The sequence below is a fragment of the Scyliorhinus torazame genome, chromosome 14, assembly GCF_047496885.1.
Source record: "Scyliorhinus torazame isolate Kashiwa2021f chromosome 14, sScyTor2.1, whole genome shotgun sequence".
Classification (NCBI taxonomy): domain Eukaryota; kingdom Metazoa; phylum Chordata; class Chondrichthyes; order Carcharhiniformes; family Scyliorhinidae; genus Scyliorhinus; species Scyliorhinus torazame.
In genome coordinates this window covers 21,997,240-22,069,328 of record NC_092720.1, presented here as the reverse complement: position 1 = coordinate 22,069,328, position 72,089 = coordinate 21,997,240, and the positions used below count along the sequence as shown (strand labels likewise).

General features: G+C 43.2%; 1 protein-coding gene across 1 annotated transcript; it reads left to right on the top strand.

The window, feature by feature from the left end:
• The first annotated feature begins 13,294 nt into the window (after positions 1 to 13,294).
• Positions 13,295 to 64,398, top strand: LOC140389572 (P2Y purinoceptor 1-like). Its single transcript, XM_072473806.1, has 2 exons — positions 13,295 to 14,213; positions 62,359 to 64,398. The coding sequence occupies exon 2, from the start codon at positions 62,404 to 62,406 to the stop codon at positions 63,415 to 63,417; it is 1,014 nt and encodes a 337-aa protein (XP_072329907.1). The 5' UTR covers positions 13,295 to 14,213; positions 62,359 to 62,403; the 3' UTR covers positions 63,418 to 64,398.
• Positions 64,399 to 72,089: the final 7,691 nt, after the last annotated feature.

The following is a 72,089-nucleotide window of genomic DNA, read 5'->3' as shown; positions in this document are numbered from 1 at the left end:
CCATGTAAAATGGCTGCGTTCCGATTAATCTGGACAAAACCCAGTTTAAAACGGCTAACCCGAAAGACTGCTGGGAAAAGCAGCCAAGAAGACACAAGCAGGCAGCTGCAGACAGTTTTGCATATTCGGCTCTGGGAAGGTAGCCCAGATCGATACACAGGGCTATCAACAGACCATCAACCCAGGTATTTGCAGTTGCATTCAGGACTGTTTGCAACCAATCTATTCAGACATCCACAGTTAAATCGGCTATCCCCGGGAACAATTGCAACACATTAGCAATTGAATACCGGGCCAGACCTGTCGGCGCCTGCAGTGGCCGAAACAAAGACAGGTGAGCGACCACCCCCCGATCGAGGAATCGCCTCACCATTGGACACATCGACCCCAGAGATTGGGGACAGAATCCAATCACTTGGGACTCAGGGTCAAGGGCCGCCCCGGGAGGCGGGAAGCCCCTGGGCCCTATAAAAGTGAAGGTCCAAGTTCAAATCTTTCTCTCTCTCATCTTCGCCTGCTCGAGACCTTCGCAAGACCAGCCACCGTGTATAGTAAGTTTGAATCCAGCGATCGCTATCCGGTAGAGACACCTAGCCACCGACCTGTAGCCACCTTTTGAATCCCGCGGGCCAGATTTGATTGGACAAGCCATTCGTTTCCCTGACCTGGTGGGCTCTTCCTAAGTTAAGTATTGGCCAGTAGTGATAGGTTTATTATATAGAAAGTAGTATTAGGGTATTAATATTGCTTGTTGTATATAATAAATGACCGTTTTAATCCTTACTAAGCGGTGTGCTGTGTTATTAATCATAACCTGAACTTGAACCACGTGGCGGTATAAAGATACCTGGCGACTCATGAGCAAAGGTGACCTAAACAGAGCAAATAGATTAAGGTTAAAAGAGCAACAGAGTCTCTTATGGGGGGTCTCTGATATGGCTGTCCAATGGGGGACTGATGGAAAGGGAAAGGGCATCGCTCCAGGGTGCCGCTCCTACCACCTTGTTTGAAACCTCATGTAGAAATGTCATTGAAAAGGCCAAGATATTGATATCTGGACCCCCATTATAGAAATGAGGGTTCAGAGATATGGGCCTGACTATCTGTGACAGACCAGGAGAAAAAGTAATTTGATTAATGCAAAGCCCTGGGGATATCCTGCTTTGTAAATCTTATTGTGGTCAGGAAATGTTGTTCCATTTTGACTGAAGACTCTTGCAATAGTGCACCCCGCGGGGTGTTTGAATACTTTGTTGGGTGGGCGGGTGGGTTGCAGTCTCTGGGCATTGAGTCTCACATTCCGGGAGTATTATGCTTTGCACCTCAGCAATCTTTTCTCAATATAGTTCGCCCATTGCTTACTGCAGAAACGTCAACTGCTCAGTTGGACCCTTAGAGGGCAGCAGTCACCGTCTGTTACAGAAACATGTTTCGTAGCTTGATTACTGTTCAATGATTGCCGACAAAAAACACACGCAGTGTCATGATTTTCAATTAGAAAATATGCACTTTAAAATCTTTGGTGATTTACATGCTGAAGTGCCTTCCCTCAAACCCCACCCCCCACCCCTTCCCATTCTTCTATCTGAACCTCAATCAGCTCAATCAGCACTTTCTAATCATTTCTGGCCATCTCGCCAATTACAGCATATTCATACAAAATATTGTACTTTGCTGGCTAGATCAGCATTTATTACCCATCCCTAATTGCCCTTGAGAAGATGGCGGTGAGCTGCCTTCTTGAGCCGCTGCAGTCCCTGTGGTGTAGGTACCCCCACAGTGCTCTTAGGGAGGCGTTTTGATCCATAGATACTGGAGAAAAGTCAGGATGGTGCGTCTTGGTGGGGTACTTGCAGGTTGTTGTAGTGTGAGGTGATCGACGAGGCATATTCAAACACAACAGAGGTTTATTGAACAAAGAAGACCCACATACACCGGACAGCACAACTACTACACAGGTCTTGTTCCATGGTTCCGGGACTAACTCTGGCCAACCCTCACCAGCCAGGTCCACGCCTAAACACTTGATAGGCTAACGTTCATGTGCTCTATCCCCAAGGCCCATCATGCAGTCCATGGAATATTTTCCCTTAAAGGGGCCACACTACCGCATTCCTCCCCCCCCCCCTTAAGTTCCCTTACATAAGAAAATAAGAAAAACTCTTATTTACAGTTATATACAGACCAAGAAAATTGCAGTAAAGGAGTGCAAAACAAAGTTAATAAGGTAGGTCTATCAGCTGACTTCTTAACGACTTAGCCGGGGTAACTCAAGTGGGGGTATGCAAGGTGGAATTGTACGAGAACACGAAGTCTGCAAAGCAAAGCAGTCATGGCCTATTAGCTTGTTTCTTCATTGATGCTTTGAAGGTTTCGACAGCTCTTTCGGCCAGCCTGTGGTGGGGGTTGTGGTGAGGGGGTTGGGGGGGGAGGGGGGGGGGGGAGAGACCTGTCCTTACGTGTTGGATCCTGTTGGACTTAATCAAGAGTAGAAATTCTTCAGCTGTGAAGGCAGTACCATTGCCTGAGGCAATCACTTTGGGCAGGCCGTAAATGGCAAAGGTTTGACCCAGCTTGTCCAGTGTGCTGCTGCTGTAGTCGAATGCATAGGCTGGACATCTAGCCACTTCGAGTGGCCAACTGCGACAATCAAAAACATCGTGCTGAAAAAGCGACCCGCAAAGACTATGTGGTGTCTTGTCCACAGACGCTCTGGTCACACATCAAGGTTGCAAACCTGTTACAGGTGGAAGGTTGTGATCACTCCGATTGACCATGCTTTCCAAGTCGCTGTCAATCTCTGGCCACCATTTCTAAACCCGGCTGGTACCTTCATTTAACATTGCCCTGGGCAAACACTGCAATCCTGGAAGAAGAGACTGCCACCCCGGGGGTCACACTATCACTCTCCAACCCCACAGGAGAACCCCATTCTCATAAGTTATATCGTCCCTTCATTGCATATTGGGACTAATCTGTTCTGACTTCTCAAAATGTCAGCCTGTAAGAACCATCCTTTTAACTGTTAACAAAGCAGGCGCCGTGAGTCAATGGAAAGTTTTGGGCCCTGTATCTAAGGAAGGATGTGCTGGTCTTGGAAAGGTTCCAGAGGTTCACAAGAATGATCCCTGGAATGAAGAGCTTGTCGTATGAGGAAAGGTTGAGGACTCTGGGCATTTGCCTTCTTAATGGCTGACTGAACCTACACGTTAACCTCAAGAGAATTGTGAACAAGGACTCCCAAGTCCCTTTGTGCTTCTGATTTCCAAAGCATTTCCCCATTTAGAAAATAGTCTATGCCTAAATTCCTCCTTCCAAAGTGCATAACCTCACACTTATCCACATTGTATTTCATTTGCCACTTCATTGCCCACTATCCTAGCTTGTCTAAATCCTTCTGCCGCCCGCCTGCTTCCTCAAAACCACCTGTCCCTCTGATCTTTGCATCATTCGCAAACTTAGCAACAGTGCCTTCAGTTCCTTCTTCCAGATCATTAATGTATAATGTAAAAAGTTGTGGTCCCAGCACAGACTCCTGAGGCACACCACTAGTCACCGGCTGCCATACAGAAAAAGACCCCTTTATTCCCACTCTCTGCCTTCTGCCAGTCAGCCAATCCTCTATCCATGCCAGGATCTTACCCTTAACACCATGGGCTCTGAACTTATTTAACAGTCTCCTATGCGGCACCTTGTCAAAGGCCTTCTGTAAATGTAAATAAATCACGTCCGCTGTTTCTCCTTTGTCTAACTTCCTTGTTACCTCCTCAAAGAACTCTAACAGACTTGTCAGACATGATCTCTTTTGACAAAGCTGTGCTGACTCAGTCCTATTTTACCAAGCACTTCCAAGTACTTCGCAACCTCATCTTTAATAACAGACTCTAAAATCTTACCAATGACCGAAGTCAGGCTAATCGGACTGTAATTTCCCGTCTTCTGCCTCCGTCCCTTCTTAAACACGGTGTTACATTAGCCACTTTCCAGTCCTCTGGGATCCTTCCTGCCTCCAGTGATTCCTGAAAGATTGCCACCTTTACAGGGGCTGGTTTAGCACAGGGCTAAATCGCTGGCTTTGAAAGCAGTCTAAGGCAGGCCAGCAGCACAGTTCAATTCCCGTACCAGCCTCCCCGAATAGGCGCCGGAATATGGCGACTTGGGGCTTTTCACAGTAACTTCATTTGAAGCCTACTTGTGACAATAAGCGATTTTCATTTCACCAATGACTCCACAATCTCCTCAGCTATCTCTGCTGTGTAGACCATCTGGTCCAGGCGACTTATCCACCTTCAGCCTTTTCAGTTTCCTAACCTTCTCCTTCGTGATGGCCACTGCACTAGCCTCTGTCCCCTGGTTCTCCTGGAGCTCTGGCATCCCACTGGTGTCTTCCACCATGAAGACTAATGCAAAGTAACTATTCAGTTCCTCTGCCATTTCTTTGTTTCCTATTATTACTTCTCCAGCCATGTTTTTTCAGTGGTCCAATGCCTATTTTTGCCTCTCTCCTACCTTTTACATATTGAAAGAAATTCTTCCTATCTTCTTTTATATTACTAGCTAACTTGCACTCATATTTCATCTTCTCTCTCCTTATTGCTTCTTTAGTTGTCCTCTGCTCGCTTTTAAATGATTCCCAATCCTCTGGCTTCCTACTAATCCTCGCCACTTTGTAAGCTTTTTCTTTTGCTTGTATGCTGTCCTTGATTTCTCTCGTTAACCATGGATGCCTTGTCCTGCCCTTAGCATGTTTCCTCCTCCTTGGGATGAATTTCTGCTGTGCCTCCCGAATAACTTCCAAAAACTCCTGCCATTGCTATTCCACTGTCTTCCCTGATAGGCTCCTTCTCCAATCAACTCTGGCCAGCTCCTCCCTCATGTTTTTGTAGTTACCCTTATTTAATTGTAATACTGTTACATCTGACTCCAGCTTCTCCCTCTCAAACTGCAGGGTAAATTCTATCATATTGTGGTCACTGCTCCCTAAGGGTTCCTTCACCTTAAGATCCCTAATCAAGTCTGCCTCATTACACATCACCAAATCCAGAATTGCCTGTTCCCTAGTAGGCTCTGTCACAAGCTGCTCCAAAAAAACATCTCTTAAACATTCCACAAATTCCTTTTCTTGGTATCCACTACCAACCTGATTTTTCCAGTCCACCTGCATATTGAAGTCCCCCATGATTATTGTGATATTGTCTTTTTTACATGCTTTCTCTATCTCCTGATTTATTTTCTGCCCGACCTCCTGACTACTGCTAGGGGGCCTGTACATAACTCCCATCAGGGTCCATTCACCGTTGCGATCCCTCAACTCTACCCACAGAGATTCTATGCCTTCTGACTCTATATCGCTCCTTGCTATCGATTTAACTTCATTCCTTACAAACAATGCAACCCCGCCCCCTTTACCCATCTGCCTGTCCTTTCGATAGGACACATATCCTTGTATACTTAGATCCCAGGCCTGTTCCCCTTGCAGCCACGTCTCTGTGATGCCCACATCGTACCGGCCAATTTCAATGTGCGCAACAAGCTCATTTACCCTGTTCCGTATAACACCTAACAAGCACATCTTTGGACTGTGGGAGGAAACTGGAGCACCCGGAGGAAACCCACGCAGACACGGGGAGAACGTGTAGACTCCGCACAGACAGTGACCCGAGCTGGGAATCGAACCCGAGTCCCTGGCGCTGTGAAGCAACAGTGCTAACCACTGTGCTACCGTGCCGCCCTCATGGTATGGGATAAGGCGGGAACATTTCTGCTGGCTCCGGAGCAGATTAATAAAGTATTTGAGGAATTTTATGGGGGAGGTCCTTTTATGGGTATAGGGCGGAGCCACCGGAGGAGCAGCTGGGGGTTAAGGTAATTTATTGATCGGCTGGAGTGTCCGAGAGTGGGAGAGGAAGATAGGGTCGGGTTGGAGGCGCTGAATGGGAGGATGTAGGCAGGGAAGGTGGCGGGACCTGATGGGGCCAAGGTCGCATTTTATGAGAAATTTAAGGACACGTTGTTGCCGTTAATGGTGGGAATGTTTGAGGATGCGATGGGTTATGTCCCCCCCCCCCCTCTCCCCCCCCCCAAGGAGCTCAGGGTTATGGAAGGGGATAGTGAGGGGAGGGTGGGGTGTCCCTACATGCTGATGATCTGCTCTAGCATATTTTGGATCCGAGCACGTCGCTGGGGAGTATAATGGAGCTGCACCAGAGATTTGGAAACGTTTTCGGGGTATAAAATTTAGGGAAAAGCGAGTATTTTATGGTCTCCCCTCCGGGGGTTGGAGCGGGGGGGTGGGGGTGCTGCCATTCCGCTTGGTAGCAACCCACTTTAGGTATTTGGAGGTGCAGGTGGCTCGGATTGGGCAGAACTGTGACGTTTAATTTCACTAGTTTGGTGGGGAGAGTGAAGGCCGATTTGCTGAGGAGGGACAGTCTCCCTCTGTCTTTGGCGGGCCGTGTGTAGGCAGTTCGAATGAACGTTTTGCCTTGATTTCAGTTTTGTTCCAATGCCCGGGGGCCTTTTTGCTGAACCCCTCCTCCGGGATCTCTTCGAATCAGGGATTTGGGCCGGGGATGCAAGGTTTCGGGGATGGGACAAGAGGGGGATTAAGGAAATGAAGGATTTGTTCCTTGGGGGTGTGATTCGTGAGCTTCGAGGGGCTGGGAGAGAAGTATGGGTTGGCGCAAGGGGAAGAGTTCAGGTGTGGGACTTGGCGAGGAAGGTTTTCCTCTTGGTGCCGGCCTCCTCGTTGCTGGAAGTGATGCTGGCAGCTGGGGCATTGGAGAGGGGTGGGGGGGGGGGGGGGGGGGGGTCATCTCGGCGATCTACAGGAGAATTCTGGAGGAGATAAAAGCCGAAGTGGGAGGAAGAGCTGGGGGTGGTGCTGGAAGAGGGATTGGGCTGTGAGGTGCTGCGGAGGTTGAATGCTTTGACGTCACGTGCAAGGTTGGGGCTGGTACAGCTGAACGTGGTGTTCAGGGGTGCACCTCACAAGATCAAGGATAAGCCAGCTGTTCGAGGGGGCAGAGCATGTCTGTGAGCGATGCGGGAGGGACACTGCGAACAACGTTCATATGTTTTGGTCCAGCCCGGAGCTGGAGAGGTTTTGGAGGACGGTGGTAAATACAATCTCAGGGGTCTTACACATAGATGTGGAGCCCAGTCCCCTAGAAGCCGTATTCGGAGTGCCGGATCAGCCCAAGCTGCAGGCGGGAGCGGGACAGATGTTTTAGCCTTCGCCTCACTGATCGCTCACAGGCAGGTCCTGGAGTAGAGGTCAGCGTCTCCACCTTGTGCCTCGGCATGGCAGGGTGGGGGGAGCCTGCTGGTGTTTTTGACCCTGGAAAAGGTGAGGTTTGAGCTGATGGGGGTGAGGGAGGGGTTCTACAATTGTTGGGGTTTGTTCATCATGCACTTTTGGGACTTGGTTACTGTTGACCGCCGAGGGGGTTGGGGGATGGGGGGGTTGTTTGGGGGTGTTTCCTGTTTGTTTGGGGCTCTTTTCGTATTGTGAAAATGTTGAAAATTTATCGAATGAAAATACTTTAAAACAAGGTACAGCAGGGAGCAGAGAACGTAGGGCTGGATTCTCCGCTGTCGGGATTCTCCATTGCGCTGGCAGCATTATCCACGCCCAGGATTATCTCAACAGCAGAGGGCTGCCCACAGTGGGAAACCCCATTGGCCGGCTGGCAAGACGGAGCTTCCCACCGCTGGCGGGGGGGGGGGGCGTGCGGAGAATCTCACCCATGGCGTCCGCCTCCGCAGACCGCGCGGGCACAAAGCGGCCACAATATACGCTGGCAGCTCAATTAATCTCGGGCGGGACCGAAAACGGCCACGAATCCCGGTCCCACCCGCCGAACATGCATGTCTCGCATGAAATTCTGCTCCATGATCATCGCATCATGTGGTGACGAGGAGAAAAAGAAGCGGAGGGAAATTGATCTTTTCTCTTCCAGTGATGTGGTATTCCAGAAGACCGGTAAAAGGGGAAGTTAGAAAAGCATAAACATTTAATGGTAACTTTCATGTCAGTACGCGACAGAATAAAATCTTCCAGGACACGTATGAACAGTAGTTTCATTTGTGTATTTGTAACTGACCTTCCTCTTTTATTTAAAATGTACATTAAAATGCAGTGTTGATTATACTGCTGACTAAATAAATATGTATTCATTTCCTTATTTTCCCAAGCAGCAATAAGACAGCATATGTCGGAGATAAGACTACAACCTCTATTCTACATTCCTCTATTTCTCTGTTCCACATGACCTTTGATTGATGACATACCACCAGATATCTTTATTTATTTATTCTTCGATGGGATGTGGACGTTGCTGGCAAAACCAGAATTTGAAAGGAAATGAAATGAAAATTGCTTATTGTCACAAGTAGGCTTCAAATGAAGTTACTGTGAAAAGCCCCTAGTCGCCCCATTCCGGCGCCTGTTCGGGGAGGCCGTTACGGGAATCGAACCGTGCTGCTGGCCTGCCTTGGTCTGCTTTCAAAGCCAGCGATTTAGCCCATTCCGAATTTCTCTTAAACTGGCTGCCTTGTTGGGCCATTTTAGGGTCAGCCACGGTGAGTGTGTGTGGGCATGAGTGTGTTTGCTGGTGCCCAGCAGGGAGATGTTGGAGCAGTGCTGATGTTCTGTTGAACAACTGGCTTTTCAACCCCAGAAACAGGAGGTGTGAATGGAATTGAGCGCCATTCTGCTTAGTAATATGGGCGCTGGACATGACAACCCACGGCTTGGAGGCTGCAATGAGCAGTGATATTTGAATGATGCTGCGACCCGTATGTCTCTTGCCTGCCAATCCGTTGTCAAGTGAGGTCAAGTGAGGCTTGGATGTGACGACCCAAATCAACAATTATGTCGGTGGGAGCTCTTTGAATGGCCTCACTTGTTGAATCTTCGTCTCAACAAGGGAGGAGGGTAGAATGATTTGGATTTGTTTTATTGTCACGTGCACTGAGGTACAATGAAAAGTATTCATAGATTCATAGAATATACAGTGCAGAAGGAGGCCATTCGGCCCATAGAGTCTGCACCGGCTCTTGGAAAGAGCATCCTTCCCAACCGCACACCTCCACCCTATCCCCATAACCCAGTTACCCCACCCAACACTAAGGGCAATCTTGGACACTAAGGGCAATTTAGCATGGCCAGTCCACCTAACCTGCACATCTTTGGACTGTGGGAGGAAACCGGAGCACCCGGAGGAATCCCACTCCGCACAGACAGTGACCCAAGCCGGGAATTGAACCTGGGACCCTGGAGCTGTGAACCAATTGTGCTAATCACTATGCTGCCGTGCTGCCCATCAGTATTGTTCTGCGTACTGTCTAGGAAGATCATTCCATACATGAAAAAAAATCATAGGACACACATAAATACACAATGTAAATACATAGACACAAGTGAGCATATGGAGTGTGATATGTTGGGTAGGCTGGGTCGATGTGGACTGCATTTGATGCCGTGTAGCGAGAGACAGACCTCCAACATTTAATAAGATGCAACACAATTTTATTTAACATCTAAACTAGTATACATGTTCAACTGTGGGTTGACACTATGCTGACGACTGGAAACCTGATACTAGCCTAACCAAACTTACTAGCTACCACATGGTGTTTGCACTGGCCAGCTCACTAACTCTGACTGTCCCATAGGCTGGGTCCAGAGAGAACTGGAAAACTGGTGCCCTCTGGCTTTATAGTGGTCGTGTCCTGTCTGGTCATTGGCTGCTCTGTACTGTGTGCTTACTGGTCATCCTGTGTGTCAATCACTGCCCGTCTGCACTCCATTATATACATAGATGTATATTATGACAGAGTGTAGTACTACTCAGTGGAGAAGATGTGTGATGAGATCAGTTCAGTCCATAGCAGAATCATTCAGCAGTCTGGCAACAGTGGGAAGAAGCTGCTTTTGAATCTGTTAATGCATGTTCTCAGACTTTTGTATCTCCTGCCCGATGGAAGAAGTTGGAAGAGTGAATAAGCCAGGTGGGAGTGGTAGGGCAGCAGGATAGCACAAGTGGCTAGCACTGTGGCTTCACAGCGCCAGGGTCCCAGGTTCGATTCCCCACTGGGTCACTCTCTGTGCAGATTCTGCATGTTCTCCCTGCGCGTGGGTTTCCTCCGGGTGCTCCGGTTTCCTCCCACAGTCCAAAGATGTGCAGGTTAGGTGGATTGGGCATGCTAAATTGCCCTTAGTGACCAAAAAGGTTAGGAGGGGTTATTGGGTTACGGGGATAGGGTGGAAGTGGGGGCTTTAGTGGGCCGGTGCAGACTCAATGGGCCGAATGGCCTACTTCTGCACTGTATGTTCTATATCTATATAGGTCATTGATTATGCTGCCCACTTTCTGAAGGCAGCGGGAGGTGTAGACCATAAGACATAGGAGCGGAAGTAAGGCCATTCGGCCCATCGAGTCCACTCCACCATTCAATCATGGCTGATTTTTACTCCATTTACCCGCTCTCTCTCCATAGCCCTTAATTCCTCGAGAATTATTGGTCAATGGATGGGAGGCGGGTTCGCATGATGGACTGGGCTGTGTTCACGACTCTCTGTAGTTTCTTATGGCTTTGGGAGAGAAGGAAGGAGGAAGTATAGGAAGGAAGGAAGGAATTTTCAAACCATTTAATTGCCAGTGCAATATTTTGGTGAGGCCACTGTTGCAATGAGGGCAACATGGCAGCCAATTTGTGCAGAGCAAGATTCCACCAGCAGCAATCGAATAAATGTTGTTCCAGGCATTGGGTGAGGAATAAATATTGGCAGGGTGCCAGAAAGCCTCCAGTACTCATCTTCAAATACTGTTGAGCAAACCTGAAATGAGAAAATCAATGGTCATGCCTACAAGAGAAATTGTACAAATCCATTAGGGGGTTCATTTTGATTTTGTGCAGTGTAACGTGGAACATAGGAACAGGAGTAGTCATTTACCCCCTCCTGGGATCCTTGCACAATTCAATGAAGTTATGGTTGAACTGCTGCCGAACTTCTCACCCCCAACTTTCCCCCCTGTCCTTTTTCCCAAACTTCTGCCATCTTTTGCATGAAGAGGTGTTCCCTAATTTCACCACTGAAAGAACAAAGAAAAAAGAAAAGTACAGCACAGGAACAGGCCCTTCGGCCCTCCAAGCCTGTGCCAATCATGCTGCCTGTCTAAACTAAAATCTTCTACACTTCCTGAGTCCGTATCCCTCTATTCCCATCCTATTCATGTATTTGTCAAGATGCCCCTTAAATTTCACTATCGTCCCTGCTTCCACCACCTCCTCCGGTAGCGAGTCCCAGGCACCCACTACCCTCTGTGTAAAAAACTTGCCTTGTACATCTCCTCTGAACCTTGCCCCTTGCACCTTAAATCTATGCCCCCTAGTAATTGACCCCTCTACCCTGGAGAAAAGCCTCTGACTATCCACTCTGTCTATGCCCCTCATAATTTTGTAGACCTCTATCAGGTCGCCCCTCAACCTCTGTCATTCCAGTGAGAACAAACCGAGTTTATTCAACCGCTCCTCATAGCTAATGCCCTCCATACCAGGCAACATTCTGGTAAATCTCTTCTGCACCCTCTCTAAAGCCTCCACATCCTTCTGGTAGTGTGGCGACCAGAATTAAACACTATACTCTCAAGTGTGGCCTAAGGTTCTATACAGCTGCAACAGGACTTGCCAATTTTTATACTCAATGCCCCGGCCAATGAAGGCAAGCATGCCGTATGCCTTCTTGACTACCTTCTCCACCCTTCTCCACCCTTTCAGTGACCTGAGGACCTGTACACCTAGATCTCTCTGACTAAAGGTTGAGCTTTATGCCAGAGTTGTAGAGTCATAGAGTCGTACAGCACAGAAAAGGCCCTTTGAGTCTGCACCGACAATAACTATCCCTAATCTCATGCTAATCCTATTCACCAGCACTTATCCCATACCCTTGAATGTGATGGCGTTTCAAATGCTCATCCAAGTGCTTTTTGAAGGTTGTGAGGTTTCCCGACTCTATTACATTCCTAGGTAGTACATTCCAGATTCTCATCACCCTCTGCCATTGTTTTTCCTTTTCACTATCTGCTGTAACTACTTGCAGGATTTAGCCCATCAAGTTATATAACTGTAGATGTCTTTTGGAACAAAAAGGGGCATTTTCCAGAGTTCAGGGAACGTAGGTAGTTGGGAACAAGGGGTAAATTTGTGAGAGACTGCATCTAGGCCAGCATTAACAGTGAAGGAACGGCAATATATTTCCAAGTCAGGATGGTGAGTGACTTGGAGGGGAACCTCCAGGTGGTGGCGTTCCCATGTATCTGCTGCCCTTGTCCTTCTGAATGGTAGTGGGTTTGGAAGGCACTGTTGAAGGAGCCTTGGCGAGTTCCTGCAACGCACCTTATAGATGGGGCACACCGCTGTCACCCTGTCTAACACTGTTAAAATTCTAAAAGTTTCTATGAGTTCCCTCTCACTCTTTGAAACTCCAATTAATATAATCCTAACCCACTTCGTCTCGCTTTATATGACAGCCATCCCACGAAGCAGCCTGGTCGACAATTATCGGATTACCAAAGAGAAAATGCTGGAAAATCTCAGCAGTTCTGGCAACATCTGTAGGGAGAAAAGAGCTAACGTTTCGAGTCCAGATGACCCTTGGCTCTTTCCTCTCTCTGCGGCTGCTGCCTGACCCGTTGAGATTTTGCAGCATTTTCTCTTTGGTTTCAGATTCCAGCATCCGCAGTAATTTGCTTTTATTAATGATCTGATTACAACAGGCCAAGAGTTGAGACTGGGGGGGGGGGGGGCGGGGGAGAGGCGAGAGGGACAAGACACTTGCACGTCAGAGTGCTGATGCAATTTTAGGTGCCGAGAGTCATTTTCACATTCAGACTTGGCCTCCTGCCTCAGGACTCCGTGAGGCATCCTCAGAACAGTGACTTAGAGCTTTCTTAAAAACCAAAGTGATTCCAACAAATAGTTTACAAAGAAATGAAAATCACTTATTGTCACGAGTCGGCTTCAAAGAAGTTACTGGGAAAAGCCCCTAGTCTCCACATTCCGGCGCCTGTTCGGGGAGGCTGGTACGGGAATCGAACCGTGCTGCTGGCCTGCCTTGGTCTGCTTTAAAAGCCAGCGATTTAGCCCAGTGAGCTAAATCAGCAAAGAGGCGAGGAATGGGGAGATTAACGAGTCAACGTGTTCCAACAATTCTCACTCAATCATTTCCTGCAGAATTAGCTTTCACGTCAATGTACCCACTCACCCCCAACTCTTTGCTTTGAGCTGATAGCCCTAGTTTCCATCAATACTCATTGTGGTGATAACAGAATAACGCTGCTCCTCCTTCAGACTCTTCTGGAACATTCTTTCTGCAGAAAACATTCAATGCAACAAGCAGACCTGTGGGAATGAAAGTGCATCAGAATGCCTGCTTTCACCAAGGGGGACTCAGGCACCCTTCTCCTATGTCCCATGGAGAGAAATGTTCCCAAGAAAAATGTTTAAGAAAGAAAGGACCTTTTTATTTTGGGATGTCCCAATGATTTCTCTCCAGGATCGCTCCCAGCCCTGTCCTGAGAGATTGATCTGCGATCCCTGGAGACAGCCAATTCTGGAGGGGTTGGGAATCCCAATCTTGAGGAAATGTCAGTTCTTGCAGCGGTCTCACGCCAAGATGGGACTTTGTTCAACAACCCGATGGTGCTGTGCCAACAATCATTTTAAAAAAAGACAAGACTGGAACGCTGAACCTGACACCTCTCTCTCTCTCTCTGTCTCGCTGGTTTCGCTTCCACTGCTAGTGTCTCAGAGTCTCTGGGGGAAGGAGGGGTGGAAAGCTGAAACGTGTTCCTGAGTTAACTGGGCAGAGTTTGGTGGGATTTGAAGGAAGGGCAGAGGGAAGCTCTGCGCTGTGGAGGAGCCCCACTGAAACCAGGGGACCAGCTCTCAACTGCGATTGGCGTGTCCCCCGGGGGAGGGGGTGCAGGGTGGATCTTGCTCTGCCCGCCAGCCGACTCGCGGGATGTGTTCAGTTGTTCAGTAACAGGACAACTTCACGTGGTTCGAAAGTGCTCAGTCTCGCTCTCTTTGATTCACTAATCTGCCCAATCCTCTACATGGACACCGTGGCCGGAGTAAGTGCGAATCTGCGGCCAGGATGCTTCCTGATTTGACTCGGACATGCAGAGTTGATGCAGAGTTTCCAGGTACACATCACACATGTAAACAGCCTGTCCGAAACTTGATGTTGTTAAATTAAAGCTCCAGAGTTATACTGTAATTCCCAATTATACTGTAATTCCCTATTTATACTGTAACTCCCAATTATACTGTAACCCACAATTATACTGTAACTCCCAATTATACTGTAATTCCCAATTATACTGTAATTCCCAATTTTTACTGTAACTCCCAATTTTTACTGTAACTCCCAATTATACTGTAACTCCCAATGTATACTGTAATTCCCAATTTATACTGTGTCTCCCAATTACACTGTAACTCCCAAATACACTGTAACTCCCAATTTATACTGTAACTCCCAGTTATACTGTAATTCCCAATTATACTGTAATTCCCAATTTATACTGTAACTCCCAATTATACTGTAATTCCCAATTTATACTGTAATTCCCAATTTATACTGTATCTCCCAATTATACTGTAACTCCCAATTTATAGTGTAACTCCCAATTTATACTGTAATTCCCAAATATATTGTAATTCCCAATTTATATTGTAATTCCCAATTTATACTGTAACTCCCAATTATACTGTAACTCCCAATTACACTGTAACAAGGTAAAATCAAACACTAGTGTTTTGTGCTTAAACAAAGGCGATTACAATGGGATGAGAGAAGAACTAGCTAAGGTAGACTGGGAGCAAAGACTTCATGGTGAAGCAGTTGAGAAACAGTGGCGAACCTTCCGAGCGATCTTTCACAGTGTTCAGAAAAGGTTCATACCGACAAAAAAGAAAGACGGTAGAAAGGGGAAAAATCGACCGTGGATATCTAAGGAGGTGAGGGAGAGTATCAAATTGAAGGAAAAAACATACAAAGTGGCAAAATTAGTGGGAGACTAGAGGACTGGGAAGTCTTTAGGGGACAACAGAAAGCTACTAAAAAAGCCATAAAGAAGAGTAAGGTAGACTATGAAAGTAAACTGGCTCAGAACATAAAAGCAGATAGTAAAAGCTTCTACAAATATATAAGACAAAAAAGAGTGGCTAAGGTAAATATTGGTCCTTTGGAAGATGAGAAGGGAGATTTAATAATAGGAGATGGGGAAATGGCTGAGGAGCTGAACAGGTTTTTTGGGTCAGTCTTCACAGTGGAGGACACAAATAACATGCTAGTGACTGATGGAAATAAGGATATGATAGGTGAGGACCTTGAGATGATTGTAATCACTAAGGAGGCAGTATTGGGCAAGCTAATGGGGCTAAAGGTAGACAAGTCTCCTGGCCCTGATGGGATGCATCCCAGAGTGTTAAAAGAGATGGCTAGGGAAATTATAAACGCACTAGTGATAATTTATCAAAATTCACTAGACTCTGGGGTGGTCCCAGAGGATTGGAAAGTAGCAAACGTGACACCACTGTTTAAAAAGGGACGTTGGCAGAAAGCGGGTAATTATAGGCCGGTAAGCTTAACTTCGGTTGGAGGGAAAATGCTGGAATCTATCATTAAGGAGGAAATAGCGGGGCACCTGGAGGGAAATTGTCTCATTGGGCAGACGCAGCATGGGTTCACAAAGGGTAGGTCGTGTCTGACTAATTTGGTAGAAATTTTTGAGGACGTTACCAGTGCAGTAGATAACGGGGAGCCAATGGATGTGGTATATCTGGATTTCCAGAAAGCTTTTGACAAGGTGCCACACAAAAGGTTGCTGCATAAACTAAAGATGCATGGCATTGAGGGTAAAGTGGTAGCATGGGTAGAGGATTGGTTAACTAACAGAAAGCAGAGAGTGGGGATAAATGGGTGTTTCTCTGGTTGGCAACCTGTAACTGGTGGGGTCCCTCAAGGATCAGTGTTGGGGCCGCAGTTGTTCACAATTTACATAGACGATTTGGAGTTGGGGACCAAGTGCAATGTGTCAAAGTTTGAAGACGACACTAAGGTGAGTGGTAAAGCAAAAAGGGCAGAGGATACCGGAAGTCTGCAGAAGGATTTGGATAGGTTAGGTGAATGGGCTAGGGTCTGGCAGATGGAATTCAATGTTGCCAAGTGTGAGGCTATCCATTTTGGGAGTAATAACAGCAGAATGGATTATTATTTAAACGGTAAGATGTTAAAACATGCTGATGTGCAGAGGGACCTGGGTGTGCTGGTGCACGAGTCGCAAAAAGTTGGTGTGCTGGTGCAACAGGTGATTAAGAAGGCTAATCGAGTTTTGTCTTTCATTGCTAGAGGGATGGAGTTCAAGACTAGTGAGGTTATGCTGCAATTGTATAGGGTGTTGGTGAGGCCGCATCTGGAGTATTGTGTTCAGTTTTGGTCTCCTTACCTGAGAAAGGACATATTGGCACTGGAGGGAGTGCAGAGGAGATTCACTAGGTTGATCCCAGAGTTGTGGGGATTAGATTATGACGAGAGGTTGAGTAGACTGGGACTGTACTCATTGGAGTTTAGAAGGATTCGGGGGGATCTTATTGAGACATATAAAATTGTGAAGGGAGTAGATAGGATAGATGCGGGCAGGTTGTTTCCACTGGTCGGGGAAAACAGAACTAGGGGGCATAGCCTCAAAATAAGGGGAGGTAGATTTAGGACGGAGTGTAGGAGGAACTTCTTCACCCAAAGGGTTGTGAATCTCTGGAATTCCTTGCCCAGTGAAGCAGTTGAGGCTCCTTCTTTAAACGTTTTTAAGAAAAAGATAGATGCATTTCTAAAGAATAAAGGGATTCGGGGATATGGTGTAAGGGCCGGAGAGTGGAGCTGAGTCCACAAAGATCAGCCATGATCTCATTAAATGGCGGAGCAGGCTCGAGGGGCCAGATGGCCTACTCCTGTTCCTAGATCTTATGTTCTTATGTTCTTATGTTCTACTGTAATTCCCAATTATACTGTAATTCCCAATTTATACTGTAATTCCCAATTATACTGTAACTCCCAATTAATACTGTAATTCCTAATTATACTGTAACTCCCAATTATACTGTAATTCCCAATTTATACTGTAACTCCCAATTATACAGTAACTCCCAGTTATACTGTAATTCCCAATTATAACATAATTCCAAATTTATACTGTAACTCCCAATTATACTGTAACTCCCAATTACACTGTAACTCCCAATTTATACTGTAATTCCCAATTATACTGTAATTCCCAATTATACAGTAATTCCCAATTTATGCTGTAACTCCCAATTATACAGTAACTCCCAATTATACTGTAATTCCCAATTATACCATAATTCCCAATTTATACTGTAACTCCCAATTATACTGTAACTCCCAATTTATACTGTAATTCCCAATTATGCTGTAACTCCCAATTATACTGTAATTCCCAATTTATACTGTAACTCCCAGTTATACTGTAATTCCCAATTTATACTGTAACTCCCAATTTGTACTGTAACTCCCAATTATACTGTAACTCCCAATTTATACTGTAAATACCAATTAAACTGTAATTCCCAATTTATACTGTAACTCCCAATTATACTGTTACTCCCAATTTATACTGCAATTCCCAGTTTATACTGTAACTCCCAATTATACTGTAACTCCCAATTTATACTGTAATTCCCAGTTTATACTGTAACTCCCAATAATACTGTAATTCCCAATTCATACTGTAACTCCCAATTATACTGTAACTCCCAATTATACTGTAACTCCCAATTATACTGTAATACCTAATTTATACTGTAATTCCCAATTATGCTGTAACTCCCAATTATACTGTAATTCCCAATTTATACTGTAACTCCCAGTTATACTGTAACGCCCAATTTATACTGTAATTCCCAGTTTATACTGTAACTCCCAATTATACTGTATTTCCCAATGTATACTGTAATTCTCAATTGATACTGTAGCTCCCAATTATACTGTAACTCCCAATTATACTGTAATTCCCAATTTATACTGTAACTCCCAATTATACTGTAACTCCCAGTTTATACTGTAATTCCCAATTTATACTGTAACTCCCAATTATACTGTAATTCCCAATTTATACTGTAACTCCCAATTATACTGTAATTACTAATTTATACTGTAATTCTCAATTTATAATGTAACTCCCAATAATACTGTAATTCCCAATTTATACTGTAATTCCCAATTTATACTGTAACTCTCAATTATACTGTAACTCCCAATTATACTGTAACTCCCAATTTATACTGTAATTCCCAATTTATACTGTAACTGCCAATTATACAGTAACTCCCAATTATACTGTAATTCCCAATTATACCATAATTCCCAATTTATACTGTAACTCCCAATTTATACTATAACTCCCAATTATACTGTAACTCCCAATTATACTGTAATTCCCAATTATACTGTAATACCTAATTTATTCTGTAATTCCCAATTATGCTGTAACTCCCAATTATACTGTAATTCCCAATTTATACTGTAACTCCCACTTAAACTGTAACTCCCAATTACACTGTAACTCCCAATTTATACTGTAATTCCCAATTTATACCGTAACTCTCAATTATACTTTAACTCCCAGTTATACTGGAATTCCCAATTATACCGTAATTCCGAATTTATACTGTAACTCCCAATTATGCTGTAACTCCCAATTATACTGTAATTCCCAATTTATACTGTAACTCCCACTTAAACTGTAACTCCCAATTATACTGTAACTCCCAATTTATACTGTAATTCCCAATTTATACCGTAACTCTCAATTATACTTTAACTCCCAGTTATACTGGAATTCCCAATTATACCGTAATTCCGAATTTATACTGTAACTCCCAATTATACTGTAATTCCCAATTTATACTGTAGCTCCCAATTATACTGTAACTCCCAATTTAAACTGTAATTCCCTATTCATGCTGTAATTCCCAATTATACTGTAATTCGCAATTTATACTGTATCCCCCAATTATACTGTAACACCCAATTACACTGTAACAACCAATTTATACTGTAACTCCCAATTACACTGTAACTCCCAATTTATACTGTAACTCACAATAATACTGTAACTCCCAATTACACTGTAACTCCCAATTTATACCATAATTCCCAATTTATACTGTAACTCCCAATTATACTGTAACTCCCAATTTATACTGTAATTCCCAATTATGCTGTAACTCCCAATTATACTGTAATTCCCAATTTATACTGTAACTCCCAGTTATACTGTAATTCCCAATTTATACTGTAACTCCCAATTTGTACTGTAACTCCCAATTATACTGTAACTCCCAATTTATACTGTAAATACCAATTAAACTGTAATTCCCAATTTATACTGTAACTCCCAATTATACTGTTACTCCCAATTTATACTGCAATTCCCAGTTTATACTGTAACTCCCAATTATACTGTAACTCCCAATTTATACTGTAATTCCCAGTTTATACTGTAACTCCCAATAATACTGTAATTCCCAATTCATACTGTAACTCCCAATTATACTGTAACTCCCAATTATACTGTAACTCCCAATTTATACTGTAATTCCCAATTTATACTGTAACTGCCAATTATACTGTAACTCCCAATTATACTGTAACTCCCAATTTATACTGTAATTCCCAATTTATACTGTAACTGCCAATTATACAGTAACTCCCAATTATACTGTAATTCCCAATTATACCATAATTCCCAATTTATACTGTAACTCCCAATTTATACTATAACTCCCAATTATACTGTAACTCCCAATTATACTGTAATTCCCAATTATACTGTAATACCTAATTTATACTGTAATTCCCAATTATGCTGTAACTCCCAATTATACTGTAATTCCCAATTTATACTGTAACTCCCAGTTATACTGTAACCCCCAATTTATACTGTAATTCCCAGTTTATACTGTAACTCCCAATTATACTGTATTTCCCAATGTATACTGTAATTCTCAATTGATACTGTAGCTCCCAATTATACTGTAACTCCCAATTATACTGTAATTCCCAATTTATACTGTAACTCCCAATTATACTGTAACTCCCAGTTTATACTGTAATTCCCAATTTATACTGTAACTCCCAATTATACTGTAATTCCCAATTTATACTGTAACTCCCAATTATACTGTAATTACTAATTTATACTGTAATTCTCAATTTATAATGTAACTCCCAATAATACTGTTATTCCCAATTTATACTGTAATTCCCAATTTATACTGTAACTCTCAATTATACTGTAACTCCCAATTATACTGTAACTCCCAATTTATACTGTAATTCCCAATTTATACTGTAACTGCCAATTATACAGTAACTCCCAATTATACTGTAATTCCCAATTATACCATAATTCCCAATTTATACTGTAACTCCCAATTTATACTATAACTCCCAATTATACTGTAACTCCCAATTATACTGTAATTCCCAATTATACTGTAATACCTAATTTATTCTGTAATTCCCAATTATGCTGTAACTCCCAATTATACTGTAATTCCCAATTTATACTGTAACTCCCACTTAAACTGTAACTCCCAATTACACTGTAACTCCCAATTTATACTGTAATTCCCAATTTATACCGTAACTCTCAATTATACTTTAACTCCCAGTTATACTGGAATTCCCAATTATACCGTAATTCCGAATTTATACTGTAACTCCCAATTATGCTGTAACTCCCAATTATACTGTAATTCCCAATTTATACTGTAACTCCCACTTAAACTGTAACTCCCAATTACACTGTAACTCCCAATTTATACTGTAATTCCCAATTTATACCGTAACTCTCAATTATACTTTAACTCCCAGTTATACTGGAATTCCCAATTATACCGTAATTCCGAATTTATACTGTAACTCCCAATTATACTGTAATTCCCAATTTATACTGTAGCTCCCAATTATACTGTAACTCCCAATTTAAACTGTAATTCCCTATTCATGCTGTAATTCCCAATTATACTGTAATTCGCAATTTATACTGTATCCCCCAATTATACAGTAATTCCCAATTTATACTGTAACACCCAATTACACTGTAACAACCAATTTATACTGTAACTCCCAATTACACTAACTCCCAATTTATACTGTAACTCACAATCATACTGTAACTCCCAAGTATACTGTAATTCCGAATTTATACTGTTATTCCAGATCATACTGTAACTCCCAATTATACTGTACATAGAACATAGAAAATACAGCACAGAACAGGCCCTTCGGCCCACGATGTTGTGCCGAACCTTTGTCCTAGATTAATCATAGATTATCATTGAATTTACAGTGCAGAAGGAGGCCATTCGGCCCTTTGAGTCTGCACCAGCTCTTGGAAAGAGCACGCTACCCAAACTCAACACCTCCACCCAACACCAAGGGCAATTTGGACATTAAGGGCAATTTATCATTGGCCAATTCACCTAACCTGCACATCTTTGGACTGTGGGAGGAAACCGGAGCACCCGGAGGAAACCCACGCAGACACGGGGAGGACGTGCAGACTCCGCACAGACAATGACCCAAGCCGGAATCGAACCTGGGACCATGGATCTGTGAAGCAATTGTGCTATCCACAAAGCTACCGTGCTGCCCTTAAGAACAAATAAATCTACACTAAATCATTTTCCCGTAATCCATGTACCTATCCAACAGCTGCTTGAAGGTCCCTAATGTTTCCGACTCAACTACTTCCACAGGCAGTGCATTCCATGCCCCCACTACTCTCTGGGTAAAGAACCTACCTCTGATATCCCTCCTATATCTTCCACCTTTCACCTTAAATTTATGTCCCCTTGTAATGGTGTGTTCCACCTGGGGAAAAAGTCTCTGACTGTCTACTCTATCTATTCCCCTGATCATCTTATAAACCTCTATCAAGTCGCCCCTCATCCTTCTCCGCTCTAATGAGAAAAGGCCTAACACCCTCAACCTTTCCTCGTAAGACCTACTCTCCATTCCAGGCAACATCCTGGTAAATCTTCTTTGCACCTTTTCCAGAGCTTCCACATCCTTCCTAAAATGAGGCGACCAGAACTGTACACAGTACTCCAAATGTGGCCTTACCAAAGTTTTGTACAGCTGCATCATCACCTCACGGCTCTTAAATTCAATCCCTCTGTTAATGAACGCGAGCACACCATAGGCCTTCTTCACAGCTCTATCCACTTGAGTGGCAACTTTCAAAGATGTATGAACATAGACCCCAAGGTCTCTCTGCTCCTCCACAATGCCAAGAACTCTACCGTTAACCCTGTATTCCGCATTCATATTTGTCCTTCCAAAATGGACAACCTCACACTTTTCAGGGTTAAACTCCATCTGCCACTTCTCAGCCCAGCTCTGCATCCTATCTATGTCTCTTTGCAGCCGACAACAGCCCTCCTTACTATCCACAACTCCACCAATCTTCGTATCGTCTGCAAATTTACTGACCCACCCTTCAACTCCCTCATCCAAGTCATTAATGAAAATCACAAACAGCAGAGGACCCAGAACTGATCCCTGCGGTACACCACTGGTAACGGGGATCCAGGCTGAATATTTGCCATCCACCACCACTCTCTGACTTCTATCGGTTAGCCAGTTCATTATCCAACTGGCCAAATTTCCCACTATCCCATGCCTCCTTACTTTGTGCAGAAGCCTACCATGGGGAACTTTATCAAATGCCTTACTAAAATCCATGTACACTACATCCACTGCTTTACCTTCATCCACATGCTTGGTCACCTCCTCAAAGAATTCAATAAGATTTGTAAGGCAAGACCTACCCCTCACAAATCCGTGCTGACTATCCCGAATCAAGCAGTGTCTTTCCAGATGCTCAGAAATCTTATCCTTCAGTACCCTTTCCATTACTTTGCCTACCACCGAAGTAAGACTAACTGGCCTGTAATTCCCAGGGTTATCCCTAGTTCCTTTTTTGAACAGGGGCACGACATTCGCCACTCTCCAATCCCCTGGTACCACCCCTGTTGACAGTGAGGACGAAAAGATAATTGCCAACGGCTCTGCAATTTCATCTCTTGCTTCCCATAGAATCCTTGGATATATCCCGTCAGGCCCGGGGGACTTGTCTATCCTCAAGTTTTTCAAAATGCCCAACACATCTTCCTTCCTAGCAAGTATTTCCTCGAGCTTACCAATTTGTTTCACACTGTCCTCTCCAACAATATCGCCCCTCTCATTTGTAAATACAGAAGAAAAGTACTCATTCAAGACCTCTCCTATCTCTTCAGACTCAATACACAATCTCCCGCTACTATCCTTGATCGGACCTACCCTTGCTCTAGTCATTCTCATATTTCTCACATATGTGTAAAAGGCCTTGGGGTTTTCCTTGATCCTACCCGCCAAAGATTGTTCATGCCCTCTCTTAGCTCTCCTAATCCCTTTCTTCAGTTCCCTCCTGGCTATCTTGTACCCCTCCAATGCCCTGTCTGAACCTTGTTTCTTCAGCCTTACATAAGTCACCTTTTTTCTCTTAACAAGACATTCAACCTCTCTTGTCAACCATGTAATTCCCAATTTATACTGTAACTCCCAATTTTACTGTAATTCCCAATTAATACTGTAATTCCCAATTGATACTGTAACTCCCAATTATAAGAACATAAGAACATAAGAACTAGGAGCAGGAGTAGGCCATCTGGCCCCTCGAGCCTGCTCCACCATTCAATGAGATCATGGCTGATCTTTTGTGGACTCAGCTCCACTTTCCGGCCCGAACACCAGAGCCCTTAATCCCTTTATTCTTCAAAATACTATCTATCTTTATCTTAAAAATATTTAATGAATGAACCTCTACTGCTTCACTGGGCAAGGAATTCCATAGATTCACAACCCTTTGGGTGAAGAAGTTCCTCCTAAACTCAGTCCTAAATCTACTTCCCCTTATTTTGAGGCTATGCCCCCTAGTTCTGCTTTCACCCGCCAGTGGAAACAACCTGCCCACATCTATCCTATCTATTCCCTTCATAATCTTATATGTTTCTATAAGATCCCCCCTCATCCTTCTAAATTCCAACGAGTACAGTCCCAGTCTACTCAACCGCTCCTCGTAATCCAACCCCTTCAGCTCTGGGATTAAACTAGTGAATCTCCTCTGCACACCCTCCAGTGCCAGTACGTCCTTTCTCAAGTAAGGAGACCAAAACTGAACACAATACTCCAGGTGTGGCCTCACTAACACCTTATACAATTGCAGCAGAACCTCCCTAGTCTTAAACTCCATCACTCTAGCAATGAAGGACAAAATTCCATTTGTCTTCTTAATCACCTGTTGCACCTGAAAACCAACTTTTAACGACTCATGCACTAGCACACCCAGGTCTCTCTGCACAGCAGCATGTTTTACTATTTTATCACTGGAACTCCCAATTTAAACTGTAACATCCAATGATACTGTAACTCCCAATTTATTCTGTAACTCCCAATTATACTGTAACTCCCAATTATACTATAATCCCAATTATACTGTAATTCCGAATTATACTGTAATTCCCAATTAATACTGTAACTCCCAATTATACTGTAATTCCCAATGTATACTGTAATTCCCAATTCATACTGTAACTCTCAATTATAATGTAACTCCCAATTTATACTGTAACTCCCAATTATACCGTAATTCCCAATTTATACTGTAACTCCCAATTACACTGTATTTCCCAGTTTATACTGTAACGCACAATTACACCGTAACTCTGAATTTATACTGCAAATCCCAATTAATACTGTAATTCGCAATTTATACTGGAACTCCCAATTATACTGTAACTCACAATTATACTGTAACTCCCAATTTAAACTGTAACTCCCAATTATACTGTAACTCCCAATTTATACTGTAAATCCCAATTATACTGTAACTCCCAATTAAACTGTAATTCTGAATTATACTGTAATTCCCAATTTATACTGTAACTCCCAATTATACTGTAATTCTGAATTATACTGTAATTCCCAATTTATACTGTAACTCCCAATTCTACTATAATTCCCAATGAATACTGTAATTCCCAATTCATACTGTAACTCTCAATTATACTGTAACCCCCAATTTATACTGTAACTCCCAATTATACTGTAATTCCCAATTTATACTGTATCTCCCAATTATACTCTAATTGCCAATTTATACTGTAACTCCCAATTACACTGTGACTCCCAATTTATACTGTATGTCCCAATAATACTGTAACTCCCAAGTATACTGTAATTCTGAATTTATACTGTTACTCCCGATTATACTGTAACTCCCAATTATACGGTAATTCCTAATTTATACTGTAACTTCCAATTATACTGTAATTCCCAATGGATACTGTAATTCCCAATTTATACTGTAACTCTCAATTATACTGTAACCCCCAATTTATACTGTAACTCCCAATTATACTGTAATTCCCAATTAATACTATAACTCCCAATTACACTGTAACTCTGAATTTATACTGCAATTCACAATTAATACTGTAATTCCCAATTTATACTGTATCTCCCAATTATACTCTAATTCCCAATTTATACTGTAACACCCAATTACACTGTAACTCCCAATTTATACTGTAACTCCCAATTACACTGTGACTGCCAATTTATACTGTATGTCCCAATTATACTGTAACTCCCAAGTATACTGTAATTCCGAATTTATACTGGTATTCCCGATTATACTGTAACTCCCAATTATACGGTAATTCCTAATTTATACTGTAACTTCCAATTATACTGTAATTCCCAATGGATACTGTAATTCCCAATTTATACTGTAACTCTCAATTATACTGTAACCCCCAATTTATACTGTAACTCCCAATTATACTGTAATTCCCAATTTATACTATAACTCCCAATTACACTGTAACTCTGAATTTATACTGCAATTCACAATTAATACTGTAATTCCCAATTTATACTGTATCTCCCAATTATACTCTAATTCCCAATTTATACTGTAACACCCAATTACACTGTAACTCCCAATTTATACTGTAACTCCCAATTACACTGTGACTCCCAATTTATACTGTATGTCCCAATTATACTGTAACTCCCAAGTATACTGTAATTCCGAATTTATACTGTTATTCCCGATTATACTGTAACTCCCAATTATACGGTAATTCCTAATTTATACTGTAACTTCCAATTATACTGTAATTCCCAATGGATACTGTAATTCCCAATTTATACTGTAACTCTCAATTATACTGTAACCCCCAATTTATACTGTAACTCCCAATTATACTGTAATTCCCAATTTATACTATAACTCCCAATTACACTGTAACTCTGAATTTATACTGCAATTCACAATTAATACTGTAATTCCCAATTTATACTGTATCTCCCAATTATACTGTAACTCCCAATTTATACAGCAATTCCCAATTATACTGTAATTCCCAATTTGTATTGTAACTCTCAATTTCACTGTAACTCCCAATTTATACTGTAACTCTCAATTTCACTAACTCCCAATTTATACTGTATCTCCCAATTTATACTATAACTCCCAATTATACTGTAACTCCCAATTATACTGTAACTCTCAATTTCACTAACTCCCAATTTATACTGTAAATCCCAATTTATACTATAACTCCCAATTATACTGTAACTCCCAATTATACTGTAACTCTCAATTTCACTAACTCCCAATTTATACTGTAAATCCCAATTTATACTATAACTCCCAATTATACTGTAACTCTCAATTTCACTAACTCCCAATTTATACTGTAAATCCCAATTTATACTATAACTCCCAATTATACTGTAACTCCCAATTATACTGTAATTCTCAATTATACTGTAATTCCTAATTTATACTGTAACTCTCAATTTCACTGTAACTCCCAATTATATTGTAACTCACAATTATACTGTAACTTCCTATTACACGGTAACTCACAATTTATACTGTAACTCCCAATTTATACTGTAACTCTCAATTTCACTGTAACTCCCAATTTATACTGTAACTCCCAATTTTTACTGTAACTCCCAATTGATACTGTAACTTCAATTTCACTGTAACTCCCAATTTATTCTGTAACTCCCAATTTATACTATAACTCAACTCCCAATTACACTGTAACTCTGAATTTATACTGCAATTCACAATTAATACTGTAATTCCCAATTTATACTGTAACTCCCAATTATACTGTAACTCCCAATTTATACTGCAATTCCCAATTATACTGTAATTCCCAATTTGTACTGTAACTCTCAATTTCACTGTAACTCCCAATTATACTGTAACTTACAATTATACTGTAACTCCCAATTGCACTAACTCCCAATTTCACTGTAACTCCCAATTTATTCTGTAACTCCCAATTTATACTATAACTCCCAATTACACTGTAACTCTGAATTTATACTGCAATTCCCAATTATACTGTAATTCCCAATTTGTACTGTAACTCTCAATTTCACTGAAACTCCCAATTTATACTGTAACTTACAATTATACTGTAACTCCCAATTTATACTGCAATTCCCAATTATACTGTAATTCCCAATTTGTACTGTAACTCTCAATTTCACTGAAACTCCCAATTTATACTGTAGCTCCCAATTTATACTATAACTCACAATTTATACCGGAACTCCCAATTATACACTAACTCACAATTATACTGTAACTCCCAATATATACTGTAACTCCCAATTATACTAAAACTCCCAATGTTTACAGTATTTCCCAAATAATACTAGAACTTGAAATTTTTACTGTAATTCCCAATTTATACTGTAATTGCCAATTTATACTGGAACTCCCAATTATACTGTAACTCCCAATATATTCTGTAACTCCCAATTATACTATAACTCCCAATATTTACTGTATTTCCCAAATAATACTATAACTCCCAATTACACTGTAACTCTGAATTTATACTGCAATTCACAATTAATACTGTAATTCCCAATTTATACTGTATCTCCCAATTATACTGTAACTCCCAATTTATACAGCAATTCCCAATTATACTGTAATTCCCAATTTGTATTGTAACTCTCAATTTCACTGTAACTCCCAATTTATACTGTAACTCTCAATTTCACTAACTCCCAATTTATACTGTATCTCCCAATTTATACTATAACTCCCAATTATACTGTAACTCCCAATTATACTGTAACTCTCAATTTCACTAACTCCCAATTTATACTGTAAATCCCAATTTATACTATAACTCCCAATTATACTGTAACTCCCAATTATACTGTAACTCTCAATTTCACTAACTCCCAATTTATACTGTAAATCCCAATTTATACTATAACTCCCAATTATACTGTAACTCCCAATTATACTGTAACTCTCAATTTCACTAACTCCCAATTTATACTGTAAATCCCAATTTATACTATAACTCCCAATTATACTGTAACTCCCAATTATACTGTAATTCTCAATTATACTGTAATTCCTAATTTATACTGTAACTCTCAATTTCACTGTAACTCCCAATTATATTGTAACTCACAATTATACTGTAACTTCCTATTACACGGTAACTCACAATTTATACTGTAACTCCCAATTTATACTGTAACTCTCAATTTCACTGTAACTCCCAATTTATACTGTAACTCCCAATTTTTACTGTAACTCCCAATTGATACTGTAACTTCAATTTCACTGTAACTCCCAATTTATTCTGTAACTCCCAATTTATACTATAACTCAACTCCCAATTACACTGTAACTCTGAATTTATACTGCAATTCACAATTAATACTGTAATTCCCAATTTATACTGTAACTCCCAATTATACTGTAACTCCCAATTTATACTGCAATTCCCAATTATACTGTAATTCCCAATTTGTACTGTAACTCTCAATTTCACTGTAACTCCCAATTATACTGTAACTTACAATTATACTGTAACTCCCAATTACACTGTAACTCTGAATTTATACTGCAATTCCCAATTATACTGTAATTCCCAATTTGTACTGTAACTCTCAATTTCACTGAAACTCCCAATTTATACTGTAACTTACAATTATACTGTAACTCCCAATTTATACTGCAATTCCCAATTATACTGTAATTCCCAATTTGTACTGTAACTCTCAATTTCACTGAAACTCCCAATTTATACTGTAGCTCCCAATTTATACTATAACTCACAATTTATACCGGAACTCCCAATTATACTGTAACTCACAATTATACTGTAACTCCCAATATATACTGTAACTCCCAATTATACTAAAACTCCCAATGTTTACAGTATTTCCCAAATAATACTAGAACTTGAAATTTTTACTGTAATTCCCAATTTATACTGTAATTGCCAATTTATACTGGAACTCCCAATTATACTGTAACTCCCAATATATTCTGTAACTCCCAATTATACTATAACTCCCAATATTTACTGTATTTCCCAAATAATACTATAACTCCCAATTTTTACAGTAATTCCCAATTTATACTGTAACTCCCAATTGCACTATTTCCCAATTTATAATGTAACTCACAATTACACTAACTCTGAATTTATACGGCAAATCCCAATTAATACTGTAATTCCCAATTTATACTGTAACTCCCAATTATACTGTAACTCCCAATTTAAACTGTAACTCCCAATTATACTGTAACTCCCAATTTATACTGCAACTCCCAATTATACTGCAATTCCAAATTATACTGTAATTCCCAATTTATACTGTAACTCCCAATTATACTGCAATTCCCAAGGTATACTGTAATTCCCAATTTATACTGTAACTCGCAATTATACTGTAACCCCCAATTTATACTGTAACTCCTAATTACACTAACTCCCAACTTATACTGTAACTCTCAATTTCACTGTAACTCCCAAATTACACTGTAACTCCCAGCTTATATTATAACTCCCAATTATACTGTAACTCCCAATTGTACTGTAGCTCCCAATTATATTGTAACTCCCAATTTAAACTGTAATTCCCTATTCATGCTGTAACTCCCAATTATACTGTAATTCCCAATTTATACTGTAACTCCCAATTATACTGTAACTCGCAAGTATACTGTAATTCCGAATTTATACTTTTATTCCCGATTATACTGTAACTCCCAATTATACTGTAACTCCCAATTTATACTGTAATTCCCAGTTTATACTGTAACTCCCAATAATACTGTAATTCCCAATTCATACTGTAACTCCCAAAATATACTGTAACTCCCAATTATACTGTAACTCCCAATTTATACTGTAATTCCCAATTTATACTGTAACTGCCAATTATACTGTAACTCCCAATTATACTGTAACTCCCAATTTATACTGTAATTCCCAATTTATACTGTAACTGCCAATTATACAGTAACTCCCAATTATACTGTAATTCCCAATTATACCATAATTCCCAATTTATACTGTAACTCCCAATTTATACTATAACTCCCAATTATACTGTAACTCCCAATTATACTGTAATTCTCAATTATACTGTAATACCTAATTTATACTGTAATTCCCAATTATGCTGTAACTCCCAATTATACTGTAATTCCCAATTTATACTGTAACTCCCAGTTATACTGTAACCCCAATTTATACTGTAATTCCCAGTTTATACTGTAACTCCCAATTATACTGTATTTCCCAATGTATACTGTAATTCTCAATTGATACTGTAGCTCCCAATTATACTGTAACTCCCAATTATACTGTAATTCCCAATTTATACTGTAACTCCCAATTATACTGTAACTCCCAGTTTATACTGTAATTCCCAATTTATACTGTAACTCCCAATTATACTGTAATTCCCAATTTATACTGTAACTCCCAATTATACTGTAATTACTAATTTATACTGTAATTCTCAATTTATAATGTAACTCCCAATAATACTGTAATTCCCAATTTATACTGTAATTCCCAATTTATACTGTAACTCTCAATTATACTGTAACTCCCAATTATACTGTAACTCCCAATTTATACTGTAATTCCCAATTTATACTGTAACTGCCAATTATACAGTAACTCCCAATTATACTGTAATTCCCAATTATACCATAATTCCCAATTTATACTGTAACTCCCAATTTATACTATAACTCCCAATTATACTGTAACTCCCAATTATACTGTAATTCCCAATTATACTGTAATACCTAATTTATTCTGTAATTCCCAATTATGCTGTAACTCCCAATTATACTGTAATTCCCAATTTATACTGTAACTCCCACTTAAACTGTAACTCCCAATTACACTGTAACTCCCAATTTATACTGCAATTCCCAATTTATACCGTAACTCTCAATTATACTTTAACTCCCAGTTATACTGGAATTCCCAATTATACCGTAATTCCGAATTTATACTGTAACTCCCAATTATGCTGTAACTCCCAATTATACTGTAATTCCCAATTTATACTGTAACTCCCACTTAAACTGTAACTCCCAATTACACTGTAACTCCCAATTTATACTGTAATTCCCAATTTATACCGTAACTCTCAATTATACTTTAACTCCCAGTTATACTGGAATTCCCAATTATACCGTAATTCCGAATTTATACTGTAACTCCCAATTATACTGTAATTCCCAATTTATACTGTAGCTCCCAATTATACTGTAACTCCCAATTTAAACTGTAATTCCCTATTCATGCTGTAATTCCCAATTATACTGTAATTCGCAATTTATACTGTATCCCCCAATTATACAGTAATTCCCAATTTATACTGTAACACCCAATTACACTGTAACAACCAATTTATACTGTAACTCCCAATTACACTGTAACTCCCAATTTATACTGTAACTCACAATAATACTGTAACTCCCAAGTATACTGTAATTCCGAATGTATACTGTTATTCCAGATCATACTGTAACTCCCAATTATACTGTACATAGAACATAGAAAATACAGCACAGAACAGGCCCTTCGGCCCACGATGTTGTGCCGAACCTTTGTCCTAGATTAATCATAGATTATCATTGAATTTACAGTGCAGAAGGAGGCCATTCGGCCCTTTGAGTCTGCACCAGCTCTTGGAAAGAGCACGCTACCCAAACTCAACACCTCCACCCAACACCAAGGGCAATTTGGACATTAAGGGCAATTTATCATTGGCCAATTCACCTAACCCGCACATCTTTGGACTGTGGGAGGAAACCGGAGCACCCGGAGGAAACCCACGCAGACACGGGGAGGACGTGCAGACTCCGCACAGACAATGACCCAAGCCGGAATCGAACCTGGGACCATGGATCTGTGAAGCAATTGTGCTATCCACAATGCTACCGTGCTGCCCTTAAGAACAAATAAATCTACACTAAATAATTTTCCCGTAATCCATGTACCTATCCAACAGCTGCTTGAAGGTCCCTAATGTTTCCGACTCAACTACTTCCACAGGCAGTGCATTCCATGCCCCCACTACTCTCTGGGTAAAGAACCTACCTCTGATATCCCTCCTATATCTTCCACCTTTCACCTTAAATTTATGTCCCCTTGTAATGGTGTGTTCCACCTGGGGAAAAAGTCTCTGACTGTCTACTCTATCTATTCCCCTGATCATCTTATAAACCTCTATCAAGTCGCCCCTCATCCTTCTCCGCTCTAATGAGAAAAGGCCTAACACCCTCAACCTTTCCTCGTAAGACCTACTCTCCATTCCAGGCAACATCCTGGTAAATCTTCTTTGCACCTTTTCCAGAGCTTCCACATCCTTCCTAAAATGAGGCGACCAGAACTGTACACAGTACTCCAAATGTGGCCTTACCAAAGTTTTGTACAGCTGCATCATCACCTCACGGCTCTTAAATTCAATCCCTCTGTTAATGAACGCGAGCACACCATAGGCCTTCTTCACAGCTCTATCCACTTGAGTGGCAACTTTCAAAGATGTATGAACATAGACCCCAAGGTCTCTCTGCTCCTCCACAATGCCAAGAACTCTACCGTTAACCCTGTATTCCGCATTCATATTTGTCCTTCCAAAATGGACAACCTCACACTTTTCAGGGTTAAACTCCATCTGCCGCTTCTCAGCCCAGCTCTGCATCCTATCTATGTCTCTTTGCAGCCGACAACAGCCCTCCTTACTATCCACAACTCCACCAATCTTCGTATCGTCTGCAAATTTACTGACCCACCCTTCAACTCCCTCATCCAAGTCATTAATGAAAATCACAAACAGCAGAGGACCCAGAACTGATCCCTGCGGTACACCACTGGTAACGGGGATCCAGGCTGAATATTTGCCATCCACCACCACTCTCTGACTTCTATCGGTTAGCCAGTTCATTATCCAACTGGCCAAATTTCCCACTATCCCATGCCTCCTTACTTTGTGCAGAAGCCTACCATGGGGAACTTTATCAAATGCCTTACTAAAATCCATGTACACTACATCCACTGCTTTACCTTCATCCACATGCTTGGTCACCTCCTCAAAGAATTCAATAAGATTTGTAAGGCAAGACCTACCCCTCACAAATCCGTGCTGACTATCCCGAATCAAGCAGTGTCTTTCCAGATGCTCAGAAATCTTATCCTTCAGTATCCTTTCCATTACTTTGCCTACCACCGAAGTAAGACTAACTGGCCTGTAATTCCCAGGGTTATCCCTAGTTCCTTTTTTGAACAGGGGCACGACATTCGCCACTCTCCAATCCCCTGGTACCACCCCTGTTGACAGTGAGGACGAAAAGATAATTGCCAACGGCTCTGCAATTTCATCTCTTCCTTCCCATAGAATCCTTGGATATATCCCGTCAGGCCCGGGGGACTTGTCTATCCTCAAGTTTTTCAAAATGCCCAACACATCTTCCTTCCTAACAAGTATTTCCTCGAGCTTACCAATTTGTTTCACACTGTCCTCTCCAACAATATCGCCCCTCTCATTTGTAAATACAGAAGAAAAGTACTCATTCAAGACCTCTCCTATCTCTTCAGACTCAATACACAATCTCCCGCTACTATCCTTGATCGGACCTACCCTTGCTCTAGTCATTCTCATATTTCTCACATATGTGTAAAAGGCCTTGGGGTTTTCCTTGATCCTACCCGCCAAAGATTGTTCATGCCCTCTCTTAGCTCTCCTAATCCCTTTCTTCAGTTCCCTCCTGGCTATCTTGTACCCCTCCAATGCCCTGTCTGAACCTTGTTTCTTCAGCCTTACATAAGTCACCTTTTTTCTCTTAACAAGTCATTCAACCTCTCTTGTCAACCATGTAATTCCCAATTTATACTGTAACTCCCAATTTTACTGTAATTCCCAATTAATACTGTAATTCCCAATTGATACTGTAACTCCCAATTATAAGAACATAAGAATATAAGAACTAGGAGCAGGAGTAGGCCATCTGGCCCCTCGAGCCTGCTCCACCATTCAATGAGATCATGGCTGATCTTTTGTGGACTCAGCTCCACTTTCCGGCCCGAACACCATAGCCCTTAATCCCTTTATTCTTCAAAATACTATCTATCTTTATCTTAAAAATATTTAATGAATGAACCTCTACTGCTTCACTGGGCAAGGAATTCCATAGATTCACAACCCTTTGGGTGAAGAAGTTCCTCCTAAACTCAGTCCTAAATCTACTTCCCCTTATTTTGAGGCTATGCCCCCTAGTTCTGCTTTCACCCGCCAGTGGAAACAACCTGCCCACATCTATCCTATCTATTCCCTTCATAATCTTATATGTTTCTATAAGATCCCCCCTCATCCTTCTAAATTCCAACGAGTACAGTCCCAGTCTACTCAACCGCTCCTCGTAATCCAACCCCTTCAGCTCTGGGATTAAACTAGTGAATCTCCTCTGCACACCCTCCAGTGCCAGTACGTCCTTTCTCAAGTAAGGAGACCAAAACTGAACACAATACTCCAGGTGTGGCCTCACTAACACCTTATACAATTGCAGCAGAACCTCCCTAGTCTTAAACTCCATCACTCTAGCAATGAAGGACAAAATTCCATTTGTCTTCTTAATCACCTGTTGCACCTGAAAACCAACTTTTAACAACTCATGCACTAGCACACCCAGGTCTCTCTGCACAGCAGCATGTTTTACTATTTTATCACTGGAACTCCCAATTTAAACTGTAACATCCAATGATACTGTAACTCCCAATTTATTCTGTAACTCCCAATTATACTGTAACTCCCAATTATACTATAATCCCAATTATACTGTAATTCCGAATTATACTGTAATTCCCAATTAATACTGTAACTCCCAATTATACTGTAATTCCCAATGTATACTGTAATTCCCAATTCATACTGTAACTCTCAATTATAATGTAACTCCCAATTTATACTGTAACTCCCAATTATACCGTAATTCCCAATTTATACTGTAACTCCCAATTACACTGTATTTCCCAGTTTATACTGTAACGCACAATTACACCGTAACTCTGAATTTATACTGCAAATCCCAATTAATACTGTAATTCGCAATTTATACTGGAACTCCCAATTATACTGTAACTCCCAATTATACTGTAACTCCCAATTTAAACTGTAACTCCCAATTATACTGTAACTCCCAATTTATACTGTAAATCCCAATTATACTGTAACTCCCAATTAAACTGTAATTCTGAATTATACTGTAATTCCCAATTTATACTGTAACTCCCAATTATACTGTAATTCTGAATTATACTGTAATTCCCAATTTATACTGTAACTCCCAATTATAATATAATTCCCAATGAATACTGTAATTCCCAATTCATACTGTAACTCTCAATTATACTGTAACCCCCAATTTATACTGTAACTCCCAATTATACTGTAATTCCCAATTTATACTGTATCTCCCAATTATACTCTAATTCCCAATTTATACTGTAACTCCCAATTACACTGTGACTCCCAATTTATACTGTATGTCCCAATAATACTGTAACTCCCAAGTATACTGTAATTCTGAATTTATACTGTTATTCCCGATTATACTGTAACTCCCAATTATACGGTAATTCCTAATTTATACTGTAACTTCCAATTATACTGTAATTCCCAATGGATACTGTAATTCCCAATTTATACTGTAACTCTCAATTATACTGTAACCCCCAATTTATACTGTAACTCCCAATTATACTGTAATTCCCAATTAATACTATAACTCCCAATTACACTGTAACTCTGAATTTATACTGCAATTCACAATTAATACTGTAATTCCCAATTTATACTGTATCTCCCAATTATACTCTAATTCCCAATTTATACTGTAACACCCAATTACACTGTAACTCCCAATTTATACTGTAACTCCCAATTACACTGTGACTCCCAATTTATACTGTATGTCCCAATTATACTGTAACTCCCAAGTATACTGTAATTCCGAATTTATACTGTTATTCCCGATTATACTGTAACTCCCAATTATACGGTAATTCCTAATTTATACTGTAACTTCCAATTATACTGTAATTCCCAATGGATACTGTAATTCCCAATTTATACTGTAACTCTCAATTATACTGTAACCCCCAATTTATACTGTAACTCCCAATTATACTGTAATTCCCAATTTATACTATAACTCCCAATTACACTGTAACTCTGAATTTATACTGCAATTCACAATTAATACTGTAATTCCCAATTTATACTGTATCTCCCAATTATACTGTAACTCCCAATTTATACAGCAATTCCCAATTATACTGTAATTCCCAATTTGTATTGTAACTCTCAATTTCACTGTAACTCCCAATTTATACTGTAACTCTCAATTTCACTAACTCCCAATTTATACTGTATCTCCCAATTTACACTATAACTCCCAATTATACTGTAACTCCCAATTATACTGTAACTCTCAATTGCACTAACTCCCAATTTATACTGTAAATCCCAATTTATACTATAACTCCCAATTATACTGTAACTCCCAATTATACTGTAACTCTCAATTTCACTAACTCCCAATTTATACTGTAAATCCCAATTTATACTATAACTCCCAATTATACTGTAACTCCCAATTATACTGTAATTCTCAATTATACTGTAATTCCTAATTTATACTGTAACTCTCAATTTCACTGTAACTCCCAATTATATTGTAACTCACAATTATACTGTAACTCCCTATTACACTGTAACTCACAATTTATACTGTAACTCCCAATTTATACTGTAACTCTCAATTTCACTGTAACTCCCAATTTATACTGTAACTCCCAATTTTTACTGTAACTCCCAATTGATACTGTAACTTCAATTTCACTGTAACTCCCAATTTATTCTGTAACTCCCAATTTATACTATAACTCAACTCCCAATTACACTGTAACTCTGAATTTATACTGCAATTCACAATTAATACTGTAATTCCCAATTTATACTGTAACTCCCAATTATACTGTAACTCCCAATTTATACTGCAATTCCCAATTATACTGTAATTCCCAATTTGTACTGTAACTCTCAATTTCACTGTAACTCCCAATTATACTGTAACTTACAATTATACTGTAACTCCCAATTGCACTAACTCCCAATTTCACTGTAACTCCCAATTTATTCTGTAACTCCCAATTTATACTATAACTCCCAATTACACTGTAACTCTGAATTTATACTGCAATTCCCAATTATACTGTAATTCCCAATTTGTACTGTAACTCTCAATTTCACTGAAACTCCCAATTTATACTGTAACTTACAATTATACTGTAACTCCCAATTTATACTGCAATTCCCAATTATACTGTAATTCCCAATTTGTACTGTAACTCTCAATTTCACTGAAACTCCCAATTTATACTGTAGCTCCCAATTTATACTATAACTCACAATTTATACCGGAACTCCCAATTATACTGTAACTCACAATTATACTGTAACTCCCAATATATACTGTAACTCCCAATTATACTAAAACTCCCAATGTTTACAGTATTTCCCAAATAATACTAGAACTTGAAATTTTTACTGTAATTCCCAATTTATACTGTAATTGCCAATTTATACTGGAACTCCCAATTATACTGTAACTCCCAATATATTCTGTAACTCCCAATTATACTATAACTCCCAATATTTACTGTATTTCCCAAATAATACTATAACTCCCAATTTTTACAGTAATTCCCAATTTATACTGTAACTCCCAATTGCACTATTTCCCAATTTATAATGTAACTCACAATTACACTAACTCTGAATTTATACGGCAAATCCCAATTAATACTGTAATTCCCAATTTATACTGTAACTCCCAATTATACTGTAACTCCCAATTTAAACTGTAACTCCCAATTATACTGTAACTCCCAATTTATACTGCAACTCCCAATTATACTGCAATTCCAAATTATACTGTAATTCCCAATTTATACTGTAACTCCCAATTATACTGCAATTCCCAAGGTATACTGTAATTCCCAATTTATACTGTAACTCGCAATTATACTGTAACCCCCAATTTATACTGTAACTCCCAATTACACTAACTCCCAACTTATACTGTAACTCTCAATTTCACTGTAACTCCCAAATTACACTGTAACTCCCAGCTTATATTATAACTCCCAATTATACTGTAACTCCCAATTGTACTGTAGCTCCCAATTATATTGTAACTCCCAATTTAAACTGTAATTCCCTATTCATGCTGTAACTCCCAATTATACTGTAATTCCCAATTTATACTGTAACTCCCAATTATACTGTAACTCGCAAGTATACTGTAATTCCGAATTTATACTTTTATTCCCGATTATACTGTAACTCCCAATTATACTGTAACTCCCAATTTATACTGCAACTCCCAATTATACTGCAATTCCAAATTATACTGTAATTCCCAATTTATACTGTAACTCCCAATTATACTGCAATTCCCAAGGTATACTGTAATTCCCAATTTATACTGTAACTCACAATTATACTGTAACCCCCAATTTATACTGTAACTCCCAATTACACTAACTCCCAACTTATACTGTAACTCTCAATTTCACTGTAACTCCCAATTATACTGTAACTTACAATTATACTGTAACTCCCAATTACACTGTAACTCCCAATTTATACTGTAACTCTCAATTTCACTAACTCCCAATTTATACTGTAAATCCCAATTTATACTATAACTCCCAATTATACTGTAACTCCCAATTATACTGTAATTCTCAATTATACTGTAATTCCTAATTTATACTGTAACTCTCAATTTCACTGTAACTCCCAATTATATTGTAACTCACAATTATACTGTAACTCCCTATTACACTGTAACTCACAATTTATACTGTAACTCCCAATTTATACTGTAACTCTCAATTTCACTGTAACTCCCAATTTATACTGTAACTCCCAATTTTTACTGTTACTCCCAATTGATACTGTAACTTCAATTTCACTGTAACTCCCAATTTATTCTGTAACTCCCAATTTATACTATAACTCAACTCCCAATTACACTGTAACTCTGAATTTATACTGCAATTCACAATTAATACTGTAATTCCCAATTTATACTGTAACTCCCAATTATACTGTAACTCCCAATTTATACTGCAATTCCCAATTATACTGTAATTCCCAATTTGTACTGTAACTCTCAATTTCACTGTAACTCCCAATTATACTGTAACTTACAATTATACTGTAACTCCCAATTGCACTAACTCCCAATTTCACTGTAACTCCCAATTTATTCTGTAACTCCCAATTTATACTATAACTCCCAATTACACTGTAACTCTGAATTTATACTGCAATTCCCAATTATACTGTAATTCCCAATTTGTACTGTAACTCTCAATTTCACTGAAACTCCCAATTTATACTGTAACTTACAATTATACTGTAACTCCCAATTTATACTGCAATTCCCAATTATACTGTAATTCCCAATTTGTACTGTAACTCTCAATTTCACTGAAACTCCCAATTTATACTGTAGCTCCCAATTTATACTATAACTCACAATTTATACCGGAACTCCCAATTATACTGTAACTCACAATTATACTGTAACTCCCAATATATACTGTAACTCCCAATTATACTAAAACTCCCAATGTTTACAGTATTTCCCAAATAATACTAGAACTTGAAATTTTTACTGTAATTCCCAATTTATACTGTAATTGCCAATTTATACTGGAACTCCCAATTATACTGTAACTCCCAATATATTCTGTAACTCCCAATTATACTATAACTCCCAATATTTACTGTATTTCCCAAATAATACTATAACTCCCAATTTTTACAGTAATTCCCAATTTATACTGTAACTCCCAATTGCACTATTTCCCAATTTATAATGTAACTCACAATTACACTAACTCTGAATTTATACGGCAAATCCCAATTAATACTGTAATTCCCAATTTATACTGTAACTCCCAATTATACTGTAACTCCCAATTTAAACTGTAACTCCCAATTATACTGTAACTCCCAATTTATACTGCAACTCCCAATTATACTGCAATTCCAAATTATACTGTAATTCCCAATTTATACTGTAACTCCCAATTATACTGCAATTCCCAAGGTATACTGTAATTCCCAATTTATACTGTAACTCGCAATTATACTGTAACCCCCAATTTATACTGTAACTCCCAATTACACTAACTCCCAACTTATACTGTAACTCTCAATTTCACTGTAACTCCCAAATTACACTGTAACTCCCAGCTTATATTATAACTCCCAATTATACTGTAACTCCCAATTGTACTGTAGCTCCCAATTATATTGTAACTCCCAATTTAAACTGTAATTCCCTATTCATGCTGTAACTCCCAATTATACTGTAATTCCCAATTTATACTGTAACTCCCAATTATACTGTAACTCGCAAGTATACTGTAATTCCGAATTTATACTTTTATTCCCGATTATACTGTAACTCCCAATTATACTGTAACTCCCAATTTATACTGCAACTCCCAATTATACTGCAATTCCAAATTATACTGTAATTCCCAATTTATACTGTAACTCCCAATTATACTGCAATTCCCAAGGTATACTGTAATTCCCAATTTATACTGTAACTCACAATTATACTGTAACCCCCAATTTATACTGTAACTCCCAATTACACTAACTCCCAACTTATACTGTAACTCTCAATTTCACTGTAACTCCCAATTATACTGTAACTTACAATTATACTGTAACTCCCAATTACACTGTAACTCCCAATTTATACTGTAACTCTCAATTTCACTAACTCCCAATTTATACTGTATCTCCCAATTTATACTATAACTCCCAATTATACTGTAACTCCCAATTATACTGTAATTCCCAATCATACTGTAATTCCTAATTTATACTGTAACTCTCAATTTCACTGTAACTCCCAATTATATTGTAACTCACAATTATACTGTAACTCCCTATTACACTGTAACTCACAATTTATACTGTAACTCCCAATTTATACTGTAACTCTCAATTTCACTGTAACTCCCAATTTATACTGTAACTCCCAATTTTTACTGTAACTCCCAATTGATACTGTAACTTCAATTTCACTGTAACTCCCAATTTATTCTGTAACTCCCAATTTATACCATAACTCCCAATTACACTGTAACTCTGAATTTATACTGCAATTCACAATTAATACTGTAATTCCCAATTTACACTGTAACTCCCAATTATACTGTAACTCCCAATTTATACTGCAATTCCTATTTATACTGTAATTCCCAATTTGTACTGTAACTCTCAATTTCACTAACTCCCAATTGTACTGTAACTTACAATTATACTGTAACTCCCAATTACACTGTAACTCCCAATTTATACTGTAACTCCTAATTTATACTGTAACTCTCAATTTCACTGTAAATCCCAATTTATACTGTAACTCCCAATTTTTACTGTAACTCCCAATTGATACTGTAACTTCAATTTCACTGTAACTCCCAATTTATTCTGTAACTCCCAATTTATACTGTAACTCCTAATTACACTGTAATTCCCAATTAAACTATAACTCCCAATTTATACTGTAACTACCAATCATACTGTATCTCCCAATATATACTGTAACTCCCAATTATACTGTAACTTCCAATTATACTCTAACTCCCAATTTATACCAGAACTCCCAATTTCACTGTAATTCCCAATTGAACTGTAATTCCCAATTATATTGTAACTGCTAATTTATACTGTAATTCCCAATTATACTGTAACTCCCATTTTATACTGTAACTCCCAATTATACTGTAATTCCCAATTTATACTGTAACTCCCAATCTATACTGTAACTCTCAATTACACTGTAACTCCCAATTATACTGTAACTCCCACGTCATACTGTAATTCTCAATTATACTGTAACTCCCAAGTATACTGTAACTCCCAATTATACTGTAATTCCCAATTTATACTGTAACTCCCAATTTATACTGTAACTCCAAATTATACTGTAACTCCCATTTTATACTGTAACTCCCAATTATACTGTAAGTCCCAATTATACTGTAACTCCCGAGTTATATTGCTATTCTGATTAATACTGTAATTCCCAATTAATACTGCAATTCCTGAGTTATATTGCTATTCTGATTAATACTGTAATTTCCAATTAATACTTCAATTCCCGAGTTATATTGCTATTCTGATTAATATTGTAATTCCCAATTTATACTTATTCTTGAGTTATATTGCTATTCTGATTAATACTGTAATTCCCAATTTATACTGTACCTCCCGAGTTATATTGCTGTTCCTGATTAATATTGTAATTTCCAATTTATACTGTAACTTCCGAGTTATATTGCTATTGCTGATTAATACTGTAATTCCCAATTGATACTGCAATTCCCGAGTTATATTTCTATTCCTGGTTAATACTGTAATTCCCAATTTATACTGTACCTCCTGAGTTATATTGCCATTTTGATTAATATTGTAATTCTCAATTAATACTATAGTTCCCTAATTATATTGCAATTCCCGAGTTATATTGCTATTCTTGATAAATTCTGTAATCCCAATTTATACTGAGTTATATGGCTATTCCTGAATTATATAATGCTATCTTGAATTAATACTGTAATTCCCAATTTGTATTGTAATTCCCAATTAATACTGTAATTCTCAATTCGGACTGTAATTCCCAACCATACTGGTTATATTGCTATTCCTGATTAATACTGCTATTCCCAATTTATACTGTGATTCCTGAGTTATATTGCTATTCCGGATTAATACTGCAATTCCCAATTTATACTGTGATTCCCAAATTATACTACTATTCCTGATTAATGCTGCAATTCCCAATTTATATTGTGATTCCCGAGTTATATTGCAATTCCTGAGTCACATTGCTATTTCTGATTAATACAGCAATCTAAATTTATACTGTAATTCCTGAGTTATATTGATATTACCAATTAATACTGTAATTCCCAATTTATACTATAACTCCTCAATTATATTGCAATTCCTGAGTCACATTGCTATTCCTGATTAATACTGTAATTCTTAATTTATACAATAACTCCCCAGTTATATTGCAATTCATGAGTTATATTGCTCTTACTGATTAATGCTGTAATTTCTCCTTTAGACTGTAATTCCAGAGTTATATTGCTATTCTCATTAATACTGTAGTTCCCAATTAATACTGTATTTCCGAATTTGTACTGCAGTTCCTGAGGTATACTGTCATCCCCATGCTATACTGCCATCCCTGAGTCATACAGCTTTCCTGGAGTTGTATCGTCATTCATGAATTACACTGTTATTTCCTGATTTATACTGTCAAATGATGCTGACATTTCCCAGGACTTTTTCCAAGGCAAGTTGTGCTGCCATTCCTTGAGTTGTGCTGTCACTTCCTGAGTTATGCCTGTTATTTCACTGTCATTTCCAGCACTGTACAATTGTTATGGACAGGGGGGGAAGAGGTAAATTGGACTTGGTTATTTCCTCGCTTCTATCTGTAATCAGAGGTGCTTAAATGTTTGCAATTGGCTGTGGTGTGTTTACCCAAACCCTTTGTTTGTAATGCCAATTTTCAAGTGACTCTCAACAAACTCTATTTAAGGTTAAATTAGGAGCATTCTTTATTCATATATTCACATCCAGGGAATGGTGACAACTTCATATATATTCACACACACACACAACCATGCAAAAAGAAGGTAGGAAAGAGGAGTTTTTACAACTGTGAATAACTTTAACAGATAAGGAACCAGACATATGGATATCAGTTTGCGTGATTGCCAGAGTTCAAAAAGTCAGAGTCCAGGGAGGTTCCTTCACGTAAGAGTTACAGTTCTGGTGAGTTTAGTTGTCTGGGAGCAGGATTTGCTTGAAGCCTTTTAAAGTGACACAGTGAGGTAAGGTTCATTATACAAAGACTTCTGCTCAGCAGGCGGTGGGACCAATCTTTCCGAAGACCAATGTTTGACGAGCCTTAGCCTTGGTACAGGGACTTTTGGTCAGCCTGTAGCTTTGGCATTTGCAGGCTGGAGGCCGAAGGCAAACTGAATTGCGACTCTAGAAAAGTAATGGGTGGGATTCTCCATTTCTGAGACTAAGGACTGGACTGTCCATTTCAGCGGCTGAGTGGCGGCCTGACGGAGAATTCGCCAGCTTTTTATGATGCCTGATGAGGGGCTGTTTAGCACAGGGCTAAATCGCAATGACATTCAGCAGGCTGACAAGCTGCAGCCGCATATACACACTTCACTCCCCACACACACCATCCCAACCAACAAGATGTCAGTGAGGAGAGCAGCCCCGAGGTTTACAGATGCTGAACTGGATGCAGTGGAGGACCGGAGGATGACCCTGTACGTCCCCGGAAAGGAGGCTGCCAGCTGCTGCCATTCGCCGTGCCTGGGCGCAGGTGGCAGAAGCCGTGAGCGCCATGGGCAACAGTGTCCGCATCGGCCAGCGGTGCCAGAAAAAACTACACAACTTCCTCAGGGCGGTCAGGGTGAGCAATCAGCACTGTGCCCCTGACAGCAGCTCACGTCCTATGCATGGGTAACCCTAACCCCCCCCCCAACGAGGAGGACGGCTGAACCCCCACCCTGCACCACATGCCGGTACCCATGCCAGCAGCCATGACTGGGTGCCCTGGCCACTGAGGCCACCAGCTACCCACCCCTTGGGCTGCATGAGTCGGACTGTCTAACGCCATCTTCTGTTCTCCCCCCACCCCACCAGGAAAAGGCTGCGCACAACAGGCGGGAGCGGGAGAAGACAGGAGGGTGACCACCGGACCTGCAGCCCCTCACCATGGCCGAGCAGAGGGTCCTGGACATGGTCAGCGACCCAGAGGAACGGGGGGTCGCCGACGTGGATCTCGGGCGAGCAAGTGAGACACCGCTTAGTCCCCCGTGACACGTGTGTCAATGCCCCCCACCGCCCTCACCCCCACCACCCTCAGCCCCAAACCTCCCTCACCCCCACACCACCCCACCCCACCGTCACGCCAACACCACCACCCCCCCCCCACCCACATCCACACGCCCACCCCCACCACCCCCTGGCCAGTGATCCAATCATGCCCCTTGCAGGACCTACTGGGGATGGGCTGGGTCCACCGGGCATCCTGCGCCCCCAGCCAGTGCCACAGCCGGAGCCCCCCCCCATGAACCAGGCACCAATGCTGAAAGCAGCTCAGACACCAGCCCTCCCCCGAGAGTCAGCAGCTGAGGTCGGAGGTTGACAGTGATATTCCATCACGGCTGTCTCCAACACCCTCCCCCACCGCAGAGACAAACCTCGGTTGGGCACTTAAGTGAAGAGGCTCCTGGGACAATATCTGGTGCTCACCACACAGTTGACCTGGTACAGCAGTGGAGGTAGGAGCACCCGAGGGCGTGGAGGTCGGAGAACGGGCCGAACCCAGGAACTAGCTGTCGTTCAGAAGGGTTTGGGGCTTCTGGAATGGACCGCCCCATTGATTGTGGGCATGCAGTCGCAGAGCCAAGGGTTACATGAGGGGTTGGCGATGAGCACCCAGTACCTGTAGGTGCAGTTGGAGGATTCCAAACGCGTGCAGGAGCAGTAGGTGGTGCCGCCCTGCATGCCACCCAGACAAACACCGCATGGGTGCCGTCCATGGTGGAGGCATTGGCGGTGAACCTGGATGTGATCAGACCATCACCGAGGTCTGTGAGTTCTTGGCAGGTCTCCTCTCGGTGCCTGGAAGGACATTGTGGCATAGACGTTCAGAGCGACCATCGTCTCGACGACCACCGGGATGTCCTCTCCCTTACCCCCGTGGTGCCAGGTGTGCCATCATCTGGCAGATATGTTGCACTGTCTCCTTGCTCATCTGGAGTCTTCGACGGCATGCCTGGTCCAGCAGGTCCTCGAATGACAGGCGGTGGTGGTACACGAGTGGCCTCCTCCTCCTGCTCTCCATTCTGGGTGGCTGCCTCCTGTTCCGCTGCTGCCCACTCCACTGCTGCCCGCTCCGCTGCTGCAGTTTCCTCCTCCTCCTCCTCGAGCAGCTCCAGCTCGTACAGCCACAGGGCACCCCTCAGGGCTGCAGCAACTGGCAAGAAGGCCATCATTGCTGAATTCCAATATCCAACAGCTGCAGGGGGTGAAAGGTCAACATGTTAGCATGGTGCATACCCCATGCCTAAAGGTCCACCAAGCTACATGCCCCGTATGGCACTGCGGGCTCCAGGCATGGACCGCCATTACCGCGGCCTGCAAGGCAGCCATCTTGCTGCGCGCCCCACTGACCACCCACCCTGGCCCCTGGTTCTGCAGAGTGACACTGACCATATGCCCCCCCCCCCCCCCCCCCCCCCCCACCCCAGCCAGGACATTCCAGTGTCCGGATCGGCAGCCTGCAGTCGCTCCTCTCTGGGTCCTACCTCCTCTCTCCCTCCTTCATCAGCCACGACGCCAGTTTCACGATTTTTAAAAGCATAAGTGAACCATGCCATTGCGAACTCGGTCCATCGGAGGAGGAAAATCGCGGAGGCCCCGGAGAATACGGGGTTGGGCCCACTCATGATATGTAAACGGTGTTAACTGTACGTACATTTCAGACCGCATTGACGCCGCTGTCAAGGGGCTGGAGAATTGCGATTTGCCGTCAAATCGGTGCCTGTCGCGATTTGGGTGTCGGAACCGATTCTGCGCCCAATTGCCTTTCTCGACTCCGCCGTCAACTAACGGAGAATCTTGCCCAATAACTTTGCAAAGGGCCAGAAGCTTATATCATGTGATGTTGCCCATTAATGGGTGAGTAGCAGTTTAACAAGCAGCCTCTGTGCCTCTAAAATCATTGTTCAAAATTCATTGTTCACTTTAGGAGATAGATGGTGGCTATTAGCATCTCTGCAGATGTAACAAGTTTCAAAGGATTCCCTTTGTTATAATCCAGGCTGGGGAGAGAAGTTGCCTGCTGGCCCCTCATTTTATTGATTGTAACATGCCTTCAAAATGTGATGTGGAGATGCCGGCGTTGGACTGGGGTGAGCACAGTAAGAAGTCTTACAACACCAGGTTAAAGTCCAACAGGTTTGTTTCAATATCACTAGCTTTCGGAGCACTGCTCCTTCCTCAGGTGAATGAAGATTTCTTCTCATGTACTTAGTAATCTGTTGAGCTGCTCGCAGAAAAATACTTTTCACTGTACCTTGGTGCACGTGACAATAAACAAATCCAATCCAATCCAAGAGGTATGAAGAGGTTGGACTTTAACCTGGTGTTGTAAGACTTCTTACTGTGTTCAAAATGTGAGCCATGAGTTTTCACAAGGATGAAGATTGAGGTTTTGTCCCGTAAATGCTGGTGAATCATCCTAGAAACTCGTACATCCGAAGACTTCACATGCCCTCATCTTGTTCTCATTTAAAATGCGTGAGCGGCTGTCATTCTCAATCTAAACGTCGGTACAGTCCATTGGGCGCTACTCCCGCGATCGAGACCACTGCGGGAATGCTGCGCGACCCACATGCTCCATGATCCTCGCGACCTGCACTAACTGACCCTGGTCTAGGACAAGGACTGCAGATTTGATTTGATTTGTTGTCACATGTACCGAAATACAGTGAAAAGTATTTTTCTGCGACCAAGGGAATGTGCACAGTACGTACACAGTCGACAAAAGAACAAGGAACAAAGAAATGTACAGCACAGGAACAGGCCCTTCGGCCCTCCATGCCCGTGTCGACCATGCTGCCCGACTAAACTACGATCTTCTACACTTCCTGGGTCCGTATCCCTCTATTCCCATCCCATTCATGTATTTGTAAATATGCCCCTTAAATGTCACTATCGTCCCTGCTTCCACCACCTCCTCCAGTAGTGAGTTCCAGGCACCCACTACCCTCTGTGTAAAAGACCTGCCTCGTACATCTACTCTAAACCTTGCCCCTCTCACCTTAAACCTATGCCCCCTAGTAATTGACCCCTCTACCCTGGGGAAAAGCCTCTGACTATCCACTCTGTCTATGCCCCTCATAATTTTGTAGACCTCTATCAGGTCGCCCCTCAACCTCCGTCGTTCCAGTGAGAACAAACCGAGTTTATTCAACTGCTCCTCATAGCTAATGCCCTCCAATTAGGCAACATTCTGGTAAATCTCTTCTGCACCCTCTCTAAAGCCTCTACATCCTTCTGGTAGTGTGGCGACCAGAATTGAGCACTATACTCCAAGTGTGGCCTAACTAAGGTTCTATACAGCTGCAACATGACTTGCCAGTTCTTATACTCAATGCCCCGGCCAATGAAGGCAAGCATGCCGTATGCCTTCTTGACTACCTTCTCCACCTGTGTTGCCCCTTTCAGTGACCTGTGGACCTGTACACCTAGATCTCTCTGACTTTCAATACTCTTGAGGTTTCTACCATTCATTGTATATTCCCTACCTGCATTAGACCTTCCAAAATGCATTACCTCACATTTGTCCGGATTAAACTCCATCTGCCATCACTCCAGCCCAAATCTCCAAACAATCTAAATCCTGCTGTATCCTCAGACAGTCCTCATCGCTATCCGCAATTCCACTAACCGTTGTGTCGTCTGCAATAATCGACAGAGTACATTGCCAAATGGTACATCAACAAATAGCAAATGGTACATCAACAAATTGGGGCAGCACGGTAGCATTGTGGATAGCACAATTGCTTCACAGCTCCAGGGTCCCAGGTTCGATTCCGGCTTGGGTCACTGTCTGTGTGGAGTCTGCACATCCTCCCCGTGTGTGCGTGGGTTTTCTCCGGGTGCTCCGGTTTCCTCCCACAGTCCAAAGATATGCAGGTTAGGTGGATTGGCCATGATAAATTGCCCTTCGTGTCCAAAATTGCCCTTAGTGTTGGGTGGGGTTACTGGGTTATGGGGATAGGGTGGATGTGTGGACCTTGGGTAGGGTGCTCTTTCCAAGAGCCGGTGCAGACTCGATGGGCCGAATGGCCCCCTTCTGCACTGTAAATTCTATGATTATTGATTGGTTACAGTGTGGAACAAGGGGCCAAACAAACAATACATGAGCCACAGCAGCATAGGGCGTCGTGAATAGTGTTCTTACAGGGAACAGATCAGTCCGAGGGGGAGTCGTTGAGGAGTCTAATAGCTGTGGGGAAGATGTCTGGATGTGTGGGTCTTTAGACTTCTGTATCTTCTGCCTGATGGAAGGGTCTGGAAGAAGGCAAAGCCTGGGTGGGAGGGGCTCTGCTAATGCTGTCTGCCTTCCTGAGGCAGAGGGAGGTGTAGACAGAATAAATGGGAGGGTGGCAAGATTGTGTGATGTGTTCGGCTGAGTTCACCACACTCTGCAGTTTCTTGCGATCTTGGGCCGAGCAGTTGCCATACCAAGCTGTGATGCAGCCAGATAGGATGCTCTCTGCGGCACACCTGTAGAGGTTTGTGAGAGTCGATGCAGACATGCCAAATTTCTTTAGTTTCCATACGAAGTAGAGACGTTGTTGGGCTTTCTTGACTGTTGCATCAGCGTGAGTGGACCAGGACAGACTGTTGGTGATGGTGACCCCCAGGAACCTAAAACTAGCGACCATTCGGAGCCATTGATGCAGACGGGAGAGGGGAGGTGCGGAGGTGTTGTGCTACGATTCCAGAAGTCGATGATCAGTTCCTTGGTCTTTCTGACATGGAAACACCACCGCCTGCAAGTTGCCCTTCAAGCCACTCACCATCCTAACTTGGAAATATATCGCCGTTCCTTCACTGTCCTGGAAACATCGCTGAAACAGTTATTATCACATTACAGCCTGTGGGATCTTGCTGCGTGCATGTTTGGCTGCCCCATTACAACAGTGACCACACCTCAAAAATAATTAATTGGTTGTAAACCCCTGTGGGCTGCAGTTATGAGAGCTGCTGTATAAGACTTTCATTTTTTTCTCATAAAATGCTTCTTCGTTCGAAACAATTGCGCTGTCAAAAAGTGGTGGCTGGTTCGGCGAGGGGCGGGAGTTAATAATGAAACATCCTGTTGTGACAGGCGGCGGTCACTGTGACGACTGAACCCTTTTATGTCTGTCGCAGACATGCTGCGACAAACAGTCTCCTCTTGTGCTGTAAATTCCCAGGACGCTATGATAATTAACATGCAAGCATCGTTGCTCCAAACGACTCTTGGGGGGGGGGGATTGTACATCCTGCAATCCTTGGTAAGCAACAGCTCCATTCGTGAGTGATTCTACACTGACTATTTCTCCAAATCATGACTCAAATTCCCACTGGGAGAGCTGAACTACGTTTGTCACCTTCCAAGCAGGATTTCTGGAGTTGAAGGTGGCACGGCCTTATCAGCGACATTTGTCCCTATTTTTAATTCCAAGTTGCAAGGTTTGTTTACGCAGCTGCAAAAGACAATTATAAAATAAAGGAAATGACAAAAAAAGATCTGCTGCTATTCTCAAAATGTTAATGACTAGGATATTAGTTGCAGCCTGTTCCTGGAGCAGTGGGACTAAAAGTTCAATGTGAATGAGTTTGTAAACATGCGCACACATTGTGCATATCCCCTGCACATATTGGCATTATCCCAGGGAACACATGCAAAATATTTATTGATGGCATTGAATATGGAGCTGGAAGCTCATCTTTTTTTTAAATTTAGAGTGCCCAATTATTTGTTTTTCCAATTAAGGGGCAATTTAGCGTGGCCAATCCACCTACCCTGCACATCTTTGGGTTGTGGGGGTGAGACCCACGCAGACATAGTGAGAATGTGCAAACTCCACACGGACAGTGATCCAGAGCCGGGATCGAACCCGGGTCCTCGGCGCCGTTAGGCAGCAGCGCTAACCACTGCACCATCATGCCGCCCGGGTAGATCACCTTGGGATCAAGCGTGACACCAGCAACTCGATCTTAGACACTTTCGAGGAGATAGGACTGGAGTCAGCAGCTCGGGAATGGAGTTTGGAGCAGGAACTGAAAACAATGGCTGGGTTACCAATCCCACCGAAGGTAACCCCCCATGACGGGTTCCCTGGCGCCCTAGCCAGCGAGCAGCAAGGGGCCATTGACACTGGCAGGACTGGAATCCCGCCAGGGCCAATGGTGTGCCTCCTCCACCGTCGTTAAAGCCAGCCAATGGCGTAGACTTTCCAATATTAACTTCAAGGTCCAGCAGCTATAAGCGTTGGCAGCTTGATGGGGGCTTCTGAAGCAGATTGGACACAATGAAGGCACTTCAACATGGATCTGCCATCAGAGGCATGGACCTAAAACAAACATTCCAAAGGCCAGAGTCATTTTGTTGCTTGATCTTGGGGTGGATGGCGCTCCCCAGCAGGGAACCGCTGACGTGCTGGCAACACTACCCCGATTTGGGGCCTTCCACATCTTCATTGACCATCATCTCAGTGGAGTGGGAAGCTGCCCCTCCTCCCAGCTGCCTGTTGGAAAGCTCGCCGTGGGCAGCAATACGTTGGGGTGCAATGCTGACATCCTGTCTCGCTTTATTCCTGTTCCCAGCTACCCCCCCCCTCCCCCCAATAGGGTGACCAGAACTGTACACAGTATTCCATGTGTGGTCTTACTAATGTCTTGTACAAGTTCAACAAGACATCCCAACTCCTGTATTCAATATTCTGACCAATAAAACCTTGCATGCTGAATGCCTTCTTCACCACCCTGTCCACCTGCCACTCCACCTTCAAGGAGCTATGAACCTGTACTCATAGACCTCTTTGTTCTGTAACTCTCCCCAACTCCCTACCATTAACTGAGTAGGTCCTGCCCTGATTTGATGTACCCAATTGGTCAAGATCCTGTTGCAATCTTATATAACCTTCTTCACTGTCCACTGTGCCACCAATCTTGGTGTCATCTGCAAACTTACTAACCGTGCCTCCGACATTCTCATCCAAATCTGGACCCAGCACCGGTCCCTGAGGCTCACCGCTGGTCACAGGCCTCCAGTTTGAAAATCAACCCTCCACAAAAACACCCTTTGGCTTTGATCACCAATTCAATTTTGTATCCAATTGGCTATCTCATCCTGGACTCCATGAGATTTAACCTTTCAACAACCTACCATTCGGTTCCTTGTCAAATGCCTTGCTAAAGTCCATGTGGACAACGTCGACTGCATTGACCTCATCTACCTTCTTGGTTGCCCCTTCAAAAAACTCAATCAAATTCGTGAGACATGACTTTCCCCTTGCAAAGCCATGCTGCCTTTTCCTAATTAGCCCTTGCCTGCCTAAATGCCTGTAGTTCCTGTCCCTCAGAATCATAGAATCATAGAACTTACAGTGCAGAAGGAGGTCATTTGGCCCATCGAGCCTGCAACGGCCCTTACAAAGAGCACCCTACTGAAGCCCATGTATCTACCCTATCCCCGTAACCCAGTAACCCCCACTTAACATTTTTCGAACACTAAGGGCAATTCAGCATGGCCAATCCACCTAACCCGCACATCTTTGGACTGTGGAAGGAAACCGGAGCACCAGGAAGAAATCCACGCAGACACGGGGAGAACGTGCAGACTCCGCAGACAGTGACCCATAAGACCATAAGACATAGGAGTGGAAGTAAGGCCATTCGGCCCATCGAGTCCACTCCACCATTCAATCATGGCTGATTTCAACTCCATTTACCCGCGCTCTCTCCATAGCCCTTAATTCCTCGAGAAAACAAGAATTTATCAACTTCTGTCTTAAAGACGCTCAACGTCCCGGCCTCCACCGCCCTCTGTGGCAATGAATTCCACAGACCCACCACTCTCTGGCTGAAGAAATTTCTCCTCATCTCTGTTCTAAAGTGGCTCCTTTTTATTCTAAGGCTGTATCCCCGGGTCCTAGTCTCCCCTGCTAATGGAAGCAACTTCCCTACGTCCACCCTATCTGAGCCATTCATTATCTTGTAAGTTTCTATTAGATCTCCCCTCAACCTCCTAAACTCCAATGAATATAATCCCAAGATCCTCAGACGTTCATCGTATGTTAGGCCTACCATTCCTGGGATCATCCGTGTGAATCTCCGCTGGACCCGCTCCAGTGCCAGTATGTCCTTCCTGAGGTGTGGGGCCCAAAATTGCTCACAGTATTCTAAATGGGGCCTAACTAATGCTTTATAAAGCTTCAGAAGTACATCCCTGCTTTTATATTCCAAGCCTCTTGAGATGAATGACAACATTGCATTTGCTTTCTTAATTACGGACTCAACCTGCAAGTTTACCTTTAGAGAATCCTGGACTAGGACTCCCAAGTCCCTTTGCACTTCAGCATTATGAATTTTGTCACCGTTTAGAAAATAGTCCACGCCTCTATTCTTTTTTCCAAAGTGCAAGACCTCGCACTTGCCCACGTTGAATTTCATCAGCCATTTCTTGGACCACTCTCCTAAACTGTCTAAATCTTTCTGAAGCCTCCCCACCTCCTCCATACTACCTGCCCCTCCACCTATCTTCGTATCATCGGCAAACTTAGCCAGAATGCTCTCAGTCCCGTTATCTAGATCGTTAATATATAAAGAGAACAGCTGTGGTCCCAACACTGAGCCCTGCGGGACACCACTCGTCACCGGTTGCCATTCCGAAAAATAATCTTTTATCTCAACTCTCTGCCTTCTGCCTGACAGCCAATCGTCAATCCATGTTAGTACCTTGCCTCGAATACCATGGGCCCTTACTTTACTCAGCAGTCTCCCGTGAGGCACCTTATCAAAGGCCTTTTGGAAGTCAAGATAGATAACATCCATTGGCTCTCCTTGGTCTAACCTATTTGTTATCTCTTCAATGAACACTAACAGGTTTGTCAGGCACGACCTCCCCTTACTAAATCCATGCTGACTTGTCCTAATCCGACCCTGCACTTCCAAGAATTTAGAAATCTCATCCTTAACAATGGATTCTAGAATCTTGCCAATAACCGAAGTCAGGCTAATTGGCCTATAATTTTCCATCTTTTTCCTTGTTCCCTTCTTGAACAGTGGGGTTACAACAGCGATTTTCCAATCCTCTGGTACTTTCCCTGACTCCAGTGACAGTTGAAACATCATCACCAACGCCTCCACTATTTCTTCAGCTATCTCCTTTAGAACTTGAGGATGTAGCCCATCTGGGCCCGGAGATTTGTCAATTTTTAGACCTCTTAGTTTCTCTAGCACTTTACCTTTGTGATGGCTACCATATTCAACTCTGTCCCCTGACTCTCCGGAATTGTTGGGCTATTACTCATGTCTTCTACTGTGAAGACTGACGCAAAGTACTTATTCAGTTCCTCGGCTATTTCCATGTCTCCCATCACAAAATTACCAGCGTCATTTTGGAGCGGCCCAATGTCAACTTTTGCCTCCCGTTTGTTTTTAATGTATTTAAAGAAACTTTTACTATCATTCCTAATGTTACTGGCTAGCCTACCTTCAAATTTGATCCTCTCTTTCCTTATCTCTCTCTTTGTTATCCTCTGTTTTTGTAGCCTTCCCAATCTTCTGACTCCCCACTACTCTTTGCCACATTATAGGCTTTCTCTTTTGCTTTGATGCATTCCCTAACTTCCTTTGTCACCCATGGCTGCCTAATCCCCCCTCTGATAACCTTTCTTTTCTTTGGGATGAACCTCTGTACTGTGTCCTCAATTACACCCAGAAACTCCTGCCATTGCTGTTCTACTGTCTTTCCCACTAGGGTCTGCTCCCAGTCGATTTTTGTCAGTTCCTCCCTCATGCCCCTGTAGTTACCTTTATTTTACTGTAACGCCTTTACATCTGATTCTACCTTCTTTCTTTCAAATTGGAGATTGAATTCGACCATGTTATGATCACTGCCTCCTAAGTGCTCCCTTACTTTAAGATCTTTAATCAAGTCTGGGTCATTACATAACACTAAGTCCAGAATGGCCTGTTCCCTCGTGGGCTCCATCACAAGCTGTTCCAAAAAACCCTCCTGTAAACATTCAATGAATTCCCTTTCCTTTGGTCCACTGGCAGTATTATTTACCCAGTCCACCTGCATATTAAAGTCCCCCATGATCACTGTAACCTTGCCTTTCTGACATGTACTTTCTATTTCGTGGTGCATCTTGTGCCCCTGGTCCTGACCACTGTTAGGAGGTCTGTACATAACTCCCATTATGGTTTTTTTGCCTTTGTGGTTCCTCAACTCTACCCACACAGACTCCACATCATCCGACCCCATGTCGTTTAGTGCTATTGATTTAATTTCATTCCTAATTAACAAGGCAAACCCGTCCACTCTGCCCACCTCTCTGTCTTTTCGGTAGGTTGTGAATCCCTGGATGTTTAAATGCCAGTCATGAACCCCCTGCAACCATGTCTCTGTGATGCCTACCACATCATACCTGCCAGTCACAATCTGGGCCACAAGCTCATCTACCTTGTTCCGTACACTGCGCGCATTTAAATATAGCACCTTTAATTCTCTATTGACTGTCCCTTTTTGTTTTCTTAGTGTGGTGGACCTTGGTTTACTGAGCCTTTCCATACACTGTGTCATATTTTGTGGGATGGGGACTATTGTAACCTCTCCTGAGTTCTGTCTTTTCGTGCTTTTTTGTATTCCTAAGCAGCTACGCTTCCCACTGATTACTTCACCTCTTGGTTCCCTGACTTTCCCTTCCCCCCCCCAATCTTTAGTTTAAAGTCCTATTGACCACCCTATTTACTCTTTTCGCCAGAACACTGGTCCCAGCTCGGTTCAGGTGGAGACCATCCCAACGGTATAGGTCCCCCCTGTCCCATAACCGATGCCAGTGTCCCATGAAAAGGAACCCCTCATTCCCACATTTCAGCCACGTGTTAACTTCCCTTATTCTTGCCTCCCTATGCCAATTTGCACGTGGCTCGGGCAGTAATCTGGAGATTATGACCCTTGAGGACCTGTTTTTTAATTTGAATCCTAGCTCTTTATAATCTCTAAACAGGTCCTCTTTCCTAGACTTGCCTATGTTGTTGGTACCGACATGGACCACAACAACTGGATCCTCCCCCTTCCTCTCCAGTATCCTTTCAAGCCGGTCAGAGATGTCCCGCACCCTAGCACCGGGCAGGCAACATACCATGCGGGACTCTTTATCCTGCTCACAAAGGATACTATCTATCCCCCTGATAATAGAATCCCCTACAACTACAACTTGCCTATTTACTCCCTCCCCTTGAATGGCCTGCTGAACCATGGTGCCTTGGTCAGCTGACTCATCCTTCCTGCAGCCCTGTTCGCCATCCACACAGGGAGCAAGTGCCTCATACCTGTTGGACAGAGTCAAGGGCTGAGGCTCCTGAGTTCCTGACTGCTGGTTCCCTTTACCTGCCTGGCTTGCAGTCACACCCTGCTGTCCCTGGCCACTAGCAGAATTTAAACTACTTACTCTGAGAGGTGTGACTGCCTCCTGAAACACAGTGCCCAGGTAAGTCTCCCCCTCCCGGATGTGCCTCAGTGTTTGAAGCTCAGACTCCAGCTCATCAACTCTGAGCCGGAGCTCTTCGAGCAGCCAACACTTACTGCAGATGTGTTCGCTGCAGCTCGCAATGGGATCTGCCAGCTCCCACATCAAGCAGCTCAAGCACATCACCTGACCAGCCATCACTAATTAATTCATTCGTTTAATTTAAGTTTATGGTGGGGGCAGCTTCAGCCAATCAGACACTACCCTGCACTTTTTACTGAAAAACAGCACAATTAGATTAACCACTTACCTTTCCTGGTTACCTTACTGCACCAAACTAGCAAATTCTCACTGTCTGCATCTCTCTCACTCCGGCTGTGTCTCCTTGACCTGCGCAATGCTAATAATATAATATAATAATGCTAATAATAATAATATAATATGGCACTTACCTCACACCAATGGGTCTTATTATTAGGTTAGAGGAGGAGGGCGGGTGGGAGACACTACACGTGTAGTGTCTCGGGTTTCCTCTCCACCAGAATTTATTGGTTGGGGGGAGGGGGTCTTCCCAGAAGTCCGCGGGTCGAAAAAAAATAAAACCGAAAATAAGTGTTTTTTTTAAAGGAGAAACTTCCCTCCCAGAAATCACTTGCGCACTGCTCCCGCTGAAATTGACTAGCCTGCTCCTGTGAAGGTCTCCCAGAAATCACTTGCGCACCGCTCCCGCTGAAATCGACTGGCCTGCTCCTGTGAAGGTAAGTGTTTTTAAAGGAGAAACTTACCTCCCAGCTGGGAATCGAACCTGAGACACTGGAGCTGTGAAACAACTGTGCTAACCACTATGCTACCGTGCTGCTCTGCCTTCCAAAAACTTACGCACTACAGAAGTAAGGCTAACCAGTCTGTAGTTCCCAGGCTTATCCCTACAGCCCTTCTTAAACAAGGGCACAACATTTGCTACCAATTTTCAGGCACCTCTCCTGTGGCTGTCGATGATTCAGTTACTCAGCTAGGGGCCCGGCAATTTCCTCCCTAGCCTCCCACAACATCCTGGGGTACATTTCATCAGGTCCCGGGGATTTATCTATCTTGATGTGTTTAATACCTCCAGCACCTCCTTCTCTGTAATATGTACACTCCTCAAGCCATCACTTTTTATTTCCCCAATTTCCCTAACATTCGTGCCTTTCTCAACAGTGAATACTGACGAGAACTATTCATATTGGACCTCTCCCATCCCTTCTGGATCTGCACATAGATGACCTTGTTTATCCATAAGAGGTCCTACCCTAGTCATCCTTTTACCCTTTATATATCTGTAAAAACTCTTTGGATTTTCGTAGAATCATAGAATTTACAGTGCAGGAGGAGTCCATTCAGCCCATCGAGTCTGCACCGGCCCTTGAAAAGAGCACCCTACTTTAAGCCCCACGCCTTCACCCTATCCCCTTTATCTCCGTAACCCAGTCTAACCTTTTTGGACACTAAAGGCAATTTAAAATGGCCAATCCACCGAACCTGCACATCCTTTGCCTTATCTGCCAAGACAATCTCATGTCCCCTTTTTGCCCTCCTAATTCCTCTCTTAACTCTACTCCAACAAGCCCTATACTCTTCAAGGGATCCACTTGATCTCAGCTGCCTATACATGTCATATGCCTCCTTCTTCCTTTTGACCATGGCCTCAATATGAGGAGTAATCCAAAGTTCCCTCCTGCTACCAGCCTTGCCCTTCACTCTGAGAGGAATGTGCTCACCCTGAATCCTAGTTAACACCTTTTTGAAAGACCCCCACTTACCAGCTGTCCTCTTGCCTGTCAGCAGGCACCCCCAATCAACTTTTAAAAGTTCCCACCTAATACCCTCGAAATTGGCCTTGCCCCAATTTAGAATTTTAACTTTTGTGCCAGAAATATCATTCTCCATAGTTATCTTAAAATTAATGGAATTATGGTCACTGGTCCCAAACTGATCCCTCACTAACACTTCCGTCATCTGCCCTTACTTATTCCCCAAGAAGAGGTCACGTTTTGCCCCCTCTCTAGTTGGGCCATCCACATATTGAATGAGGAATTCTTCCTGAATACACTCAATACATTTCTCTCCATACAAACCCCTAGTGCTATGGCTGTCCCAGTTAATGTCGGGAAAGGCAAAGTCCCCAACTATTACCACCCTATTTTTCCTGCAGCTATCTGTAATCTCTTTATGTATTTGCTCCTCAATATCCTGCTGACTATTTGGGGGCAGCCCTAGTACAGCCCTATCAAAGTGATCGCACCCTTCTTATTTTTCAGTTCTATCCATATAGACTCAGTGGGCAAACCCTCGGATATATCCTCTCTCTGTACGGCCTTGATATTCTCCTAATCAAAAAGGCAACTCCTCCTCCTCTCCTATCTCCTGTTATATCTCTCCTATAGCATCTGTACCCCATTGAGCTGCCAGTCCTGCCCCACATTTAGCCATGTTTCAATAATGGTTATAATATCCCAGCCCCATGTACCTATCCATGCCCTGAGTTCACCTGCCTTGCCCGTTATGCTTCTTGCATTGAAATAAATGCAGTTTAATCTGTTTCTCTGCCTTCCCCTTTTCTCCTTACTGACATCTGTTTCTATCCTCTCTTTACTACTCCCTGACTTCCAGCATTGGTTCCCATCCCCCTGCCACATTAGTTTAAACCCTCCCTAACAGTGCTGGCAAATAACCCCCCTAGGACATTGGTTCCAGTCCTGCCCAAGTGTAGGCCATCTGATTTATAATGGTCCCTCCTCTCCCAGAAGTGGTTCCAATGTCCCAAAAATCTGAATCCCTCCCTCCTGCACCCTCTCAAGCCACGCATTCATCCTGTCTGTCCTGTCATTCCTACTCTGACTAGCACGTGGCACTGGTAGCAATCCCGAGATTACTACCTTTGAAGTTCCATTTTTTAGTTTAGCTCCTAACTCCCTAAATTCAACATGTAGGATCTCATCCCATTTTTTACCTATATCATTGGTGCCTATATGCACCATGACAGCTGGCTGTTCACCCACTCCCTTTAGAATGTCCTGCAGCCGCTCTGAAACATCCAGGAGCTTTGCACCTGGGAGGCAACATAACTTCTTGGAGTCTCGTTTGCATTTGCAGAAACACCCCTTACAATCAAATCCCCTATCACTATAGCTCTACCACTCTTCTTCCTGCCCTCCTGCGCAGCAGAGCCAGCCAGGGTGCCATGAACCTGGCTACTGCTGCCTTCCCCTAGTGAGCCATCTCCCTCAACAGTATCCAAAATGGTATACCTGTTTTGGAGGGAGATGACCGCAGGGGACCCATGCACTGCCTTCCCACTCTTCCTCTGTCTGATGGTCATCCATTTCCTATCTCCCTCGGTATTCTTTATCTACGATGTGACCAACTTGCTAAACGTGGTATCCATGACTGCCTCAGCATCGTGGATGCTCCAAAGTGAGTCCATCCGCAGCTCCAAAGCCGTCAAGCAGTCTAAAAGGAGCTGCAGTTGGACGCACTTCTTGCACGTGAAGGAAACAGGGACAGTGGACGTGTCCCTGAACTCCCACATCTCACAAGAGGAGCATGACACAGGTCTGGGATCTCCTGCCATGTCTTGAACCTTAGGTTAACTTATACAATGACAATGCCAAAAAAACAATAAACGAAAAACAAAAAAAAGATAAATGAAAAGAAAAGAAAAACTACTGACCAGTCACCACTACTTACCAGACAGATTCAAATTTAGCTGGCCCCCTCTTGGCCAATCTAATCACAGCCCTCCTGTGACATAACTCTTCAGTTTCTCCCCAGTCTATACCTCAGATTCAGCGTTTACCCACTTTCCTTCCCAAGATGCTGTCGGTCCAACCACTCGTCTCCGCTCTGCTCCTGAAAAGCCTCTCTCAATTACCACCCTGCTCCAAATGATCAAGTTCCAATTCTCACTAGGGCTCTCTCACTCACTCAGGCTGTCTCGACTTCACGCGAACAAAGCTTAGCAAGTACTCTTTGGAGGTAACATTAGTCTAAATTGTTATAGCTGCTTTCAGAGGAACTTCAACAAAACACACAGATTTTTACTAAATTTGACATGCAGGCACATATGGTGACACGAGGCCAGATTTTCAAAAGCTTTGTCAAAGAAGTAGATTTTAAGTAGCATCTTAAAGGGTGTAGCCATGTAAAATGGCTGACTCCCGATTAGAATGGTCAAACCCCGATTTAAAATGGCGAACGGAAGAGGCTGATGGGAAAATCAGCCAACAGGACTCAAACAGTCAGCTGCAGGTAAAACAGTGTATTTGCCTCTGGAGAAGCCAGACCAAACCGATACCTGCAGCCATCAACATAACAACACCCCAGCCATCTGCATACTAAGAAGCAATCCCCGGGAACAATTGATACAAAATAGACACACAAAGCCGACCCAGACCTTTCGGCGCCAGCAGGAGCTGACACAAAGAGAGGTAAACGACCGCCCCCCGATTAAGGAATTGCTCCAGTATTGGAGAATATCGAACCAAGTGATTGGGACCAAGTCCAATCACTTGGAACCAGGTACAAGGTCCGCCCCGAGAGGCGGGAAGCCCCTGGGGACTAAAAGAATAGGGGCCTAGTTCAAATCGACCCTTCTTCTCCTCCCGGCTGCAGCACCCCCTTGTTCTCCTCTCCGCACCCTTCAAGACCCTTGCTGAAAGAGAACGTAAGTTTTACTCCAACGATCGCTACCAGATAGACACTCCTGACTATCGACCTGTACCAGCTTTTGAATCCCGCAGGCTCAGAACCCATTCGAAAGGCCATTTGTTTCCCAGACCTGGTGGGCCATTTCCAAAGTTAAGTATTGGCCTGTTAGTGGTAGGTAGTAGTTTAGAAGTAGAATTAATGTATAAGTATTAATTGCTGTATATAATAAATGAGCATTGATTAACTCTTACTAAGCGGTGTGTTGGATTATTAATCATTACTCGGACTTGAACCACGTGGCGGTATCAGAAAGATACCTGGCGACTCAAGAGCAAAGGTGACAGAATTAGAGCAAATAAACTAAGGCTAAAACGAGCAACAAGGGGGAGAGAGAAATGGGGAGAAGTGAGGTTTAGAAAAGGAATTCTAGAGCTCAGGAGCATGGGGACTAAGCCATGCCCGCCTCTGGTAAGGCTGTGAAAATTGGGAATGTATCAGAGGTAAGATTTGGAGGAGTGCCCAGCATTTGAAGGTTGTAGAACTGAACAGATATAAGGAGGAATGAGCTATTGAGGGATTTGAACATAAGGATGAGAAATTCTGTTTGAGTAGTTGCTTGATTGAGAGCCAGTGTAACAGTAAAAGCTCACTAACATGAGAAATGTAACCTTTACTTGGTTGTTCTTTCAGATGGTCTTATTTCTGGAGGAACGTCTGCCGTCCTGTCGACTGTGAATGAAAGGCTTTGAAGTGGATACAATGGTGCAACTGCCACCCAATGACTGCTCTGTCAATGATGAATTTGAGTCTTGTTATCTGCCCATCATGTACCTTATAGTCTTTCTCACTGGATTGATCGGAAACAGTGTTGCTCTCTGGATGTTCATCTTCCACGTCAGGCCTTGGAGTAGCATCACCGTGTACATGTTTAACCTCGTCCTGGCTGACCTCTTCTATGTCTTCTCCTTGCCAGTTTTGATTTTTTACTACCTCAGGGAAAGTGACTGGATCTTTGGGGAGGTCATGTGCAAACTGCAAAGGTTTATGTTCCATGTTAACCTGTACGGGAGCATCTTGTTCCTGACCTGCATCAGTGTCCACAGGTACATGGGGGTGGTCCACCCCATGAAGTCGCTGGGCAGGTTGAAGAAGAAATCGGCCACCATTGTGACCGTGGGCGTGTGGGTTATAGTGATGGCCGGCATTGCGCCAATTCTGTACTTCTCCCGGTTACGCCAGGTCTCCAACAAAACAAACGTCTCTGGACCATACTTGGACACAAACAGAACGATAAGAAACATATGCTACGATACAACATCTAAAGAGCTCCTGCACACTTATTTCATTTACAGCATGCTGACTACCTTCTTTGGTTTCTGTGTTCCCTTCGCCACCATCTTGGTCTGTTACGGATTTATCGTGAAGGTGTTAATATGCAGTGACATGAGGACGCCTCTCCGGGGCAAGTCTGTGCGTCTTGTTATCATTGTGCTGGCCGTCTTTGCCGTCGCCTACCTGCCCTTCCATGTGATGAAGAACCTAAATCTTCAGTCTCGACTTTATTACCAGGGGGCAGAAACGTGCGACTGGAACAAGAGGGTCTACGCCACCTATCAGGTGACCAGGGGCCTCGCCAGCCTCAATAGCTGTGTGGACCCAATCCTGTACTTTCTGGCTGGAGACACTTACAGGAAGAAACTCACTTCTACAGCCTCGAGAATCATCAAAAGGAATGAGTCTGTGGTCTAGGAAAGCAAACTGTTCACTTCATGACACCAGTGGACCAGTTATAAAATGATAATGGTGATTCTTGCTTAACCGACACTTTGCATTTATATAACACCTTTAATGTAGTAAATATGTCCTCAAGCACTTTCTACGAGCATTATCAGAAAAATGTGTCACATGAGGAGGCAGTAGGGCAGGCGAGCAAATGCTTGGTCAAGCTGGTACATTGAAGGAATATCTGTAAAGCGGAGGGAACGATTGGAGAAGTTGGAGAGGGTAAAGGAGGGAATTCCAGAGTTTAGCGTCCAGGCACAGCAGCCAGTGGCGGATTCAAGGAGATCAAGGTATGTGTAAGAGGCCAGAATTGCAAGCGAGCAGAGACCCCGGTACCTTGCAGGACTAGATGAGGTGCCAGAGTTAGAGAGAGGTGAGGTCGGGGAGGGATTTAAACATGAGTGAAGATTTTAAAAATGAGGTGCTCTCGAATGGGGAGCCAGTGTAGGTCAGCAAGCACAAGACAGATGGGCAAAACAAAGGTAGTGCACGTGAGCCCAAGAGCAGTGGAGGTTCGCATGAACTCAAGTTTCAGGAAGTGCTGGAGTTTGGTGAATTTCTAGTTTGGGTTGGCCGTAAGGATTCTGTTTGAGACCTTTAATATCGAACACTTTAATTTAGCGAAGTATCATGAGTGCAGTAGCCCATAATTAAACATTCAAACACCCTGTGTATTTGCCTACTTACTCTTTAACCCAATCACAGTTGTCCTTGATGCTAATTTCAAGTTTTCCATTTTAGGATGGGAACAGCATTATACAAGTTTGAAAATATGGACTTGCTGTCAATGATATTAAACTTTGAATAATTGGGCTTGATCTGTACAGGGACTATTTTGCCTTAATCCTCGACGTTTACATTCTTGCATAAAATTCACAGCTTCACAAAGAAGTAAAGAATAGAGCTCATGTACTTGAATAACTGATTAAATATTATTTTGCTGATGTATTCCGCTGAGTGTTTGCACACGCACCTGTCGACTGTTGATTATTGCATTGTGTCCTGTTGTTCCTTCACTACACAGAATGTACAGTACCGAAACCGCCCATCTGGGCTGGAATTCCCTGCCAGTTGTGATTCTCTTTTTCCGCCGGCAGCACATCCTTGCCCATGGGTTTCTTGGCGGCATGGGGTGGCTTCAATGGGCACACCCATTGACAAGCGGCGGGAGTATCGAATCCCACCACCGCCGCTGAGGAACTCGCGGTCAGCGGACCGGAAAAGCCAGCCCCTGATCTGCCTCAGTGTTTACTTTGCACATCAGCCTCCTTTCACCCCTTTTCACCTCCCCCGGTCATCGTGTTGTTTCTCCCTCATATGTGTACGTAGTTTCACCCTAAAGGCATCTCTGCGAATCACCTCAACTATTGCATGTGGCAGCAGCTTCCACATTCTGAGCACTCACCGAATAAATAAATATTCCTTGAATTCCCTGTTCAATTCTGTACAACAGACTTGGATTTATATCTCTTGGTTTTCGTCTCTCCCCTCCCCACCCCTCCGACCCCAACAAGTGGAAACATTCCCTCCATGTGATCCCTATTAAGCGACTTTGTGATTTTAAAGAATTCGATCAGGACGGCCCACAGTCTTTTCTTTTCCAGTGAACCGTTTTGGTCCCTTTATCTAAGGAAAGATCTACTGGCATTGGAAGCAGTCCTATGAAGGTTCACAAGGTTGATTCTGGTTATGGAGGGATTTTCTGATGAGGAGAGGTTGATGAGGGTGGGCCTGTACTTACTGGAGCTTAGAAAAATGAGAGGTGGTCTTATTAAGACACATGGGGCGGGATTCTCCCAGCCCCGTGCCGGGCTGGAGAATCTCCGCAATCGTTCCACGCCGCCCCGACGGCGGCACGCGATTCTCCGTGGAGCGGAGAATCGGCGCCATTCGCGCGAGGTCGGTCACGGGCCGCTCTACGCGGCCTGGCCACCGATTCTTGGCCCGAATGGGCCGAGTGGCCGCTCTAAAAAGGCAGAGTCCCGCCGGCGGCGTCCACGCCTGGTCGCCGCCGGCGGGAACTCTGTGCCCAGGTCGGGAGGGCGACCCGTTTGGGGGGGGGGGGGGGGAGGAGGGCTTCAGCCCTGGGGGGGCCTCCGTGGGGCCTGGCCAGCGATCGGGGCCCACCAATCAGCGGGCCGGCCTCTCGCTCCCCGGGCCTATTTTCTTACGCGCCGGCCCCTGAACCCCCGCGCCATGTCGTGTCGGGGCCGGCACGTTGAGGGAGGCCACCGCGCAGGCGCGCGGGTTGGCGCGGCGCAGAGTTTGTGCCAGAATGGGAGGCTGGAGTGGCGTGAACCGCTCCAGCGCCGTGCAGGCCCCCTGTAGGGGCCAGAATCGGTACTCTCAGTGGCCCGTACACGCCGTCGTGAAACACGGACACGCTGCCGCCGAATGGGTCCAATAATGGGGCGATGTCCCCACTCTACCGTCAAAACGGGGGTGAATCATTCTGGACTTTCCTGAAGAAAGTCCAGAGTGATTCTCCTACTTTGAGGGGCTGGCAGGGTCACGGAGTAGTCCTCGCAGCTCCGGCTGCTGATACGGGGCCCTGCACCTCCGGTCGGGGGTCTGTGCATGTGCACAGCGGCAGCCTGCGTTGGCCGCCCTGCGCGACATGGCCCACCCGAGATTGCGCGTGTCAGCGGATTGGTGGCCCCCGATCGATAGCCTGGCCGTCTGTGAGACCCCCCCTCCACCATGCGAAGGATCACCCTGCCCCCCACCAGGGTGACCGCGGACTGAGTCCGCAGCTGCCAGGCCAAGTTCCCGATGGGTGAGAATATGAGAGACCCACGCGTCAGGAACTGGGCCAGTTACACTTGGAGAATTGCCGTGGCGGCCTCTGTCAATGGACCCCGACCCACGGTGTGTAGTTCGCGCGCACAATTTGTGGCGATTCTCCGGGGGCTGGCGCCACACCACATTTCGGGTCTGATGCCCATTCTCCGTCCTCGCGCCGATCGCGATGGCGTAGAGGTTCGGAGAATCCCGCCCACAGGATTCTCAGGGGTTTTGACAGGGTAGATGCTGAGAGGATGTTTCCATTTGTGGGACAGTCAAGGACCAGAGGGCATAAGCTTCGAGTAAGGGGTTGTCCATTTAAGACAGAGATGAGGAGGAATTTCTTCCTTCAGAAGGTAGTGGATCTGTGGTATTCTTTACCGCAGAGAGCTGTAGAGGCTGGGTCGTTAAGTATGTTCAAGGCTGAGAAATGCAGATTTTTAATCTAATGGGATCAATGGTGATGAAACCGGAAAGTGGAGTTGAGGATTATATCAGATCAGTCATGATTTCATCGCATGGCGGAGCAGAATCGATGGGGCAAATGGCCTACATCTTCTCCTGTGTCATATGGTCTTATGAAACCAGGTCCAGCTTTATTATAGTTGGTGTATGTAAGTAAAGTGGCCATAGCCCCGGATGACCAGAGGCTGCTCTCCTTTTTGAGGGGGAGAGTTGACTGGTGGTGATTTAACCTGAGGATCACCACTACCTCAGGTGAGGGTTAAGGTTCAGAAGGCGGGGCTGTCGTGTTGGGTGTTCTGGTCTACAAACAGGTCAACACGGCTGGAGATGGTGTAACTCTATTTTATTAACAACTCAACTGTAATAACATACTGTTAGCTTGGGAACGTGCATTACCAGCTTATCTGTGGACCCTGTCCTATCACTAGCTAGGTGAGGCACTCAGCACATGGTGAATGTCTGAGTATACACGGGAATATACACGGGAAGGTGCCAGGTGCTGAGGAAAACTATGCTATACCAAGAACGAAACAAATGCTATTAACAAACGATGAAAAACTCTTAAACAGTACGGCAGAACAAGTCAGTGAGTCCAATAGTGCAAGGTTTATAAATCAAGTCTTTGGGGTGGGCGACGAATTCGGGTTGACCGCCTCAAGGGTGGTTCAGGATCCACCGACTGACGAATGGGCCGGGCCACGGGCCATGGGTCGAGTGAGGAGGAGGCAGGGTATCCGGAAGCTCAACAAAGTCCATGTCAGGGACAACAGGAGGGCGTAGCACCGGTGCAGAATTTTGTAGCGAGCGTGGAACCAGACGAAGGGCACGCCGATTGCAGCGGCGAACATAGAACATAGAAAATACAGCACAGAACAGGCCCTTCGGCCCACGATGTTGTGCCGAACCTTTGTCCTAGATTAATCATATATTATCATTGAATTTACAGTGCAGAAGGAGGCCATTCGGCCCTTTGAGTCTGCACCAGCTCTTGGAAAGAGCACCCTACCCAAACTCAACACCTCCACCCAACACCAAGGGCAATTTGGACATTAAGGGCAATTTATCATTGGCCAATTCACCTAACCCGCACATCTTTGGACTGTGGGAGGAAACCGGAGCACCCGGAGGAAACCCACGCAGACACGGGGAGGACGTGCAGACTCCGCACAGACAATGACCCAAGCCGGAATCGAACCTGGGACCATGGATCTGTGAAGCAATTGTGCTATCCACAATGCTACCGTGCTGCCCTTAAGAACAAATAAATCTACACTATATCATTTTCCCGTAATCCATGTACCTATCCAACAGCTGCTTGAAGGTCCCTAATGTTTCCGACTCAACTACTTCCACAGGCAGTGCATTCCATGCCCCCAATACTCTCTGGGTAAAGAACCTACCTCTGATATCCCTCCTATATCTTCCACCTTTCACCTTAAATTTATGTCCCTTTGTAATGGTGTGTTCCACCTGGGGAAAAAGTCTCTGACTGTCTACTCTATCTATTCCCCTGATCATCTTATAAACCTCTATCAAGTCGCCCCTCATCCTTCTCCGCTCTAATGAGAAAAGGCCTAGCACCCTCAACCTTTCCTCGTAAGACCTACTCTCCATTCCAGGCAACATCCTGGTAAATCTTCTTGCACCTTTTCCAGAGCTTCCACATCCTTCCTAAAATGAGGCGACCAGAACTATACACAGTACTCCAAATGTGGCCGTACCAAAGTTTTGTACAGCTGCATCATCACCTCACGGCTCTTAAATTCAATCCCTCTGTTAATGAACGCGAGCACACCATAGGCCTTCTTCACAGCTCTATCCACTTGAGTGGCAACTTTCAAAGATGTATGAACATAGACCCCAAGGTCTCTCTGCTCCTCCACAATGCCAAGAACTCTACCATTAACCCTGTATTCCGCATTCATATTTGTCCTTCCAAAATGGACAACCTCGCACTTTTCAGGGTTAAACTCCATCTGCCACTTCTCAGCCCAGCTCTGCATCCTATCTATGTCTCTTTGCAGCCGACAACAGCCCTCCTTACTATCCACAACTCCACCAATCTTCGTATCGTCTGCAAATTTACTGACCCACCCTTCAACTCCCTCATCCAAGTCATTAATGAAAATCACAAACAGCAGAGGACCCAGAACTGATCCCTGCGGTACACCACTGGTAACTGGGATCCAGGCTGAATATTTGCCATCCACCACCACTCTCTGACTTCTATCGGTTAGCCAGTTCGTTATCCAACTGGCCAAATTTCCCACTATCCCATGCCTCCTTACTTTGTGCAGAAGCCTACCATGGGGAACTTTATCAAATGCCTTACTAAAATCCATGTACACTACATCCACTGCTTTACCTTCATCCACATGCTTGGTCGCCTCCTCAAAGAATTCAATAAGATTTGTAAGGCAAGACCTACCCCTCACAAATCCGTGCTGACTATCCCTAATCAAGCAGCGTCTTTCCAGATGCTCAGAAATCCTATCCTTCAGTACCCTTTCCATTACTTTGCCTACCACCGAAGTAAGACTAACTGGCCTATAATTCCCAGGGTTATCCCTAGTTCCTTTTTTGAACAGGGGCACGACATTCGCCACTCTCCAATCCCCTGGTACCACCCCTGTTGACAGTGAGGACGAAAAGATAATTGCCAACGGCTCTGCAATTTCATTTCTTGCTTCCCATAGAATCCTTGGATATATCCTGTCAGGCCCGGGGGACTTGTCTATCCTCAAGTTTTTCAAAATGCCCAACACATCTTCCTTCCTAACAAGTATTTCCTCGAGCTTACCAATCTGTTTCACATTGTCCTCTCCAACAATATCGCCCCTCTCATTTGTAAATACAGAAGAAAAGTACTCATTCAAGACCTCTCCTATCTCTTCAGACTCAATACACAATCTCCCGCTACTGTCCTTGATCGGACCTACCCTCGCTCTAGTCATTCTCATATTTCTCACATATGTGTAAAAGGCCTTGGGGTTTTCCGTGATCCTACCCGCCAAAGATTGTTCATGCCCTCTCTTAGCTCTCCTAATCCCTTTCTTCAGTTCCCTCCTGGCTATCTTGTATCCCTCCAATGCCCTGTCTGAACCTTGTTTCCTCAGCCTTACATAAGTCACCTTTTTTCTCTTAACAAGACATTCAACCTCTCTTGTCAACCATGGTTCCCTCACTCAACCATCTCTTCCCTGCCTGACAGGGACATACATATCAAGGACACGTAGCACCTGTTCCTTGAACAAGTTCCACATTTCACTTGTGTCCTTCCCTGCCAGCCTATGTTCCCAACTTATGCACTTCAATTCTTGTCTGACAACATCGTATTTACCCTTCCCCCAATTGTAAACCTTGCCCTGTTGCACGTACCTATCCCTCTCCATTACTAAAGTGAAAGTCACAGAATTGTGGTCACTATCTCCAAAATGCTCCCCCACTAACAAATCTATCACTTGCCCTGGTTCATTACCCAGTACTAAATCCAATATTGCCCCTCCTCTGGTCGGTCAATCTACATACTGTGTTAGAAAAGCTTCCTGGACACACTGCACAAACACCACCCCATCCAAACTATTTGATCTAAAGAGTTTCCACTCAATATTTGGGAAGTTAAAGTCGCCCATGACTACTACCCTATGACTTCTGCACCTTTCCAAAATCTGTTTCCCAATCTGTTCCTCCACATCTCTGCTACTATTGGGGGGCCTATAGAAAACTCCTAACAAGGTGACTGCTCCTTTCCTATTTCTGACTTCAACCCATACTACCTCAATAGGGTGATACTCCTCGAACTGCCTTTCTGCAGCTGTTATACTATCTCTAATTAATAATGCCACCCCCCCACCTCTTTTACCACCCTCCCTAATCTTATTGAAACATCTATAACCAGGGACCTCCAACAACCATTTCTGCTCCTGTTCTATCCAAGTTTCCGTGATGGCCACCACATCGTAGTCCCAAGTACCGATCCATGCCTTAAGTTCACCCACCTTATTCCTGATGCTTCTTGCGTTGAAGTATACACACTTCAACCCATCTCCGTGCCTGCAAATACTCTCCTTTGTCAGTGTTCCCTTCCCCACTGCCTCATTACATGCTTTGGCGTCCTGAATATCGGCTACCTTAGTTGCTGGACTACAAATCTGGTTCCCATTCCCCTGCCAAATTAGTTTAAACCCTCCCGAAGAGTACTAGCAAACCTCCCTCCCAGGATATTGGTGCCCCTCTGGTTCAGATGCAACCCGTCCTGCTTGTACAGGTCCCACCTTCCCCAGAATGCGCTCCAATTATCCAAATACCTGAAGCCCTCCCTCCTACACCATTCCTGCAGCCACGTGTTCAACTGCACTCTCTCCCTATTCCTAGCCTCGCTATCACGTGGCACCGGCAACAAACCAGAGATGACAACTCTGTCTGTCCTGGCTTTCAACTTCCAGCCTAACTCCCTAAACTTGTTTATTACCTCCACACCCCTTTTCCTACCTATGTCGTTGGTACCAATGTGCACCACGACTTCTGGCTGCTCCCCCTCCCCCTTAAGGATCCTGAAGACACGATCCGAGACATTCCTGGCCCTGGCACCCGGGAGGCAACATACCTTCCGGGAGTCTCGCTCGCGACCACAGAATTTTCTATCTATTCCCCTAACCATTGAATCTCCTACAACTATTGCTTTTCTATTCTCCCCCCTTCCCTTCTGAGCCCCAGAGCCAGACTCAGTGCCAGAGACCTGGCCGCTAGGGCCTTCCCCCGGTAGGTCATCCCCCCCAACAGCATCCAAAACGGTATACTTGTTTTGAAGGGGAACGGCCACGAGGGATCCCTGCACTGTCTGCCTGTTTGTTTTTTTCCCCCTGACTGTAACCCAGCTATTCTTATCCTGTACCTTGGGTGTGGTTACCTCCCTGTAACTCTTCTCAATCACCCCCTCTGCCTCCCGGATGATCCGAAGTTCATCCAGCTTTAGCTCCAGTTCCCTAACACGGTCTTTGAGGAGCTGAAGTTGGGTGCACTTCCCGCAGGTATAGTCAGTGGGGACACCGGTGGTATCCCTCACCACCCACATCCTACAGGAGGAGCATGTAACTGGCCTAGCCTCCATCCCCTCTTACCTTACAGAATATAGCTGCTGTGTGGACTAACTAGATCTCCGCCCTCCGACTCTGCTCCCAGTCAGCTACACTTCCTGTAAACTCCTGGCTCTCTTCGCACTCTTTGCGGAAATGTCGGAAACAAAATGAAAGGAGCACCTTACTCCCTCCTCACCTAACTCCCTCGGTCACCAAACTCTCACTATCGCACTCAAAAAGCACCAAATTCAGCACTCCCTCGGTCACCAAACTCTTACTATAGCACTCAAAAAGCACCAAATTCAGCACTCC

What these genes read in the sequence shown, in the direction of transcription:
- LOC140389572 (XM_072473806.1), top strand. Translation starts at nt 62,404, where the DNA reads ATGAAAGGCTTTGAAGTGGATACAATGGTGCAACTGCCACCCAATGAC.